Here is a 70,903-nt window from a genome sequence, read left to right on the forward strand (position 1 = left end):
TGAGAGAAGGTACCACTGTGCCGCTAGCCACCAGCCACCGAGGATCAAGGCGATCTACAGAGGATGAGGCGGTGTAGGGATTAGGGGGGTAACGAACGCGTTCTCGGAGCAATTAATTATGACCGCGCGTATCTACTCCAACAATTTAAGAGATGCGACGACTAATATAGCTGCCTTAAAGCAGCAACGCCGACCGTCCGATGCTGCTTATGTATGGCGGACGATGCGTCGATCCCTGCGGTGAACTCACTCCATCATGATTGATTAAGATGATTTAGTACACATAATTTTTACTAACTTGCAAATATAACTAATACGGCAACGCATTTAAATTAAGTGTAATCTGTTTGGAAATGTTAGGAATGCTCCGCCGTTGACCATAGACCACATCCAACGCCGAGATGGGTGAGCCTTGATTCATCACTAAAAATCAGGTACCGTGTTGGGTATCGAGAGATTGGTGCCAACACTGGAACCTTTGAAGGAGTGTGACTCACCCCATTTTGCACTTGAGGCTGGTATCAGTCTTGTGAGAGCGTCATCACCATCAGAAAATAAAGGCTGATTCAACCTTGCCATATGGCTTTTTAAAAATATATATATAGTGAGGCCACCACCTGCGAAAATTTTAAATCTATAGGACAAGATCGACCCACCAATCAACAATTTTTTTTATGGGTAAATGACAAATACAAAGTTCGAGCCTATGATCTTAAGATAGTATATCAAAATCTTTACCAATTAATCTAACCATTATCGTCAAAAATATATCAGAACCCTCAACCTTTGATAAATTAGTCTAGTATATCACTACCAAGCAAAAATTTAATATGTAAATCATTAGTAAACTGCTCATGATTATTTAGAAAACAGAAAGTAAGACGACTTCAGTCAACAGAAGATACAACCGAAGAAAAATGATTTATTTCTTTATCCCTCGTATATATATATATATATATATATATATATAATGACAATACTACTTGTGCCAAACTGCGTATCTGTTTCCACTAGCAGCAAGTGTCCATTCCCGACCACTCGGACACCAAGACCCATCTCCAATCTTCATGCAGACTTTGTCGTCAATTTTTGCAGCATAGAGATCGGAGCGAGCCTCTAAAATCTTGATATTGGAACGACTGTGGATATCTTGGTGGCAACGAATGTTCATCTGCATATTATTAAGATTTAAGAAAAATGGTCTAGAAAAATGATTCACCAAGAATAAGCAGGTGAGCATACCAATTTCATGATTTGATTGTGGTAAGAGTTACCCCAATCGTAAAAGTGATCGTAGAATACGGTTGGTATTCCTGGATGAGTGAGTATATAAACATATCCCTATAAAACAATTTTGGAATTAAAAATCTGTTGCAGTTCAAAAACATAGAAGACAAATAATGACGAAGCTTTCTGCCCCATAGTTACAGAAACATCTTTACTTAGAATGGCTTTAAGTACTGTTACAAACTTACCTCTATTTTTTTTATTCAAAATATTTTTTTTTTATAGAATCATTATCGACCATAATTTTTATGTATTCTACTATGCATATACAAAAAAACCTAAGATTCAAAGATTTCATCATAGCACAACAATGTTTAGAAGAGAGGAGTTAGTTTCCAAAAAAAAAATCGCTACTCTGCCATAAATGGGTATAGTGTCAAATCAAAGACATACCTCAATAACATGATCAGATGGGAAAGGCCAATGACCCTGAAAAATTATATCCCACCATTTAGTAGATACTTAAAATTGATAGATATAATAGAAGTGGCAGAGTCTTATAATTCAAGCATGCTTTAATCTGAAATAAATTTGATAGTACATTAAGAAGCAATTCATCCAACTGATGAAAATTGATATACCTGAGTTGAGCCAGTGTCATGGTTCTCAATAAATGTGACTGCTCGTGAAGGCCACCACCCAATCACACCAGGTGGCTTCCCTTGAGAATCACGCAATCGCCATAGTTGTCCCTTAACTGCTTCCTGTATTTAATCGAACAAATTTTAGCAGCTTTCATAATATTGCTGCCAAGCCAAAGGATAGATTTGTTATAACATGAGAAAAGAAAACTTTTTGCAGAAAGCACCTGTAGGATGCCCTTTGTCGTGAAATCAAATGCAGCAGAGACCTGTCCGGTTTTGTCAATCCAGTTAATAATCCTTTGTCTGTGACTGTCTGTACATTTAACAAGGTAAATGTATATGAAAATTGTATAATATTCTATAAGCATTAATGTTCTACAGAAAACAACCAGACTTTTTGGCACGCCTACCATCTAAATGGAGGTTGTACCTCTTCTGCAGATGTAAACATTAGTTTAAGTTACACATGGAAAAGGTTACTGTTAGTTTAAGTGATATGATAAATTAATAGTTTAACAAAGCTTATTCAGTTTCCGGAAGTTCCAGGGCGAGACATTATTTACAAAAATATTCATTTTTCATGTAGTGGCCATGGTGTTCATTCATATTGACAACTACTTTGAAGCACAACAGCGCCCAATAGTAACTATGTCATGCCAACCATAGGAGTCCAAGCTGAAGTTATTTTCCACATTAAGAGCAAGATATCAGAATTCTAGGTGTCTCAAAATACTGATTTCCCTAAACTAGCACTACAAGTTAGGCGCAATTAACAGAAGCTAAGTCCTAACTATTCTGAAAACAAACATAGAACAGACCACACAGCACAAGAACTACTTTTAGATTGTTTTCATATACATATTACCAAAAAAACCATAAAACATCAGATCACCATATAATTGAAGGAAGCACATTAACATATAAGGTAAGAATTTACTCATGTGACATTAAAATGAAATGTATTTTTGAAGGATAATACCTTGATTGTAGTCCAAGCGAGAATCAGGGGCAGAATAATTACAGCTATCCCAATATTCTCCCACAGAAAATACAGGTTTTGACTCTTCAACATATTCTTTTACAAATTTTGGGTCATATCTATGAAGTTCACAAGAGAATATTACTTTAGGAAACATGCAAAAGAGAAGTCTCAGCAGAGTTCACAATAACTTCAAAGAGGACACTCACCCTTTTGCAAAATCAAAACGAAAATCCTGGAAACCAATATCTTTGCGAAGCCACTTTAACCAACCAATTATGTCTTTTCGTACAAAAGCTTGGCTATGATCAATGTTGGGAACTCCATGAAAGTTTTCACCATAGCTTCGCGAACCCTAGAGGCAACACAGATAAAAGAAGAAGAAATTGGAAACGATGGTTTTAATATGACCCTTTTTGCATGCTACACAAGTTGATACATTCAAGTACTATCAGTAAGAAGATACATAGAAGAATATATTGTCATACTGGCAGTTCAAGTCCTTCACCACCAATAATAATAATTATGAGAAGAATTAAAAGCACCAAGCCATTGCTAACATATTTGTTGAATTAACATATTTGTTAAAACCACTGACTCCAGTTGAATTAACTTGGCTAACATATTTGAACTATTAATATACAAACTTCATATACTATCAAGATGTAACCTTACCAGGCCACCAGAGCATGATGTGATAGCACGTTCATCCCAGGACATGGGAATTCCATCATAGCGGTTGTATGCTCCCCCATGTCCACGAGCAGTTCCAACTCGATGGTTAATAACTATATCAGCCATTGCTCTGACTTTGTGTTGATGCATTTTTTTAAGTAAACTTATTAATCCATTGTGGGAACCATATGAAGAGTCAAGGCAATACAAGTTTTGTGGCAAATACCCTGTAAAAATGAGGGGGAGAAATTTCATAAGCATAAGCTGAAAATACAAATGAAGAAATATCCATTGATTTACTAACCTTCTTTAGATAATGAATTGGTTGCTGGAGGCAGCCAAGCTGATGTGAAACCAGATTTAGCAATATCACCAACTTTCCTCTCTAAATTATGCCACCAATCATGTTTGTGTGACTCCCAATTGAAAGCCTGCAAAAACAGATGTTTGTTAAGCATAAACATTAACAGTTCAGCATGAGTTTTAAAATAACAAGAACAATTGCAATGGCATGCATCTGCAAGAATGGTTAAATGCAGAATAGACCCTCAAATGACTTAAGCACTTTTGAGGAAAGAATAAAATTTGATAAAAGAGTTAACTAAGATACAATACAAAACAACATGTTATAAAGTTACAGTGACAAATGTGATGTGGTATAGCTTAACTACGAGTCACAATTATAAATTTTCCTTGGAAATGTATGTGATGATACATGTAAAGTGTATACAGTTATACCAGCAAACTCAATGTCTTGTAGTTGGAACTTTAGTTATTACTAAAAGTTTTGATATCCTCATTATGATTTAGTTTTTCCTATTGAGTTACTATTGAACTTGATCAACAAAGAGACAGGCAAACCTATCAATTCTCTTCCTATCGAGTTACTATTGAACTTTATCAGCAAGGAGACAGGCTAACCTATCAATTCTTGCACTATCTAATCACATGGTAGTTTTAGATGGATTAGGTGTCAGATTAGTGAAGATTGCTATAAGCAAAAATGAATAAAAGAAGTTTCATAGAGACAAATTTAAGATGCCAGATAAAGATTATCTGGTGAACAAGAGTCTAACCAAAGTGGTTAAAAAATTTTCTGAAACTGACCACCTGAGATTCATGAATGCTATTAATTGTTACTATTCAAGGATATCCAGGATGATCATCATGCTGTTTCCCTTCAACTCGAAGATCCGGGGTGGTACAATAAAAATATTCATTCTATCATTAGTTTTTTCCTCCATGCCCATCAAATAAAAGAAGTACCGCAGCTTGTGTCTTACCTAAATGTCCTTTAGAAGAATTGAAAATGAATTCTGTCAAAAAAGATTTATTTTTCATTTGTTGTGTTTTATTTGGTATTATATCAAGTAATTTAAATTAGTCATTCCAATTCCCCCATTCTTAAATGGGTGCATGAACAATTAACTAAAATTCTATACATAAATTTCCTTAGGGATTCTCACACTTCATGGTATTAATGTAGACATTATGGAAATGAAAAAAGAACAAAAAAATAAATCTATCACCTGAAGGAGGATCTCTCTTCCATTTTGTATTGCTCCACCTGAACAATAGAATATAAATTGGGAGGTACTGGATTTAGTAACAAACATAAACCGAAACAGTAGTCTATTGCTACATCATTTTGAGGCCATAATATATATATATATATATATATATATATATATATATGTGCAATCACTTATGCAATTTGTATGAAAATACATTAGAAATATGTCATTTCCAAGATATTGTAAATAACAACACATAACAGGAATATCTGAAGTACTTTTATTTAAGATGATTCATCATTTATTTCTTATGTCGTTAGTGTTACATTTACATTTATTCCAGAAAAGGTTACAATACAAGAGATAGACATATAAGCTTTTTTGGAGTATCATACAGTCTTTCAGAAAATGTCTAACTTTTAAATAACTTTAACAGATTTAACAATAAAAGATCCTTTATTATTTACCAAAATTGAAAGAGAATAATATAGCAGTCACAAAAGGTGATAGAATATTAGAAAGTTTCCTTACCGTTGGAACATTCTTTTCCCTGACGTGTGTCATCAACCGCCTGCAAATCCCACATAAGTCACAAATGCAAACGATAACGGAGCATGACCAGACGATTGATTGCAAAGGGACCACAAACTAAGAAAAGACTCAAAGGTAAGTGCAAAAAAGATGAAGGTCAGTGCATACCGTGCGAACGTAACCCATAACTGATAACTAGATGATTATCAGATAACTGTGACCTCTGATTCAGTTAAGCAGATGCAGAGAGGTTCTATCCCTGCAGTGACAGCCATTTATAAATGTAATGCATTGAGCTCAGAATAAAACTTCAACAGTGAAATGATTGGCAAAAGAAGAATAGTAATTAGAAGAACAATATCAAAAATTGCAACAAAAATCAACATATTCCTATAGCATTTAAGTTTTCCTAAAACATCTTCCAGAACTCTGCTTTACAACATTAAGTAATTTGCAATATGAAATAGCAAATATCGCAGCCAGATATTTCAAATAATAGGTATGACGATCCTAGCACGGCAAACCTTACTTTTACCACATACAATTATGGTTAGAATAAGCTCATTTAAACCTTGAAAAGCCCATGTAAACAATCCTCAAGTTTGAGGCACTCTTTCCAGTATTGTGGGCTAAAAGAGTGCATGTCGTTTCTCAATACCAAGCAAAGAGTCTCACGGGTTTTAGCTAAACGTTTCCAAGCAATCGCCTCCACGACCATATAATGCACTTACAGCTAACTAAAGATGCAAAAGATTTAGCCAACGAAAAGACAAAACAAGGAACTTCTTTTTGGTGCAACGACTCCATCATCATCTCAAAGACTGTTGAGGCGAAACAAACCTAAGAACAATTCAAGTCAAGGGCTCGCTGTGTGCCGTCTTTGTGATCTCTCCCTCGCCTAGTCTCGAGCGTTTTATAGGCGTCAAGGACGACGAATTCGAGCTCAGGAATCATTGTCCGTGACAGCAGAAAACGATTTTAATGCGTGAAATGGATCCGATTCCGGGATCTCTCTTTCTTTTTCCTCTCGCTCGGCTGTGAACCATCAAGAAAGAAGGGCCAATGAATTCGAATATGATGAAAAGAAAAAAAAAAAAGCGAGAGAGAGAGACGTGATGTCGAGGAGCGTCGTACGCGATCGTTTCTCCCCTTTCTATTTCCCTAAAACCATTACATAAACAAACCTCCCACGTCTCTTTCCGACTTCGTCCTTGGAGAACTTTATCGGGTTCCCTGTACGCCCGGTAGGCGTTTGTTCTTTGTGCGCCCCTCGCGCTCTGATCGTCTTTCCCTTCGCTTCTCGGCACCAACGGCTGGGAATCGACCAACGAGTGCGTCAGAATCTTGGCCCACGCGCGGGGTCGACAAAGTGAAGGCGGAAGAGTAAGAGGCGTGCACGCGCAGATGGCTGGCGACACGGTTCGTGTCGCCGTCTGCTTTGTGCCCCAACCTCTCTCCGGCCTTTTCTTCACAACGATAACATAAGAAATTGTCGACCCATCACCACTTCGAGGACCGGCCCAGACAGCATCCACTCTTCGCGAGCTCTTCTTTGGTCAGAAAAGCGGGATCCACATCGATGCAAACCGGATGTTACATATGGCCCCTAATCACCGCGTAGCTTTTGTGTCGTATGGTTCATAAACGGCTGCCGCATTTGAACAGCTCAATCTCGGCTACGCGTGATCAAATCATTCCCCCGCTGACAGCTTACATGCACCGTCGCGACGGCATCGATTCCATTGTACTCCTTTTCAAAGCACGTCGGCAATCCCGTCGGCAATTCCATTGGACTACTATTTATTATTATTATTATTATTATTATGCTATATAGTCAATTAAAGATTCATGTTGACATATGGTAAGGGAATATATTTTCATACGCGATGGATCCTTTAGATGACGTATATAATAAAGTTTAATCCAAGATAAGTCAAAGAATCTATCGCGTGAAGAACAAATCCACAATAAAGAAAAAGAATAATTAATAATTGATTTTAACTCGCGGAGGACACTTGTGCTTCTTTACCAACTTGGAAAGTAATTCTTGCCAAATGTCAACGGCAAATGTCAATGGCAGTAAAAGAATATGTGATCTCACAAACCTACCTACCTGAGCTGTAGATAGCACTTTAAAAGGTCAAAGAACACAAGTTTAATTAACCCATTGATAAAGCTATGCTGCACTAAAGGAAAAAATTAGTGAGTCTTTCCTTTCCTTGCATTAAACCTAAATTATTATTATAAACAAATATATTTTATGTTCTCTTAAGAACGGATATAAAATCATACATCGAGATTTCGATGGAGCATTATCCCGTCGATAGAAAATACATTATTGCTAATAGTTCATGTTGAAATCATCACTCTATCAATAAAAGTTTGTTTGCTTTGACAAGAAATCATATTTCCTTACATTATCATGTAGCACATTTTCATTCATTAACGTAAACATTGAAGAAGACATCAAATAGGTGTAGAAAATAATAAATCATGGTTTACATATATCTATAGATTCGATCTAGTGATTAACTCCGCACTATAATTATAGGGATACCAAACATCATGCTAATGTGGATCAAGTTAAATCTAACCCGAGTTGGATTTGACTTGTTATATCATGTTATTTATTAGAGTTAGGTTTGATCAAGGCTAGACTTGAATTGAGTGTGAGTTCAATCGGATTAGACTTTACCATTAATCTATTTTTTTCAAATAGTATAAATATAAAAATATTTAGATACGATTAGAACAATAATCAACAAAAATCACATGAAGGTATAATATCACTTAATAATATTTACAACTAAATGAAAACATCAATCCTAATTATTTGAAACTGAACCTTGAAATAGTAGCATCAAAGTACCCATTCATGGCAAGGAAAAATATTTTTAAAAAATATTTAAATAGAAAATACTAATACGCTACTATTTCAACTTCAAATAATTTTATATAATTACAAATAATTTTAGCATCAATTTTCAACATCAAATATGGTTTAAAAATTATCATGTCATAATATTAGATTACTTATTGATTATCATGTCATCGATATTCAATTCTAAGTTATTGAGAGGCATATATTATATATTTATCTAAAATCTAAAAATATAAAATTAATTACTACCTAACATCTTATAAACCATTAAACAACTTAAAAACCAAACAAACAAATTAAAAAAAAAAATCATGGACTTACCTAAATTCAAAGACAACCACCAATCGTTATCTATAATCGTTTATAAAAATGACGACAAGGGTTTCCAAAAAGGTAAGAAATCTTAATTTTATTTTTTATTTTGTATTTTTTAATTAAAAATAATTAATGCCTTACTTGGGGGTCTCTAAAGTAGGAATAATTATTGAATCAAATTTCTATAGAGGTAGGTGATTTAGGAAAAAAATTAATGTTTTTTTTGTTAAGGCATAAGTGGAACTTGAATTAAAAAAAATATTTATTTGAGGACATAGAATCGAGAAGAATATTTAGCCAATGAATTTGATGTTTCCTGTATAATTTAGTATTACATATACTCATCAGCAAAATGTAAAATAATGTAGAAGAACAAATAAATATGACTCTACTAGAAAGAATTAGAGCAATGCTAAAAAAATTATCAGCCTAGCCAAAAGTCATTTCAGAGGAAGTGTTCAAAATTATGTCATATAGTCTTCTTCAATTGTAATTGATCTAGAGACTCCAACTGGTTTGTGAACTAACAAACCAATTACCTATTATTCATTATATATTGATGTTCAGTATATCTAATGAACAAGTAATTATAAATAACTATGTTATTTATGTCGAATATGAGTAGTGGGGAGCTTAATATTTGCTATGATTTATATAAGACCTCATATCGCATAAGCATTTGATATGGTCGGATTCTTAATAAATCTTGTTAGACAATCCAAACTATATCAAATGGATTGTATATGCTGTAATAAGAGAAAATCTAGTATAAATTGTGTATTTATGTAAGCATAAAAATCATCCGCTTCTATTATGCAAAAAATCTTAATATAAAAATATGAAATCAAATAATAATATATTTAAATTTATGATGCATACCTTTTGATACTATTCATATAACTTTTATCTGATTGTTAGACGCGTCTTCGGATCCGAAAGTTATAACGATGTCAATCTGTAAGAAAAACTAGACTTGTCTTTTTTTTCTTCTTATCCTTCATATGACTGCTATAAACAATAAATTAGAGATAAAAATGAGATGCGAGAAGATCTATAATCTCTAATTGACTGATTCACAAGATTGGAAATGAGAGAAGATTTATAATCTCTCAATAATATCATGTATCCCCGTATTTATATTATGTGTTGGGTAATATGAGGTCTTATTTATTTATAGGCGAGAGTAGAAAATCTAGAATAAATAATTAGAATATTCCCTCCCATCAAGTCGGAATTATAACATAATTAGACTTCTTTTCTATTGATAGATAATCATAATCAAAATTTAATTATATCCATAATATATCTTACCTAATTGGATAGGGCTATTATAATCTAATATTCTTCCGCTTTACCTATTAATTGGTAAGATATAAAAGAAATTTAAAATCAAATTAAATAAAATAAATTTTTATTTAAAAATAATTTTATTTAATTAAATAATAAAATTTTGAAAAAAAATTACACATGCGTATGAATTTTATAAAATAAGATAATAAGTCCAATAAACATAATACAACATTAAATCTGACTACTAATACGAGTCATGACGATTATCCATCATTAATATTATACTTTCTTCTATATATTACAATATCATTAACCCTTCCTAATATAGTCTAAAATAATTCTTCTAATTTATCTTATCAAAAAAATCATGTTAACACATTCAACCATAATATATACGTACATAAATGTGAACAGGATAATACAAACAAATAATTTTAATTACATAAATAATAATATCAATTATAATATCCACTCAAGCATTCATCATCATATTTTTTATGACTTACTTATAAACTCAATCATAAAAATATGTTCTTTCAAATACTTTAAACCGTAAGTCTGAATAGATCAATAATTAATAGAATAGAACTTTTAAGTTTTTAATTAATATTAATTATTTCTAAATCTTTTTTCTCTAAATATCAAGTACTTTATATCATAATGTATAGAGCTACAATGGTACTTATTATTTTCAGAGAATAAAACTAATACGATATATCATAAAGTATCTTTAGTGATTTGATAATTGAGTCTGACTACAATAAGCCTTGAGATAAAATTTCACAATCATAAAGCATGGTTAGTGACCTCAAAGTATGTTACAAAATTAACTTTATTTTTAATAATATAATTTATTTTATATTATTTTTATAAATTATCATGTCATAAAATTAGATTATATATTGATTATCATATCATCAATATTCAACTCTAAGTTATTGGGGGGCATATACAATATATTTATCTAAAATCTAAAAAATATAAAATTACTTACCTAAATTCAAAGACAATCAATAATCGTTCTCTATAGTCGAATTTTTCATTAATCAATATGGATAAAAAGAAAAAAAAAAAGAGTTTCTCATTTATAAAGATGCCAACAGGGGTTTCTAAAAAAGATAAGAAATATTAGTTTTACTTTTATTTTTTAATTAAAAATAATTAATATCTTATATAAGGGTCTCCAAAGTAGAATTAATTGTTGAATCAAATTTCTAATAGAGGTAGGTGATATAGAAAACAAAAATTAATGATTTTTTTGTTAAGACATAAGTCAAACTTGAATTTAAAAAAAAGATTTATTTGAGGACATAGAATGGAGAAGAATATTTAGGATGAATTTGATGTTTTATGCATAATTTAGTATGACATATACTCATTAGCAAAATGCAAACTGGTGTAGAAGAACAAATGAATACGACTCCACTAGAAAGAATCAGAGCAATCCTAAGGAGACTCTAATGAGTTTGTGAACTAACAAACCAATTGGCTATTATTCATTACATATATTTGGATGTTCAGTATATCTAATGTATAAGTAATTATTAATAACTATGTTATCCACGTAGAAGATGAGTAGTGGGGAGCTTAATATTTGCTATGATTTATATACAACCTAATATCATACAACTACTTGGTAAGATCAGTTGATTCATGACAAATATTATTCGATAACATCGTAACGTATATCAAAAAGATTGTATAGTTGTGACAAGAGAAAATCGAGTACAAATTATGTGTTTACAATTATAAGAAGAGCTTTGTTATATAATTGAGGCATAATGCATGGTAACTACTAAAGTTTAGAAAGAAGCAATTTGAATTATAAGATTAATGGATGAACTTGGGCACAAGCAACGTAACATTACTTTATATTGTGGTAACCGAAGAGTCTTTGTACATTGCGAGAAATTCATTCGAAGAAATTGTTTTAAAATAAAGAGTTCAATATCATTTTTATTTGAGAAGTAGTGGAGAATGAAAGGTTGATTGTCTAAAAAATTTACACTTTTGATAATCTATTAGATGTGATGACTAAACCAATTAATACTGACAAGTTTATATGAAGTAGATTCTTTTGTGGCCCATGATAATATAATCATGGGTGATAAAATGCCAAAGTCTATGATATATGACAAGTGAGCTAAGTGGGAGAATGTGAGTTGTAAAACTCACTTTAAAAGAATTATAGAGCTATCTTTCCTTGTATCAAGAGAAAGATATGAGTTTTTTGTTTTTTTACCTACAAGAGAGTATTATTTATTTTCTTCTTTTGGAGAAAATAAATCCTTTTGGCATAGTGAAATCTTGCTTTAGTTGATATTTCCCTAATATTAATTGGGGTTTTATCATGTTAAAATCAATTTGTATTATTGTATTTTTATTTTTCTCGATTTTAGTTCTAGTTTCAATATATTGTTTATCTTGTTGATTTTAACTCTAGTTTTAAAGGAAGAAAATAATTGGTGAAGATTAAATCAATGTCCTTGTGATCGAACAAAAACGAGAATGATTCAAAAAATATATTTTTCTCCTTTTTATAAGATTATTCAATTCAGTTGAACTAAATGCTAAATATGGTTGTTAATTTATATAAAGATGTTATGAGAGTCAGAAATGTTGCTTGTCATGAAATTCATTTTCGTCATGGTTTCAATCACGCAAATGAATCCAATCAACATCTAATCTATGTTTACATGTGAAACCAAAATGGATCGTGCTTTGAGGAACCAACAAAGTAGTTTACTATTTGGAACAAAGCATCCATATAACTCTATTAACATAGATAATGTTTCAATCCACTCATAGTCGAGATGGGCGAGATATTAAAGTTTATCATGATAAAAATATTAAGGTTGGTTTTGCATTCCATCACCAGTCTAATGTGTAGAAGCTGATTTGAGATAATCCAATTCGATCTGACTTGAGTTGATCATAACTCAAGGATGAACATAATAGTCTAATCCATATCAGGAGTTTTGTTGGATTAAACCTAATCCATGTTCTTTAACAAATAAAGGGTGGGACTTTCAGAAATCAAAAAGCTCTAATACCAAAAATGTCTCGTGAAAAAATGATAGAGTTTAAGAAATTATAGAAGGATATCAAGGAGTAAAGAATCTTTAAAAATTAAAAAATTATTAAATAAAAAATTTACGATCTTTAAGCCTCTAGTCTTATTCATCTCCTCTCAATTGTTTATGGAGGGATAAACTAAAAATATCACATTAACTTATTTATCATGGGATAAACTCAAAATATTGATTCCTCAACTAAAATCCTATCAAATTATAAAATTGATTTATACTTCAACATCTTTCTATAAATTATATTATATAAGAAAAATATTATGGAAAGCCCGAAGCTTCCTACGTTATCTTTCGATGTTATAATTTCTGAAATATATGAATTTCGAGCCACACAATCTACGATAGCTGTGCTCCATGTGTCCTATATATCTTGATCAATTGTAAACACTCTGATATATTTGAAATCAATCTTATCAGATTTTTGGAATCAATCTCTAAATAGAAAATCAATGTCATCAACATAATCATCTACACATATATCTAACTTTATTTTTATAGAATATTTATTAATCTTTATATCTTTTAGACGACTAACTCTGTCAGTTTTAATAATATTTTTTTTTATATTTAATTACTAACTCTGTAAATTGCAATGTGAATCTTGCTTTTGTATGATCGTAGCATCTTTAATTTGAGAAATAATACTATTAGGGTAATCTGTGATGAGATCTCTCTTCTTCTTCTTTTATTGATATATTTTTATTTTCTTCTAGTTTTGTATCATGTCTTTTTTTATTTACTTTCAAATGATGTAGAATGATTATATATATAATTTTCATAAATATCTTGTAACATCAACTCGACTGCTTTTTAATCTTCTTCATTAAAAATCCACTCTTCTTTATGCTCTTTCCAGAGTAACTCAACATTTCTATGATGTATCACATCTTTAAAACTATCCAAAATAATTTCTTTGAAATCTTCTAATCCAAGATAAATTTGCTTCATGACTTTCCATCTCTAATAATATTTTCATCAAATCTAAGTAATAATGAAATTTAAAATAAATTATCAAAGTCATCATCCATACTTTCAATCTCCTTTTTTAGAGTTTCAAATTTTCAATCTATTGATCTTTCTCTATCTGTTAATCAGTATCGATCATCTTTCGGTTACTATAATTTAATCTATCGATTGCTTGATTTCTCTTGGTATCTTGTTTTATTTGATGATTTATCATGATCAAATTTACTCAATATTGATGTTACCAGTAATTCTTCTCTCTCTTTGGCTTTTCACTTGTATGATTTTTCTCTCTTTTTGAATCTTCTCTATTTATCTCTCTCTAAGAACAGGGTTTCTCTTTTTCAATAGTTTTATTTCTCTCTCTACAGTATCATTTCTCTCTCTAAACAGTCTATTTTTCTCTTAATATTATTTCTCTCTTTATATACTTATTTCTTTGATGTGTTTTCTCTCTCTAACAAGATCTAATCAAGGCTTTCAATTATATAAAATATGTACTTTTAGTATTTATCTCTTTCTTGACAACCTCTTAACTTTTACATGTCTTTGAGATATAGCATGTTGAAAATTAAAACTCTCATTCAATATCAGAAAATCTCTCATGGATATCAAGAAATTATGGAGAAGTATCCAGGAGTAAAGAATCTTCAAAAACTAAAACTCTTATTAAACCCAAAATTTATAATCTCTTTAACCTCAAATCTCTGAGCCAATGCTCTAATTCATTTCACTTCTTAATTATATACATAATGAACCTTTTATTTATAGAAGGATAAACTTAAAACTTTGATTTTACCTATGATGGAAACACTTATCTTCGTTCAGATTCCTAAACTAAAATCCTATAAAATCACAAATTTTGATTTATACTTAACATTGTTATTAGTTTATTACTATATCCCTCCCATTAACAATTATAGGTTTCAAATAATCTCAATTTTCTTTAATAATTTATAATCGATAACATGATTCTTATCTAATAATGTATCCATAACCATAATAAGAAGTTAACAGTCTTTTTCACACATCTAAGTAAGTGATATTTATATTTTTCTACATGCTGTTGCCATGTGGTTAGATTTTCACATTCTTCTTTTTTCTAGTGTTTTCTGATAGACAAATCAAAATATTTAAAAATAAACTTATTTTTTACGCAAAATAATGTTATCATTTTCAAAAAAAAATTGAAAAAATAAAAAAAAATTAAAGAATTGGTTTCTTAGATTCAAACGATTTAAAAAGGTCAAAAAAATTGATTTATGAGTTATCTTCAAAAAAAATCAACAACTCATCATTCAATTACCAAGTAATTTTAAACTAAATTTCAGAAAAATATTAGACAAAATGCTCAAAAGTAAGCAAAAAATATTGCATAAAAGACTCGCCCCACTCCCCTCCCCCACCCCCCCGATTTTTTTTCCAAAATATAAAATATTTTTAATACAAATGATTTTTCAGGTTGATTATTTTTCTCCAGTGTTTCTTGGCAAACAAATCAAAATATTTTAAAATATTTTTTATAAAATCGTTTTCAAATAATTTTTGAAAAAAAAAATCATCAGTTGATTATTAGACAACTGTTATGACCTAACTGTCCACAAACGCCATCGTCATCCCTATCCTAAATATCTCCAGCTGTTTAGGCAATTAATTCATCAGGGCTAATCGCAATATCATGTAACCTACCATAGCAGCGCTTAGAACTGGCATAGTTATTATCGTTTATATATTTATTATCTTATCCTGATATTTGTAATCAAAAGTCAACATCTCGATTGGGTATCATTATCGTCATGTACTATGTACATACGTATACAAGACAGAAACAAAAAGAACGGCCCATGATGGTCGAGAAAAGTCAACAGCTCGACTGGGTATCATTATCGTCATGTACTATGTACATACGTATACAAGACAGAAACAAAAAGAACGGCGCATGATGGTCCTCGATCATCATGCCATCACACAACGGCTAGGAGATGCACCGGTACGAGTACATGGAAGCGGTCGTGTCCATGGCGGGGTCGTCTAAGGCCCGGTGGTGGTGGTCGCTCTCCACCAGGCCGTAGTCCATGAGCGGGCGGTGCTCCAGCTCCTCGTCGTGGTCCTCCACGAACTCCGGCACCTCCACCTCGCCCCTCCTCATGTGCTCCCACAGGAACTCCAGCCGGCTCACGTATCGCAGCTTCCCGTATAACCTGTTCCACCCAGATCGGAAAAGCCCTTGGATTAGGATGCCATCAACTCGGATTAGAGTAGAAAAACACAACGAGACTTCGACTGGGCAAGCGAATCCCATCGGGAAATCGACTATTGGATTTGGTCAAGCCATCGAATTTTCCCAGGGATCGAATTAGGTTACCAAAACAGCAATGAATACGAGCCCTATTTTGACCAATTACGCCCTATAGTCAACTCCCTCGAGTTGGAAGCTAACAAGCGTTGTTTTCTGCTACTATGCGCCGAGGGCCAATCGGGGCAAAGGAAAGTCTACGGTTCACGATAGCAATTCTCAGTGGCCGAAACGTGCGCCGGGTGCAACGGGTCCGACTGGCACACGTTAACGGTACCCGATAACAGAGGACTAAAGTGCGCGTGACTCACCCGGCGCTGAAGAGGAAGCGGCCGAAGGTGGCGAAGAAGAGGCGGGCCTGCAGGCCCGGGTGCACGAAGTAAACGGCGCGGAGCCCGTCGCGGACGGCGGCGGGGAGCGCCTCGTAGACCGACCGCAGCGCCGTCACGCCGGGGAAGTTCTCGGACCTCTGAACGAGGGCATGCATGTACACCACCACGAACGGCGCCCCAGCGAGCTCCGGGAACACCCTCCTCTCCAAGAAACTCCGCAGTACCTCCTCGCCTCCACCCTGCGCTGCGCTCATCAATTCCCTCGCTGTCGCAGATTACTCCCAAATCAGAAACGGATCGGAGGAATCGCAAAACGAGCAAACAACAGATGTGGATTAGCCCTTCGTACCTGGGAAGAACTTGCCAACGATGCGGAGGATCTTGCGGCCCTTCTTGTCCCGGCCGCGGATCTTGAATGCCTCCTCCAGCATCCTCTCCGTGCGATCACTGCTCGTCATCTATTTGCTACAATGCGTAAAACGACGATGCAAGGAAGAAAGACGGTTTCTCTGGTCTGTTGCGAGGAAAGGGGGAGGCGGAGACCGGGGCGTTAACATAGCGGAGGGAAAGGAGATAAAGACGAGGGGATTAGGAAGGAGTTAATCTCGAAAACGAATATTCCAAGGGAATCTACTCTTTTGTAACGGAGCGAGGCGTTGGCATGGCGTGACACGAGCCGGGCCGTCACGTGGCGTTTGCTTCGCCCATTGGCTGGGCGGCGTACAGACGTTGTAGTTCGATCCGTTCACACGTCTGGCCCAGTCATAGGAAAATCAAAAAAAGGCTCTCCCACCCGTTTTCGATTACTCGATTTATCTACCTGTCTTCGTATTGGGCATTCTGGGTGGTTCATTCGGTGGGCCCCGTCACTCCTCGCGTCTTCGTAAGGACGGGTGGGCGGGAACCAAAAGCGGTTGCTTGCGATGTGTAACCTGCGAACGATGAACTCCCAAGAGGTGACGGTTGGAGGAGCCCTCGACGTCTTCACCGCCTCTCTCTCTCTCTCTCTCTCTCTCTACGCGGTGTCCACTGTCCCTTTTCGTTCGTCTTGCTTCGGTTGAAGTTATCCACTTCCGTCATTTACGCGCCTTTAATTGCAATTAAGTCTCTTTTATTGAATATTAATACGATGATGACGACTGGTATTTGCAATGAAGCATACCCAATAATCACGACAGCTATATTCTTAAAATAATTCCCTTTTTTTCAATTATATATAACATCATATTTTAATTTGGGCCATTCAAAATTTTGAAGAGCGGCTCAATGATTCCTCAGTCAAAGGTGTAGCTGGATAGGGATCATTATTCAAATTTTCTATTTTTTTAATGATATTTCTTATATTACTTTCTTTTGCTATAGATATATTGGATTCTGATTTTTCTTTACGAGACAAGATTTTAGTTGCACGCTATTTTTCCGTTTCTTGGACGGTAAAGTGCCATTCGTCATCTCAATGGGTCAAAGACAGGTTAGCTGGTCAATGAATAGAATGTGAAGGAAGGGTGGTGGTTTCGGCAGGTGGTGGTATTTGGAAACCCAGAGGAGGCTTAGTAGTTAAAGAAACGTCCACCCACTGTCCGCAAGGCATGTGTTAGTACGATTCCAATAAAGATGCACTGTAGTACTTAGCGTAGCGTAGAATTCGTAGTCCACGGTCCACGTTCAACGGAGCAATTGGTTCAACAAATGGAGGAGAAAGAGACGGATAAAGAAAGAAATCTGATGGGATTCTGGGCAACTTCGTTGTTTTGTTTTGCAGCACGGTAGGAGTCTTAAATGATGCATGCCTCAGTACACCAGAGTGGCTTTGCAGTGTATCAAACTAGAGAACAGGTCTAGAATATTAGGATCCGGATATACTGTTAAGGTCACATAAGTGACGCTTAATCCTTATTCGTACTTGGCAGCACATACTCCAACGGGGAGCACTGAGCAAAGACGGTAAATAAAGAGCAGCTGGGAAAGCAAACGACACACAGAAAACGAGCAATCCACCCCTCCCTGAAGAAGAGCTATCACACTTGGGACAAAACCGATGCTTATTAGACGATGTGTGGCGGCTCCTTCTGCATCTCCACCACCCTCTTCCACGAGGCCCGGCCCAAAATCGCTTTGCACCACTTGAACACGTTCTTCCTGGCCTCGAAGAGCGAACGGCACTCTTTGTTCGACACCAGGCGCTCGGTGTTGGGAAGGTGCGAGAGGTCGGCGAGCGTGAACTTGTCTCCGGCCAGGTACTTGGTCTCGTCCAGCCGCTGCTCGTAGATGTCGAGCACCTGGGCCAGCCTCTTCTTGCTTCTCTCGATCACCTCCTCGTCCGGCACCAGGCCCGGGAGCGGCGGAAACGCCAGGTTGAAGACGAGCGCGGAGCTGGGCTGGTCGAAGTTCTGAGCCTCCGTCTGCAGCCATTGCTCGATCGATGCCCTCTCGAGCGTCCCGGAGCCGAGAAGGTCTTTGTTACCTTGTTCCACATACTTCTCCGCCAAGTGTCGGCATATGGCTCTGGAATCTGCATTCATAACCACATATAACATTCGGCATACGGAACGAACTTGTGGGGCAACCGCACGGAGTTTGTTGTCTTCTCTTACCGACGAGGGTCGTCTTTCCATCTTCAAAAGTTAGAGCTTGTCCAAAGGGCTGCGACGAGGAATGGTGCATGCGTTAATAAGACTTGGGTAGCTTAGCCATCGGTATAGATTCTTGAGCTCTCATATATACCTGTAGCTTGAGGTACTCGGGGAGCCTCTTCTGGCCCTTGTAGGTGTCGACGCGAATGAGCTGGAACTCGATCTCCTTCTCGAAGAGGCAGGTGAGCACCCTCGCCACCTCTGCCGACGTCGGGGAGCCGAAAACCTTCACGCTAGCCATGGTAAGTGCGCAAGGATGCTCCTGCACTCTGGTTCTCGGTGCATGGAGGGGGAGACTGCGAGGGGAGATATAAATACTAACAGGGCTGGTGGGGAAATTCCTTGCTTCACAAGAGGAGAATTAAAAGTAAAAGAAAAAGATATAAAGGAAAAGAGAAAAAGGAAAAGAGAGAAAGTTTAGCGTATAGGGAATGTTTCAGGGAGCGCATATCGTGCCCATTGGATGGGGATCAGATGGCCAACTGATGTTTGCTTTTATTGCTCTGGTTTGAGCTTCACCATGAAGGCAGTGCTTCCAGTGATTTTTGTTCTGACACCAAGAAATGGTGCTTGGTTGAAGACAGAGAAAGAAACCCAAAGGAACAACCTAAACCCATCAAGGCAATGCTTCTTGTTCCAATTAGAACAAGCGTCTCCACACGTACGCGTGCACACGAGCACACGTATATATTGTGGTGTGAATGTTATATATTTTGTTGAATTCTGTCACATATCACAAACTTATTCTCTTAGATGCGCATAGAATGCTGCCACCACATATTTGTATAGGCAAAGATTCTACATGGTTAAAATCTCAAATCAGACCGGGACCCTCGCTCTGCATCTCGACGACTTGCTTCCACGACGACCGTGCTGAGATTGCAGTGCACCATCTCGCCACGTTCCCCCTGGTCTCGAAAAGCTTGCGTCCCCTCTCGGACATGGTGAGGTAGTGCGAGTTGGGAAGGTGAGAGAGATCAGCGAGCGTGAACGTGTCACCAGTTAAGTACTCGCTTTCTCCGAGCCTGGAGTTATAGATGTCGAGCACCTTGGACAGTTTCTCCTCGTTTTGCTGGATAAGTTCCTCGTCGGGTGGCATGTGAAGTGCTGGTGCAAAGGTCAATTGGAAGACCAAAGCAGAGCTAGGAGGCTCGAAGCTCACAGCTTCTGCTTGCAGCCACTGCTCGATCGATGCCCTCTGGAGGAAGCCAGTACCAGAAAGAGCCTTGTTTCCCTTGTCTTCGTACTTCTTGGAGATGTGTCGACAAATATCTCTTGAATCTGGCAGAAGAAGAAGAGGATCACGTTATCTCTAGAATGTAATCCATGCATGTTGCTGTAGGTAAACATCGAGCGGTGATCCAACACATACCAACAAGAGTTACATCTCCATCTTTGAAGGCTACTTGACCACATGGATTCTGCAAGGCCGAATGGAGGAGCAAGCAGACAACCCTTGTTGAATCGTAATATTCAAATGCAAGTGAAAGAAGAAGCAGCAGTTTGATGACTTGCCTGTAACCTGAGGAACTCCGGCACCTTGTGCTCCCCCTTGAACGAATCGATACGAACGATTTGGAACTGCAGATCCTTCTCAAAGAGGCAAGTTAGCACCCTGGCCACGTCTGTGGCGGCCGGCTGTCCAAATACCTTCAACATTGTCATCCTCTCTCTCGCAGGTGACAACTTAATCTCGACGAGGGCTTTAAGTAGTCACAACATGAGGAATCGAATGCTTTCGTCGTGGGCAAGGATAAAAGGAATAGGAAAAGAAAGATACCAAAAGGAAAGAAAAAGGTTCAAGCAAATAACAGTATGGAGAAGTACAACTAGTGAATGAACATAAAGGAGATTAAGTCCTTTCCCAGTGCAGCAAGGAAGTGCAAAGTATGATACTCCGTATCTTGTGAGCACTGATTGTTACCTCCTGGATCAACTAAGGAACCACATAAGTGAGACAGAAGACTGGAATGAAGTGTCTAGCGGTCTGGCTAGGAAGATCTCGAAGACTTTTGTCGGAAGACAACATCTAAACATTTGGTAGAAATCTGATGATTGTAGCTTGCCGTGGAGATGTAGGTAGCTGAAATCATTCGACTGGTCTAAAGAGGAAAGCAAATGACATATTAACAACAAAGTGTTGCGAGACATGATTTGCGGTGTGTTATGTTACTTTAGAGCTTATAACCTAACCCTTTGTATACGTATTAGTTGAACAAGAACAAATATCGTTTCTCTTGATCCATGACACACTCACTTTGTGCTATAGATTCCAACCCAAGCATGCATAATGTTTCGACAGAAACAAATACGTGATGAGATATAGTCGCTGGATGCATGAACATGAACTTTTCTCAATCATAATATTATTCCTTTGCTGTCAGGACCATGTAGAGCATAGGTGCATTAAATGCTAGCTAAAACAAAATAATCAAGGAGTAAATGAACGAATGAAAGAGATATCTATGCACATAAAGATGCTATCTCCATCTTTCAGATTTGCTTTTACATTCACCATCCATCATTTATGTTCCATTAATCCTGTTCAACAACTTTTTCCAGTCTCAGCATTAACTACACCAGAGAAGGATCTTGTAAAAGATCATGAAAAGTAGGCAGCCTCATCAGAGGCTGGTCCATGCTACACTTTAAAACTTATAATCCACTGTGATATAAAGAAAGTCTCGGAAACATAAAAAAGGCAAAAGATACATGCTTGACACGTATAATCAAAATCTTATTTTTCCTGTGGCTGCATGTATGAGGCTTGTTTTGATTTGCCTTACTATGTACGTATGCTGTCCCATATGCCTTTAGGAAGATAAAACCTTCTTATACGTAAACATAATAAGAATCTTACATGTGCATTCTAACAGTTAAGAAGCTTGTATACAAGTACCTATATGGCAGTGCAATTGGGAAACGAAAGAGGTATTGGAATGAAAAAGATACTAAGATATTGGCGCGGCTCAATCAGAACAGAGTACGTAAAGCCCTCTTCTTTGGCTTGCTGGTGAATTCTGAGTGAACCGGGCCAACATCATAGCAACTATTTCATGGCGTGTTCTTCTCCTCCTTCCAAACCATTGTGTTAGATCGAAGAGGAACAAGAGTTTATGGACGTAAAGCAGCTTCTCCCATCTCAACTACGAGGGAAAAAGAATGGAACTGTTTGGAGAAGATGGAGGGGGGGGTGGGGGGGAGGGAGAGGGGATAGAGAGATGGGTCTCAGGGGGAAGGGAACGACTTGGAATTTAAGGAGGTGGGTGTGTGGCGAAGCATTAAAAGCCCCGACTACCAAAGGAGAGAGACAGGCTGCCACATTAATAGTTAACCACCTCCAACCTCACAGTATTCTTTCCATCCCTCTTTCTCTCACACGGCTATATGATCACTACTTCATCACATTTGCTTGCGTCGAAGACCATCAAATTCCTATTCCATTCATATACAAGCGTCCAAGTGGTATAGTAAATCCCACTGCACCAACAACTTTGGAGGTTTTGCTCCTTCAGCCATTACTGCGAGCTCTGAGCATTAGCATGTGAGAGAGAGAGAGAGGAAGCGGGATTAATTGCTACCTCTTGGCTGGCACAAGAAGACGTAAATCTAATGTGTTGCCATAAAACGCTAGGAGAAGGGCTAGAAGATTGAGTGTGGAAAGTTTTGCCTTGTGAATTGATGTGTTGTATAGCACTCGAGAGCCTTTCAATTACAGGAGTCCACTACTGAAAGGCACTTCAAAACATTTCAGCAAAGAAGTCCTCCAGAAGTTGTTCCCACTGCATGGCACAGACAATGGGATGGAGGTCCATAAGCAGGACCATCACTAGTTGTCACTTGTGCCATTACTGCATGAATTGCAATAAATAAAAATTTGAAGCTTTGTACCACCTTGCTGTGCATTCTTGTTGTGTCTACAGGTGCTGCTAGACTGGACTGGCCACTTCCAGGAAATGTGGGTACAGATTGGAAGGTTTTTATCATCGCATATGGCACAAAAATTAATCAAGACAGACGTGAAATATGATGTTCCTTATGGTCATATTATCGTTTGGATTCCATCGACCTCATCTGCTTACATATAAGAGAGGGATTTCCACCCTGGTTGCTCCCTGCAGGAACTGTATAACCTGGTAATGCTTCAGGAGGCGTGCAGTCTTTTCTGTGCACTCTGCAACAACGTGACATTGATACGAGAGACGGATCATCCAAATGGTTGGATACGCAATGAAGTGGACTATGTTATTTGTAGTCACAGATGCCGATGATGTGAAACCCACAAGATTAAGTGTTGTGTTGGGGTGTGGAGTCAATGAGGGCAGTAAATGAAGGAATCTTTGTCTGAACAACGACGATATAATGGCAGGCATCTACGTACATAAATGCGCTGCCATCTCATGGCACTACGTTCCATTTCAGTCCTCTCTCTCTCTCTCTCTCTCTCTCTCTCTCTCTCTCATATCCATCACGCAACACTTACTCTTCTCCAGCTACCTCTTCTGCTGTATTTAGTTCTTCTACCTAATCCCTAGAGCTACATGTGGTTTGAGTGAAAGAGCGAATACAACCCGTGCTGAACGCATCAGCACTCAAAAAACCGGTCTCTCCACCAAAGAGAGTTTTTAGTTGATCGTGCCCAGCCGACCAACCAATCAACACATCTATTTTCTTCCCTGTACACATGAGAGATATCTTTAGCTCTAAACTATTTAAGCAATGACGATGAGTTGAAGCGATCTAATATTCCAAGAGTTACATTTGCAAGAGCATATTGCTAAAACAATTACTTTCACAGGGTTAATGTTTGGTTTTCACTGTATGACGAACCTCAAATTCCATGACCTAAACTTGAGCATCAATTTTTGTCACAAGTCTCCTGGTCTTGTTTCCTTTCCACCAGGCTTGACTTCATGAGGCATCTCTGTTTCCATCCATTTAGTCCAACTGCAGAATGCACATCAAGATGAAACAAGGCATCACAAAGGAGGTATGGATGGATCACTCTGTGTGCAGCTTGCACTTGTTGGTGTTGATGGAATCATTGATAATTTATTTCACAGTACTCTGATGAAACAAAACACTTGTCCAATTGGAACACAATTGTTCAAAGAAGCTTGCAGCAAAAGACATCTGCTCAATAGGAACCCAATAGTTGAAAGAATGTTGCAACAAAAGATTTCACCACTTCTCTGCTTGATTATATATAATAAGCCTGTTTTTCTTGGGAAAAAAATTTAAAAGATATTAGAAAATCAACTCTTATCTATATCCAAGAAGAAAATCAAATTTTTTAATCACAAGACCCATAATGAGATTAATGACAACCCTTATATAGTACGCTACAACTCCTCTTGTATACTCTCTCGTATGAACCTGAAGAATTTATATCTTTCTTTATCCTCCTCTCTAGAAAACTTAAATAGCATCTTCTCTACCAAAAACATTCAAAGTATTCCTTAAATCTTGTTCTATGTTTCTCTCTCTCTCTCTATCAAAATCTAAAGATACATAAGATATTTATAACAAAAATAAATCTAAATTTTTAGAAAATTTTTATTTCACAAGGACTCTTTCTTTCTCCCACTAGGATTTTTTATTCTCACTGGCTCCAGAAATCTTAAAATACTTATCAGTTTCAATAATTTTATTGTTCTCAATCTGGCTAAAAGCTGATGCACATTTGGACACAAAAGAGAAATATTAGAACTGCACAGAGTTGACTTTCAACTCAATACTAAATTGACTATAACTTGTAATATAAACCTACACATTTTATATAGGAAAAGAATGCTTGTATCGATTTTTTTCATGATTAACTACTTAATGACATATCCATGCTTATATAGGAAAGCTAAACTTTATGAACTTCACCTTCCAGGAATGTTATTTGGTTTTTAGTTATGGTTATATACGGAGCTAATCAAGTCAGGAAACAGAATCTGAAAGATAAAGGTGCCATGAAAGCGCTAATTACTTCAGTTTGTTTTGGACAACAGTAAATTACGAACTAAAACAAAAGCATTACCAAAAGATTCTTCGAGCTCAAGACAAGATGGTGCAAAGATGGAGCACTCAAGATGTCTTTCCTGCATACCTCTACCTCAACAGATACAATAGAAATCTAAAGAACTACCAAATTGTAATTTGTAAGGATTTCTCTTTAGACTTACATTGCTTGTCCTCCAAATAATTTGAACTTTATTAGGACTCAACTCTAATACGTATTATAAACATAAAAGGAAAACACTACCAAGGTATTCTTCAAGGTTAAGGCAAGATGCTAAGACGATGACCTTTTCGTTCCTCCTTGCCATCGTTGCAATACTGCTACTAAGAACAGGAAGAAAGCCTGAACATAGAATTAGGTTTCAATCTCCGTAAGGGTAACATGATAAACATGTGAATTTAGACTTGGATCCTTCGACACAAGTTTCATGGTGTACTCTAAAGTTCAATCGAGGGAACAATTGTACGTATTGGAAATAACGTAAAAACTCAAACAGGCTGCGTTGCCTGCAGTAATGCCTAATCAGACAACAACAATATGTTAAATAATATGTGCAGTAAAGCCAATCTTTACCACGAAGAACAAAGAAGTTGAACATCTTCTGCATAATAAATTCTTTACATGGCGTACGGTTTTGACTATTAATCTTTCTTCTCGTACAATTAATTGATGATAATTGGAGCAGCAATTTACCCACCTTTAATCTATGAAAATTGTGTCATATTTCTTCTGAAAAAGAAAAATTATTATAAAAACAATTAACAAAAGAGAGAAAAAGCAGCACCCAAACAGATTCAGAGCATCCATGCAACATGAGACATGAATTGGAGTCAAGAAACACCTTCGTTGCTTCTCTTCGGACTCAAGAAGGCCACCTGCAGATGAGGGAAGCGTGAAGAAACGAGGGAACATGGCGCCGTCAGGATGGGGTTCAGCACTTGCCGTACTTGTGCCAGCAGAGAAGCATCACCACGCACCGCCGCAGGATGTAGAACCTGGACCGCTTCTCCTTCGCCACCGCGAGGCAACCGACCTTGTCCGACGCCGCGTCCTCATCTTCTCGCCACCGTCTGCCGCGTGCCCGCCTCGCCCTCCTCGATGCGCACTGGCCCATACGACGACGACAGAGCGAGCGCACGCAGGAGGGAAGCGCTCGTCTCGCCTCTGTTCCCCTGGCTTTTCGCCTTGGGGGAGAAGTCGTCTTCTCGTTATTACTGATAGGCTCCCGTACAATGGACGGTCCTGATCGTCTCTACGAAGCCGTAGGCCTCACGATTTTGACACGTTTATGGTCGTGTCGGTGGGGATGACCACCACAATAATACTTTCTTTTACTTTTAACTCTCCCCGTCCAATTACGTGCTTCGTGATTGGATGCATTTGTGCCCCGTCATGCTCTAAAGTCAAATCATATTTCATATTTCATATTTCTTTGTGAATATCCAACAAGAATTAATTAATAAAAATAATATATGTTTAAGTAATATTTTCTAATATACTAAAGCAATTATCATCTTTAACTAGAACAAATTTTCCCAATCAAAGGACAAAAATATAAATTTTTTCCTTTACTATATCAAAAATAATAATTACATCATGAAATTAGTTTTTTATTTTTATAAAAAAATAAAAATTATGTAGGTTGATTCTCCTAAAAAATAAAAAGAAAACCTAATATCCTAAAACGAGCATTTGTTTTTATTTTGATTGAAAATTTGAGAAGTGGAGTTAGCACTCGCTAAAGATAATAATATTATCTTGCACTTTTATCGTATCCCCTTTCACTTGATCTTACCTAAGAGCTTCTGTATAGAGATCTAATGCCTCTGCCATTCAATCGAAATAGAATATTATTATTATTTTTTTACTTGTTTCTTACCTTACGATCGAATTGTATTGATTTGCTCTAATTGGATTACAGTCTCGAACATATTATAGAATTGTGATGAAGGTTGAAATTCCAAATTTAATAGTTGTATTATATTTGTTACAAAAAACAAATGATACTTTTTTATATTTTTCACTTAAATTTTACGATAATTATTATATTTATTAAAAATATTTATATGTGTGAGATGAAAAGAGATATCTTGAATACATATTCATATATGGTTGATGATTGAATAAGTCATATTATATATATTAGGTTTGAGTCATAACCTAAGAGCTTAGGTTTTTGGGATGAATTGGTATCTAACTTAATATATATTCATTATAATTAGAATGATTTGGATTAATCGTTATAAAATTTTGGTATAAAAACAAGATGAATAAAATTTTGATTTGAATGAGTCAAAATTAAAAAACTATTAAATCATTCGATTTAATTGAATAAAGATGAATAAATCACTCCATAACATCAAAAAGATACGAGATCAAAGCTTAAGCTAAGGAAAAGATTCTAAACCCACAGTTGAATTAAAAAAAAAAATATTTAAAATATTCATACGTAGCAGATTAAAAAAATATATCATTAGAGGATAGTCCTATATGATTATATATTTTTATTTATTATATATCTGGGCCATATAATTTTTTCTATAAGATTACATATATTCATTTATTTTATTTATTTATTAATTTAAATAAAAAATATGTATTCACTCTTGAATAAGTATCAAAAATATTAAAGGAGTAAATTTATCACATAATATTCGATGGATTTTTGAAATATAAATTTACTAAATAATATTTATGATAATATATATTTAAAATATTATTTTTATCTATTATTTATCAAACATTCATAATATTTTATAATTATATATTCACTCAAATTTTTTTTAGTATATACTAAAAATACAGTTTTACCCTCCAAAGCAACCTTCTACTTCTTGTGGGATAACGTGCCCCTACTTAAGTCGCGGCGCTTCGGATCGTGTGAGATTCGTTTCTTCAGTCGCGGTAAAGTCCGCGTCACATTCCTGATCGGAAACGGGTTTTCTGGTTCCTTCTCCCTCTGATCGACCATTAACCTCAATAGCAGACGAAGAAAGCCATGCGCATAATGGAGGCACAAAAGGGACGCAGTAGATATGAGAATCAAAGTCAGGAGGACTACATCACCAACTTGTGCAAATCCAAACATTTCCATGGAGGACTACATCAGACCAATCTTTCTACATACAGATCATAAAGTTAGACCTCTCCGAACCTTCCAAAAGATCGGTACTCTATACAAATTAATGTATACATAGCCCACCAAAAAAAGCACGAACTTCAATTCTCCTCCGGTATGCTTTGGAGTGCAGGCATCCACCCGCCGTTCCGACGCTTCCCGCTCTCTGCTCTCTTCATGTGCCGCCTGCGCAGCGCATGCAGCAACTGCTCCAGGCTCGGCGGCGGCGGCAGCAACGTTCGACCGCGACCGCCACCTGCATCGCTGCGCTCCCCGCTCAGCGACGCTACCATTACCTTCAGCTCTTGCTTGCTCATCACAATCTTCAACCGCACTACTCCGTCGCCTTCCTCCGTGGAGATGACCATTCCACGGGTAAGCTCCTCGACGGCCTCCTCTGCCGTGACCCTCGGGCTCCCGAGGCAGAAGCACTTCCGGAGACCATGGCCACGTCTGCTCTCTCTCATATTGGGCTCCATTTCCATCAGTCTCCGGTAGAAGGCACTTGGGTTTATATAGAGGGTGGCGTAAGGCTAATTTGTGAGAAACGAATCTCAAATAAAAGAGTGAGAAGGTGCATGCAATTATTAGGCATCCAAAATGGTCTCACCTCACATGGTCTTCATGCGTTGAATACTACGAGTCTAACATGTGGTAGACCCAAATGGGTGAAGCATTAAACGTTACCAGGAATCAGGTAGCATAACATGGGAGGTTGTGACTACTTGACTTCATGTAGGGCCAAACATAATTCAATGCTGGATTCTACCGACTCCACATGCGCTACGCGACGCTTGCGGAGACCGCCAACCCAAGTTATGAGCGAGCCTCACGCCATGTCTTCCTGTTCATGCATCTAACCATCGTACATTGCACAAGGTTAGGCCCGCCCTAAGATTACAAGTATCTCACCACATGACGCTGCAGTAGTATATATGAAGCAACCATCGAAGTGTCTGAGTTCATTGACATTTGTCTTGTATGATGCGTTATCATCGCTGTAGATGATTGCGTCTTCCAACATGCTATTGTTCTACAAGGAAAACTCTTCGTCCTTGTTATTTTGATTCTCCAAATGGGGTATGGATACGTTACCTACCAATGTTGGAAGTTGGAACATCTACGTTTATGGATGTTGGTTGCCCAATGATGAGATTGGCAATGGGTCGGTCATATGCCACCAAACCGAGTATTTATTAGTATACATGCATCTAATCATGGCTTGATTGGGTGCAATGAGTACTCATTGGTCTTCTCATGATTGACTTACATAGTGTATGTATAGCATGGGAATGAATTATGAATTATCTTTTAACCATCTACAAATCTCATTTCTCCTTTACGATGAAAATTCCCAACTAGAATGTTTAGAGATGGTGATTATTCGTATTTGTGAAGTCTGCCATAATATTTTGTTTTGTTTCATTTTCTGTGTAGCAGAGCTGAATACACTTCATCTTATGAACCAATGGATTTCAAATCAGAAAGCAATCATCTGGTACAACAGGCCAAGGGGACATGAAAGAAACATGTTTAAAGTTATGCAGAATTCCCATCCATTTAGAGATAAGCTGTCACTGCCTACTTCATTTCCTTACATGCTTAGCAGCTGATTAGAAATAGTCACATTATATTCTCATGAACTCATCATATCCTGTTAGAATAGGAATCTAATGTTCTCTACAAATGGAAGAAAAAGGATGAGTCATCACAAAGGAAAAGATATCAAAACGAGATTGCTTTTGTTGTGTTGATCTTGATCTGATCCCCAACTTTAAAGAATCTCCTGACGCCAACCATTCCTTTAGGGAGCTGTCTTCCCCTGGATTCTAAAGTTCAGCCACATTTTCCATGCCACCGGCCGATAGATGATTCTTTCTTGAAAGCGATACTTTCAAACGATTATTTTTTAATCTAAGGTAATCCGAATGAAAATTTGATCTTTTTAATACACTTGGATTCACTTTAAAATGTAAGCCTAATCCGATTAGCACGCAAGGGTTAATATAAGGTGAATTCTTGATAGTTGGAATCGTTTTGGTTAGAACCACTCTACCCCAAGTTTGTAGGATTTATGGTAGTCTTACGTCGATGGAGGCATGTTTGTACTGATCTTTATTTTTGGATGTGGCGGCAACAATGACAGTTCGTTCTCGGCAGCTGACAATTAAGAAGCAACGTGTTCCCGAGCTCACTTATGGGTAACTCCCTCTTCCTCGAAGCCTTCAGAATATCTATTTATTGGATCTTCTTTCTCGTGTCGAGATCGATGTGATGGGATATAAAGTGAAATAAATTTTTATATATGAATAAATATTAACAAGCTATAACACACAACAGAATTAAATAGAATCAAATATAACACTAAGATATATGTGAAAAATCCCTCCAATATAAAGGATAAAAATCATTGGACAAACTAGAGATAATCCACTATAAGAATAATGAATATACAAATCTCAATCTTTTGCCCAAAACCCTAACAACAATCATAAGAGAATAACTGGGATACAAAGATCGTGTCACTATAAACAAAATTTTAAATTCTCCCTAATTCTTTCCAAGTAATCACAGTAAGAATTTACTATAGATTTAATCTAACCTGAGATGAAAACATTGCTAGATGATTGAGAACAGTCTCTCTGCGTTGTCCTTGTTTTCTTCTCTTTCTTTCTCTTTGGATTTCTATCTTTTTCTCCTCCTTTTTGTTGTTGCCAAGATGTGCCCTACTGCCCTCGTTGGTGCCCTTTTATGATTATTTTCGTAGCCACCACACCCCCCCTTAATATGAATTAGGGTTATGTTAAGTGGGGGTGAGCTATGGGCTGATAAAGCCCACCTTGGGTTGAATGTGGGCTGTCAGCCCAACAACCTCCCCCTTCAGCCCATAAGGGAAGCTGTCCCAAGACTCCTCAATGTGAAGCCATGCCGACCAACTGTCGGCATATCTCCTATCTTTCTTTTGGTAAGGTCTTTGTCAACATGTCTGCTCTGTTGTCATCTTTGTGAATTTTCTGAAGCTGCAACTACTTATCTTCACATACATTTCGAATCCAGCGGTATCTGACATCTATATACTTTGACTTGGAATGAAACATTGGGTTCTTACATAAATGGATAGCACTTTGGTTGTCACAATGCACCACATAATTTTTCTATTTTAGCCCCAACTCTTGTAAGAATTCTTTCATTGATAATATTTCTTTGCATACCTCTGTAGCAGCAATATATTCTGCTTCTGTGGTAGAGAGAGTAATACACCTTTGCAACCTAGATTGTCATGACATAACTCCACCTGCAAAAGTAAGTAACCTGAAGTGGACTTTCTCGTATCTATATCTCTTGTCATATCTGCATTTGTGTAATCTGTCAACACAAGTGATCCACCTCTAAAGCTTAAACAAATCTTTAAAGCTCCCTCTGAGATACCTCAAAATCCACTTCACTACTGCCCAGTGTTTTTTGCTTGGATTTGCAAGAAATCTGCTAGTAACACTAACTGCATATGTGATATCTAGCCTCGTACATACTATTACATACATTAAATTTTCAACTGCTAAAGCACAAGGAACCTTTTGCATTTTCTCCTTCTCCTTATCACTTGATGGACTCTGTTCTGAACACAACTTAAAGTGATCTGCAATAGGAGAACCAACTGGTTTTGCATTGCTCATACTGAACCTTTCCAATACCTTCTCGATATATTTCTCTTGTGACAACCAAATCATCTTAGTTTTTCTGTCACAGGAAATCTGCATGCATAGTATTTATTTTACTGGCCCCATGTTCTTCATTGTAAAAGACTCACTTAATTCCTTCTTCAACCTATCAATTTTAGACATATCTTTCTCAAGAATAACCATGTCATCAACATAAAGTAAGAGAATAATAAAATTCTCATCAAATCATTTGATGTACACTGATCTGAAGTCGTTCTTTTGTATCCATTTTCTATTATAAATGAATTAAACTTTTTTTACTGAAGCTTGCTTTAGCCTATACAAGCTCTTCTTTAATTTGCAGATAAAGTTTGCTTTACCTTTGACTTTGAAGCCTTCATGTTGCTCCATATAAATTTTCTCCTCCAAATCACCATGAAGGAAAGCTATCTTTATATCTAACTACTCAACCTCAAAGTCCTGACTAACAGCAATACTAATAGCAACACGAATAGAAGATATTTTAACAATAGGAGAAAATATATCTTCAAAGTAAATACCTTTCTTTTGATCAAAGTCTTTCGCAACCAATCTAGCTTTGTACTTTGATTGAGAATAATATTCTTAAATCTTCAACATAAAATATGGTGGATTTGTACAACTGAACTTAAGCATGAGAATGAATTATGAATTACTTTTTAACCATATACAATTATCATTTCTCGACGGAAATTCCCAACTAGAATGTTTAGAGATGATGATTATCTGCCTAGCAGAGCTAAATACACTTTATCTTATGAACCATGGATTTCAAATCAAATGGCAATTTGGTACAATAGGCGAAGGGGACATGAAAGAAACTGGTTTTGAGTTGTGCAGGATTCCCATCCATTTAGAGGTAAGCTATCACTCTCTACTTCATTTCCTTGCATGCTTACCAGCTGATCATGACCTCATATCCTGTCAGAAGAGAAATATAATGTTCTTTCCGAATGATAAATAAGGGATGAGTTACGCTTGTCACCACAATTGCACAAAGGAAAAGATATCAAAATGAGATTGCTTTTGCTGTGTTGATCTTGATCTGATCCACAACTTTAAAGAATCTCCTGACGTCAATCATTCCTTGAGGTCTTGTCCACCGGCCAATAGATGATTCTTTCTGAGAGCGATATTTTCTAACGATTATTGTATTTTTTTATTTTTTTAATACACTTGGATTTAGTTTATTAATTCGATTGACATGCGAAGGTGCCTCAGAGTTTATTATATATTAGACTCTTTAAGCTATTAAGATTTATGATAATATTTTAACATAAAAAAATAAAAAAATATTATCTTTTATAATTAATTATTTTTAGTATTTCGATTCTATGTTTTCAAAAGTAATATCGAAATCTTGAATTTATGAAAGTGAAACATTAAGATGCCAGTTAAAAATTTTAAAAGAAAAAAATTTATTAGAACAATAGATTTAAATATCTCAGATCTCAGTATAATAAAAGTATAATTATAGAATGTAATATAGAGCTTATTTAGGGTGCGGCGGGAACAATGTCACATCCTTCACGCCAAATGACAATTAAGAAGCAACGTCTTGCCAAGCTCACTGATCTATATCTCCCTCTTCCTCGAAGTCTCCTGAGAATATCCATTCCTTTGCGTTATCCGGCAGCAAACTTTGAATCTTCTTTCCCGCGTCGAGATCGACAGACAGCTCAAGGAGCATCGAGAAAAGAAGGGGGAAAAGGAAAGTAGAACCAGAGGTGGAGGAAGAAGAAAGGTAGCAGAACCGACCTCCTCCTCCTCCTCCTCGTAAAGTCTATTTAAAACCCATTAGAAATCACCCAGCAGCCGAAACAAGAAGACGAGAGTCGCAGAGGAAGACGAATCCCGAGCGCCAATGGGGAATCGCAGAGGAAGACGAATCCCTGTCAAGCCTCGACCTCCGCCTCCACCCGCTGCCTCCCTTCCAAAGAGTGATCCTTCGAAGCCCAAACAAGCACTATCCTCCGTCGGCAGAGCACCTTCCTCAGCCAAGATCGGACCGGTTCTGGGGAATCCCATGGTCGACGTGAGATCCCTTTATGCGCTCGACAAGGAGCTTGGCCGCGGCCAATTCGGGGTCACCTACCTGTGCATGGAAAAGTCGACAGGCCGGAAGTACGCTTGCAAGTCGGTGTCGAAACGCAAGCTTGTGACCAAGCGTGACATGGAGGGCATGCGCAGGGAGGTGCTGATCCTGCAACACCTCACCGGCCAGCCCAACATCGTGGAGTTCAAGGGCGCATACGAGGACAAGTACAGCGTGCACCTCGTGATGGAGCTGTGCTCCGGCGGGGAGCTCTTCGATCGGATGACCGCCAAGGGAAGCTACTCGGAGAAGCAGGCGGCCGCTGTGTGCAGGGACATCGTCAACGTGGTGAATGTGTGCCACTTCATGGGCGTGATGCACCGGGATTTGAAGCCGGATAACTTCTTGCTGGTGAGCAAGGACGAAAATGCTGAGCTAAAGGCTACAGACTTCGGACTCTCCGTCTTCATCGAAGAAGGTCTGCTCTATCTATACCATAAAAAGAAAAAAATGCTACTGAGCGATGACGATTGCTGGGCATCAACTTGCTTGCTTACTTCTCCATAATCTAGCACGAACTCAATCTATTCCCTGTGCTACTGATTTCCACAAAGATGATCCTTATATCAACTACTACGTCATAAATTTTCACAAACTAAAAGATCTATTTAGCCAACATCCTTGAGATTGAAGTCCGCTTTACCTCTCCTTAGGTTCTGGTTCACCCTATGTTTTCCTGAGATACAACTGTGGCAAGCAATAGGACAACACCCCTTACATGAGCTCCACTTAAATCAAAGATATGTTAGAGAAAGCACATCACACATAATGCAGCTGCAACATTCTGCTAAATTCTAAGCCATTTAAAATGTGTGTCCAGGTAAAGTCTACAAAGATGTGGTAGGAAGTGCATATTATATTGCTCCAGAGGTGTTACTGAAAAACTATGGAAAGGAGATTGATGTATGGAGTGCTGGGGTCATACTGTATATTCTCCTCAGTGGTGTGCCACCGTTCTGGGCAGGTATCTACCACAGTTACTTCTGATGTGATCCACTTAACCATTATTTGCTTTTGACAATTGTTACTGATGAATCTAAGCGGGAAAAATCCATGCAGAAACGGAGAAAGGTATATTTGATGCAATATTACAAGGGTACATTGATTTCGAAAGTCAACCATGGCCAAAAATATCCCGTGGTGCAAAGAACCTCATCAGAAAGATGTTGACAAAAGACCCCAAGCGGAGAATTACTGCTGCTCAGGCCCTTGGTTAGAATCTCATATCATTGCATTGACAATACAAAGATGAAGCTTAATTTCTTCTGTTTGTAATCTGTTTGGATAAAGCAGAGGACCCATGGCTGAGAGAAGGTGGTGAAGCATCAGATAAGCCTATTGGCAGTGCAGTTCTTACCAGAATGAAGCAATTCAGGGCTATGAACAAGCTAAAGAAACTTGCGCTGAAGGTAGTACTTTTGGAATATTTATACAGGTTTTTCTCTATATTAACTGCTGTAGTTTTGACCTAAGATGCCTTCTTGAGTGATCAAGATAATCGCAAAGAATCTTTCAGAAGAGGATTTAAAGGGATTACAACATACGTTTAATAACATAGACACCGATCAGAGTGGCACGATTACACTTGAAGAATTGAAGACTGGATTGAGAAGGCTGGGATCGAAGCTGACCGAAGATGAGATCAAGCAACTCATGGACGCAGTAAGACTGCAATGCAATCTCCTTTTCCTATCACCTGCACCAAAGAACAGTCTGAAACGCTCGTTTTCTGTCACAGGTAGATGTAGACAAGAATGGGACTATAGACTACATTGAATTCATCACTGCAACGATGCATCGCCATAAACTAGAGAAAGAAGAGCATTTGTTGAAGGCCTTCGAATACTTTGACAAGGATCATAGCGGGTAAGAACTCAGTTCCTGACTGCAGCACAATCACCAAACATTTTTTCTTTGAAAAATGGCACCCAACAAAACAGACGTTCATCAATCGAGGTTGTAACAATGGATCTAATTGTTTGATATCTGCTTTCTTGAATTCTTCACCAGGTATATTACAAGAGACGAACTGAAACATGCCATGTCACAATATGGAATGGGTGATGAAGCAACCATCAATGAAGTACTTGATGATGTTGATACTGATAAAGTAAGTGATTGTCTCCCTCTTGTGCATTACTACCTACCTGAATGTATACCTGAGCCCTTACAAGAGCAAAAATATATGTTACTTCTTCACAGGATGGTAGAATCAATTATGAAGAATTTGTAGCAATGATGAGAAAAGGCCACACATAATTCTGGAGAAAGCAGGAGACAAGCAACTTGTTTTCCTTCGAAAATACAAATAAAATCCATCCCAAAATAAAGTGAGAGGCTCTGAATGATCAATAAAGCATTGTGTATGTATCCGCTAAGCAAATACTGATGTTTCAGATATGTGTAAATTTCAGAAATGAATCCAGGATGCTGATTTCTTGTGTAAGACCAATTATGATTGGAAGAATTATAGCGTATCAATTGTAGTGCTGTCTTCCATTGAAATTAGAGCTTCTAAATCATGAATTATGTCTTACCTTCTTTTACTTCCATCCCTTTCCTCTTTCAATGCTACCAACCACATTCCTTCACCCATTTCTTTTCCTAACAGTTGCATATCATGTCAACGCTTGATGCAATGTATCTAATCTGTGTTCACTAAGATGATCCTTCAAGGTTTGGTAGAAGATTCATGTCACCACCTTCCTGTTTAAGATCCATGCCCTTGTTATATTTCCTCATATTAGAGTTACTGAAGATGGTTTTCTTTCAAGCCTTCAGTAAGCTTGGTAGCAGTCATACCCCTGGCAAAGCTTGCTACACGTTACCCCATCACTGAAGTTGATGAATACTCCTGTTTTTGTCATCTCTACTCTGTTGTAGACCAAATGCTAGAGTCGTTCCACACGTTTGAGTCAACTACTGATGGTTTCCTTTCAAGCTTTACATTAACTTGGCAACATCAATATTTATGCCAGACCAAGCTTCTCTATGTGACTAATCTCCAAGTTGGTGAATGACGACAAAGTTCTCTAACCTAATCAACAAAGTTCAAAGGTTTCTTTTCTTCTTTTTCTTTGCCTTGGAGTTGATGATGATGATGTATGTCATATGGTCTAACCAAGGTTGGCCCAGCTCTGCAGAGTGTTAAGAGTCAGGTATCTCTTTCACAGAGGAAAGCAGCTCAACATGCACTATGGCTTTATAAGATAAATATACCCCAAGTGCAGATGAGTGCTCTTAGATTGCCCTCCATGGAGAGTCATGATCTCTTTGAGACCGGAGGCAACAGAGGATTGCCTATAGATGCAATTGGGACATTTCAAAGGTCGAGATTGCTCCTCAAGACAATGTGGATGCAACAGGTGACAAGGGTATAGGAACTATCTCCGTAACATTATTATTTGACAACATATTCTAATAGTGTAATTATTATTTACTTCTTTAAACTCTAAGATATAGCTTTTGATCCAAGATGAAAAATGTTGCTGAGGTACTATTTCTATTGTCTAAAGTTTCTTGTTGCTATGAATATCCTTTTGTTATAAGTCGAGCCGTGCTTTTAATACTTCCATTTATATTATAATTTATTTTGAACATTCATTTCAATCCAATAATTTGTTTTTCTTTCGGCAAGTCAATTAACTTATAGGTTTCATTCCTCTTAATTGACTTGATTTTTTTTTTATTTATTATCATTCATCTTTTTCAATTGCTTATGTAAAACTTGTAAAACTTCTTGAAGGGGTTTGATCCAAGAAATCATCTAATAAATTTGAACCGTTATTTATTATTATTTTCTTTCGGCAAGTCAATTAACTTGTAGAACTTTTTAGAATAAGATATATTATTTGATTATGTGAAGTGTCTAGTTTTATTACAATATGAATTTATTTTTCACATTTATTGTTCTCCAAATTTTAACTTACTATTTCATCAAACATAATATTTCTATTAATAATAATTTTACCACTAATAGGATTATATAATTGATATACTTTGAATTATAAGTAATAACTAATTAAGATGTATTTTTTAGATTTTTTATCAAGTTTATGATAGTTTTATGAATTTACCAAAACATCAACAATACAACTAAATATTCTTAAATAACTTATACTTGGCTTTATACCATATCTAGCTTCAAAAAGAGTTTGATTTATAATAGTTCTTGTTGATGAAATATTCAATAAATAAACTATTTGCATATGTTTCTACCAAAAACTAATTTGGAAGATGTTTTCTCTTAAATAAACTTCTTGATATTTGAATGACACTCCGATTCTTACGTTCAACTATACTATTTTGTTATTAATTCTCTATAAGTATAATTTTTTTCATAAAAATAATTAAACTTATTAAATATAAATTCATCACTTTTTTCTATTTAAATTGTCATTATGCATTTACCATTTTGCCTTTCCATAAGTGTTTTGATTTTTTTAAATTATTAAATATTTCAAGTATCAGTTCTAAAAAAAAACCCAACTCATGCGGCTATAATCATTAATAAATAATAAATAATATTGAATTCTACCAAGTGATTTTATATTCATTGATCCTTATAAATCAACATGAATTAATTCAAAGGAACTAGATACTCTTTTTGCTTTTTCAATGGGAAATGATTTCTTACTTTGTTTGTTATAAATACATCCATATCTTAAAATCATTTATTTTTTGACGTAAAACCTTAAATCTTTAATGCTAATATATTCATATCTTAAATATCATAAATTAGACTCATTTCTTTGAGTTGTAATAAGAGTATGCTTTTCAAAACATTAAATGCAAACATTTTATTTTGAGTCATGCAAATATTTAATGTAATCAAACTAGATTTTTTTATCTTTAATAGTATATGAATCATCGTCAAATATGATTAAATATCTATCGTTTATTAATTATCCAATAGCCAACAAGTTATATGATAAACTAGAAATAGAAAAAAAAAATTATCAAGGTATTTTACACTTATCTTCACTTCAATTATTTGTTTCCCTTCCAATTAGATTTATTTGTCTATCTCTAAATCTAACTTAAAGATATCTAATCTTATGTTTGATATATAATTGGAACATCTGCTATTAACAATATACTACTTTCTTTATTTTACTTTTCTCTTTTCTAACTAGCTATCCTGACGTGGCCAAACTTTTTACAATGGCATTGAATACTACTCTTTAATTTTTTTATTATAATTTAATTATTTTTGTTCATCATGCCTCACAAAATATCCTCTTCCTCTTCCATTTTTTCTATCAAATCCTCTTATGTCACATTTTGTTTCTATTGATTTTTTTATTTTTTTTTTCTTTTGAAATAAAAGACTCTTCCTTAATCAAAAATATTTTTTTTTCTACTTTTCTAAAGTGATCTTTTGAATCTTGCTCGATAAGCTTATAAGGAATCCATTAATTCATCAAATAAGAAAAGTAGATAATTAACTAAACCCAATACATATGGTTGAATGGACCCAAGGTGCATTCGTACAACGTGCATAGCTAAAGTTAAAGTGTATTTGGACGAATCAATCCAAATTGCATTCTAATAATATGCACAACTAAATTAACCCACAATGCATTTTAACATTGGACATAGCCAAATTGACTCGGAGCGTAATTGATGATAAGCTTTGATGCCAGTCGTAAGTGTATTCTAATACTTCATTGCTATATGAACGATATCTCAACATTACATGACCAGCACTTTAACATCTCATGGCACACCTCAATATCACATGACCAACACATTGATAACATGTGATCAAAACCTCAATGTTGTGATCGACACATGACCAGCACTTTAACATCTCATGGCACACCTCAATATCACATGACCAACACATTGATAACATGTGATCAAAACCTCAATGTTGTGATCGACACGACGACCATATTTAAGTCCAAAAGAAACATACTACCTTCTTTATAATCAACACCTACTGCAAATGTGAATCTTTTTCTCTCTAAAACTTAAGTTGAATCTTTCAAACCCCTTTTTTAACTTAAGCATAAAAAATGATCTTATCAAAAATACCCTGAATATAATTTTATATATTTCGATATAGTTAGAGACAAATATGAATGGTGTGGACTGGAATCACCTTAGGACAAGAGCCGAAGGTTCCTGATTGATTCTCAGTAAGCATCCGACTCAAACAACATAAAACTGATTTAAGAGTTGTTTTCTCATGCATGTGTTCAACCATGTTAATTTTAAATGTCTATTGCTAGATGTCATCTTAATTTTGGAAAATTCATCTTCTTTACTCGTCTCATGTCAGCACACCAGGTGTTTGTTGATTTGCCGTAGATGTGCTTGCTCCAGTAGATGAGGCCTCTAGCTGCGCAATTGCAGAAACAACACACGGGCAATGATCGTTGCTTGCGAAGGTTAGTTTTCTAGTAGTGATGTCTGTAGTAAAGTTCGACACTATAATTTACTACCGAGTAGTGGGCACTTTGCTAGCAAAATGTGGTGGACTCTGTAGAGCAGGACAATGAAGAAGGCTATGTTGTAGATTTTTCACTGTAAGTTAAGCATGAGAAATGAATTATGAATTACTTTTTAACCATATACAATTATCGTTTTCTCCTTTATCTTATGAACCATGGATTTCAAATCAAAAGGCAATTTGGTACAATAGGCGAAGGGGACATGAAAGAAACTTGTTTTGAGTTGTGCAGGATTCCCATCCATTTAGAGGTAAGCTATCACTATCTACTTCGTTTTCTTGCACGCTTACCAGCTGATCATGAACTCATATCCTGTCAGAAGAGAAATATAATGTTCTTTCCGAATGATAAATAAGGGATGAGTTACGCTTGTCACCAAAATCGCACAAAGAAAAAGATATCAAAATGAGATTGCTTTCGTTGTGTTGATCTTGATCTGATCCAACAACTTTAAAGAATCTCCTGACGTCAATCATTCCTTGAGGTCTTGTCCACCGGCCAATAGATGATTCTTTCTGAGAGCGATATTTTCTAACGATTATTGTAATTTTTATTTTTTTTAATACACTTGGATTTAGTTTATTAATTCGATTGACAAGCGAAGGTGCCTCAGAGTTTATTATATATTAGACTCTTTAAGCTATTAAGATTTATGATAATATTTTAACATAAAAAATAAAGAAAATATTATCTTTTATAATTAATTATTTTTAGTATTTCGATTGTATGTCTTCAAAAGTTATATCGAAATCCTAAACATCAGAATTAAAAATTTAAAAAAGAAAAAAATTTATTAGAACAATAGATTTAAATATCTCACTTAAAGATCTCAATATAACAAAAGTATAATTATAGAATGTAACATAGAGCTTATTTAGGGTGTGGCGGGAACAATGTCACATCCTTCACGCCAAATGACAATTAAGAAGCAACGTCTTGCCAAGCTCACTGATCTATATCTCCCTCTTCCTCGAAGTCTCCTGAGAATATCGATTCCTTTGCGTTATCCGGCAGCATACTTTGAATCTTCTTTCCCGCGTCGAGATCGACAGACAGCTCAAGGAGCATAAAGAAAAGAAGGGGGAAAAGGAAAGTAGAACCAGAGGTGGAGGAAGAAGAAAGGTAGCAGAACCGACCTCCTCCTCCTCCTCCTCGTAAAGTCTATTTAAAACCCGTTAGAAATCACCAAGCAGCCGAAACAAGAAGACGAGAGTCGCAGAGGAAGACGAATCCCGAGCGCCAATGGGGAATTGCTTCAACAGAACCTACGAAATTCCCATCACCTCCGGCCCTGTCAAGCCTCGACCTCCGCCTCCGCCTCCGCCTCCACCCGCTGCCTCCCTTCCCAAGAGTGATCCTTCGAAGCCCAAACAAGCACTATCCTCCGTCGGCAGAGCACCTTCCTCAGCCAAGATCGGACCGGTTCTGGGGAATCCCATGGTCGACGTGACATCCCTTTATGCGCTCGACAAGGAGCTTGGCCGCGGCCAATTCGGGGTCACCTACCTGTGCACGGAAAAGTCGACAGGCCGGAAGTACGCTTGCAAGTCGGTGTCGAAACGCAAGCTTGTGACCAAGCGTGACATGGAGGACATGCGCAGGGAGGTGCTGATCCTGCAGCACCTCACCGGCCAGCCCAACATCGTGGAGTTCAAGGGCGCATACGAGGACAAGGACAGCGTGCACCTCGTGATGGAGCTGTGCTCCGGCGGGGAGCTCTTCGATCGGATCACCGCCAAGGGAAGCTACTCGGAGAAGCAGGCGGCCGCTGTGTGCAGGGACATCGTCAACGTGGTGAATGTGTGCCACTTCATGGGCGTGATGCACCGGGACTTGAAGCCGGAGAACTTCTTGCTGGTGAGCAAGGACGAAAATGCTGAGCTCAAGGCTACAGACTTCGGACTCTCCGTCTTCATCGAAGAAGGTCCGCTCTATCTTTACCATAAAAAGAAAAAAAAATGCCACTGAGCGATGACGATTGCTGGGCATCAACTTGCTTGCTTACTTCTCCATAATCTAGCACGAACTCAATCTATTCCCTGTGCTACTGATTTCCACAAAGATGATCCTTATATCAACTACTATGTCATAAATTTTCACAAACTAAAAGATCTATTTAGCCAACATCCTTGAGATTGAAGTCCGCTTTACCTCTCCTTCGGTTCTGGTTCACCCTATGTTTTCCTGAGATACAACTGTGGCAAGCAATAGGACAATACCCCTTACATGAGCTCCACTTAAATCAAAGATATGTTAGAGAAAGCACATCACACATAATGCAGCTGCAACATTCTGCTAAATTCTAAGCCATTTAAAATGTGTGTCCAGGTAAAGTCTACAAAGATGTGGTAGGAAGTGCATATTATATTGCTCCAGAGGTGTTACTGAAAAACTATGGGAAGGAGATTGATGTATGGAGTGCTGGGGTCATACTGTATATTCTCCTCAGTGGTGTGCCACCGTTCTGGGCAGGTATCTACCACAATTACTTCTGATGTGATCCACTTAACCATTATTTGCTTTTAACAATTGTTACTGATGAATCTAAGCGGGAAAAATCCATGCAGAAACGGAGAAAGGTATATTTGATGCAATATCACAAGGGTACATTGATTTCGAAAGTCAACCATGGCCAACAATATCCCGTGGTGCAAAGGACCTCATCAGAAAGATGTTGACAAAAGACCCCAAGCAGAGAATTACTGCTGCTCAGGCCCTTGGTTAGAATCTCATATCATTACATTGACAATACAAAGATGAAGCTTAATTTCTTCTGTTTGTAATCTGTTGGCTTGACTGGTTCATTATACTGATTACATTCATCGTAACTTGGATTTGTTTGGATAAAGCAGAGGACCCATGGTTGAGAGAAGGTGGTGAAGCATCAGATAAGCCTATTGACAGTGCAGTTCTTACCAGAATGAAGCAATTCAGGGCTATGAACAAGCTAAAGAAACTTGCGCTGAAGGTAGTGCTTTTGGAAAATTTATACAGGTTTTTCTCTATATTAACTGCTGTAGTTTTGACCTAAGATGCCTTCTTGAGTGATCAAGGTAATCGCAGAGACTCTTTCAGAAGAGGATTTAAAGGGATTACAACATACGTTTAATAACATAGACACCGATCGGAGTGGCACAATTACACTTGAAGAATTGAAGACTGGATTGAGAAGGCTGGGATCGAAGCTGACCGAAGATGAGATCAAGCAACTCATGGACGCAGTAAGACTGCAATGCAATCTCCTTTTCCTATCACCTGCACCAAAGAACAGTCTGAAACGCTCGTTTTCTGTCACAGGCAGATGTAGACAAGAATGGGACTATAGACTACATTGAATTCATGGCTGCTACGATGCATCGCCATAAACTAGAGAAAGAAGAGCATTTGTTGAAGGCCTTCGAACACTTTGACAAGGATCATAGCGGGTAAGAACTCAGTTCCTGACTGCAGCACAATCACCAAACATTTATTCTTTGCAAAATAGCACCAAACAAAACAGATGTTTATCAATCGAGGTTGTAACAATGGATCTAATTGTTTGATATCTGCTTTCTTGAATTCTTCACCAGGTATATTACAAGAGACGAACTGAAACATGCCATGTCACAATATGGAATGGGTGATGAAGCAACCATCAATGAAGTACTTGATGATGTTGATACTGATAAAGTAAGTGATTGTCTCCCTCTTGTGCATTACTACCTACCTGCATGTATACCTGAGCCCTTACAAGAGCAAAAATATATGTTACTTCTTCACAGGATGGTAGAATCAATTATGAAGAATTTGTAGCAATGATGAGAAAAGGCCACACATAATTCTGGAGAAAGCAGGAGACAAGCAACTTGTTTTCCTTCGAAAATACAAATAAAATCCATCCCAAAATAAAGTGAGAGGCTCTGAATGATCAATAAAGCATTGTGTATGTATCCGCTAAGCAAATACTGATGTTTCAGATATGTGTAAATTTCAGAAATGAATCCAGGATGTTGATTTCTTGTGTAAGACCAATTATGATTGGAAGAATTATAGCGTATCAATTGTAGTGCTGTCTTCCATTGAAATTAGAGCTTCTAAATCATGAATTATGTCTTACCTTCTTTTACTTCCATCCCTTTCCTCTTTCAATGCTACCAACCACTTTCCTGCACCCATTTCTTTTCCTAACAGTTGCATATCATGTCAACGCTTGATGCAATGTATCTAATCTGTGTTCACTAAGATGATCCTTCAAGGTTTGGTAGAAGATTCATGTCACCACCTTCCTGTTTAAGATCCATGCCCTTGTTATATTTCCTCATATTAGAGTTACTAAAGATGGTTTTCTTTCAAGCCTTCAGTAAGCTTGGTAGCAGTCATACCCCTGACAAAGCTTGCTATACGTTACCCCATCACTGAAGTTGATGAATACTCCTGTTTTTGTCATCTCTACTCTGTTGCAGACCAAATGCTAGAGTCGTTCCACACGTTTGAGTCAACTACTGATGGTTTCCTTCCAAGCTTTACATTAACTTGGCAACATCAATATTTATGCCAGACCAAGCTTCTCTATGTGACTAATCTCCAAGTTGGTGCTTCTCGATGTGTAGCACAACAAAGAAAAAGAAAAACTGTGAATGACGACAGACTACCTTCTCTAACCTAATCAACAAAGTTCAAAGGTTTCTTTTCTTCTTTTTCTTTGCCGTGGAGTTGATGATGATGTATGTCATATGGTCTAACCAAGGTTGGCCCAGCTCTGCAGAGTGTTAAGAGTCAGGTATCTCTTTCACAGAGGAAAGCAGCTCCACATGCACTATGGCTTTATAAGATAAATATACCCCAAGTGCAGATGAGTGCTCTTAGCTTGCCCTCCATGGAGAGTCATGATCTCTTTGAGACCGGAGGCAACAGAGGATTGCCTATAGATGCAATTGGGACTTTCCAAAGGTCGAGATTGCTACTCAAGACAATGTGGATGCAACTGGTGAGAAGGGTTTCTTCTGTTGATAACCTTAGCATGCACTGCAATTAGTCCGAGAGAGATTGGTTTGGCCAGTGACAATGGACTCACCTTCATTTCAGAAGTTACAGATTGGAGAAATGGTGAGGAAGTTACCCCCATTTGACTTGCATTCATAGTTACCCCCTCATCTGGCTCTCGTGCACTATGTAGAGGGGATGTTTTGTTGAAATGGACAAGCTTTCGTCTTTCTTCGAGTATGATGACCTAATTTTTCTGTATACCCTCTTCTTAAGTTTGCCTTAGAAAAAAGGGCTTCAGTAAGTGGTAGTGAGATATTGCCTATCCTCCGAGGCTGTGCAACCGTAAGCTAAATAATATCTCCTTTCTTTATCGATGTGTCTGTTATTGATCGGGCCCTAACCTTCTCACGCTGACTTGGCTAGCACAGGATAAACATTTCTCTAACCAATTGTTTACGATGGATGGGTTGGCTCCACAGAGTGGCTTTACAACCGAAGAGGTTTATCTTATCGATAAGGTCATGAAGTTTCATGAAAAGGGCAACACCACCATGAAGTTTCATGAAGAGGGCAACACCACAAGGCATTATTCTTGGACAAATGGGAGCATGCAAGCAGACGGATCCTTTGGAGCCCAATTTTTTTCCCTTTTTGTTTTCTGCATTTGTTGGTTTTTCTTTTCCGCATTAAAACAAATACATTACGACCGCCTCGAGTGGCCTCGCCGTGGCCGCTAATCTTCTTCTCCCTCCCATAATAATTTGTATCCTTAAGATTTAATGAAACTTGGGATTTCATGAGCGTTTTATATTAGATTGACATATCATCCGATATTTGTGGAGGATATCGGACGGTGGAGTTTAGTTTAGAGGCTGACGCTATAATTTTCTGGTTATTCTAAAATAAGCCCAACGGAGACGATTCATAGTCGGGTCTCTCTCGATCAGGGTTGGGGTTTCTCTCATCCCCCTATGAGGGAGAAAGACCCATGAGCGCGCTCTCGATCGCTCCGTCCATGGCCGGCGCGGCCGCGCCTTCTGCGGACCCTGACTACCCCGCCGCCGCGTGGTACGGCAACATCCAGTACCTCCTCAACATCTCCGCCGCCGGCGCCGCCTCCTGCCTCCTCCTTTTCATCCTCGTCAAGCTCCAGTCCGACCACCACCGCTTCCCCGGCCCATCCGCCCTTGCCGCTAAGCTCCTCGCCGTCTACCACGCCACCCCCGCCCAGATCGCCCTACGCTGCGGCGCTGACGCCGCCCAGTTCCTCCTCATCGAGCGCGCTAGCTTCTTCGTCCTCCTCGCCCTCGTCGCTGCCCTGCCCCTCAATCTCTACGCCGGCTCCGTCCTCCTTGCGGACCCCTTCGCCCGCACCACCATCTCCCACCTCCGCCCTGGCTCCCCACTCATCTGGCTCCACCTCCTCCTCGTTGTCCTTGTCGTCGCCGTCGCCCATCTCGGCATAACTCGGATGGTAGACGACCTCCGGATAACCCGATTCCGCGACGGCAACGGCAATCCCAGTGACCCCAATTCGAGCTCCATCTCCATCTTCACCATCATGGTGCAGGGCATCCCCAAAGCCCTAACCGCCGCCAAGGCCCCGCTCGAGGAGTACCTTCAGCATCGATATCCTGAAAAGGTCTACCGCGTTGTCATGCCCTTTGATATATGCACCCTGGAGTACCTCGTCTCGAAGTGCACTGGTAAAAATTCTGTCGGATAAAAATTATTTTCGATGAAAAATCGATTTTAAAAACTTGAAAGCGTACGAAATGAATTAATAGCAATAAATACTTAATGAGGTTTGCAGTAAGGAAATAGCAAGAATAAAATATAAACTAGAGAATATAACAATTTATAGTGGTTCAGTCATCGTGATATATATTTATTCATTCGATTTCTCTTCCATCGAGGTCGCATCCCCTAACGGTCTTCCTTCAATAGACGAAGATCAACCATCGTTTTATATCCCTCTTGTTCTTTTACCGGATTTAGGAGATAACAATTACAAGCATTCACTTTCTCTCTAAATAGAATTCTAATACTTAGATTTGGAAGAGGGAATTTTTAAAGAGATTGTAGTAGCGTTTTTTTGCTTTTAGACTCTCTGTGTTTCTATTCTTTAACCAGGGATGAGAGAGGTATTTATAGGCTTCAAATTAATTTAAACTTGGAGCCTAAAACTTTCTCATCCCGAGTTTCTCGGGCATGGGCAGTACCACTGCCTGCGTTGGGCGGTACCACCACACAGTGTCAGTCTGATACTAACACTGTCCTGGGCGGTACCACTACTCAGTTTGGCAGTACCACCGGGTGGTACCATCGCTTGGCACCCTGCTAGGAGCGGTACAATTGCCCAAACTAGCGGTACCATCGCTTGACACAGTCTCGAAGATTGTGTCACGACGATGAGACTTCTTAGGGCATTGTTTGGGCCTCTTATTGGGCCCAACACAATTCTTACATGGGCCTAGTTGGCCCCTAATTGGGTTGGTCCAAATCTAAGCCTAATTACATGCTAACTATGAAATCCTAAGATATTTGCTAAGCTAAACAAGTCCCTATGTCTATTCTTTCGGCAAGCTTCCGACGAACTTCCGACGATCTCTCGGTACTGTTCCAGTGGACTCCCGACAAGCTTCTGGACTTCACGACGATCTTCTTGGTGAGTTTCGACGAGCTTCTCTAGTAAGCTCCGAGACTTCTCGACTGGTTCCATTAGAACTTCCGACGAATGTCCGGACTTTCAATGAACTCTCGAACTCCTAACGAAATCGCGTCCTTGACTCCGGGACTTCATTTTGCTTCATGCCTTGCTATCATAGTTAATCCTGTGTTGGGAAAATCTTTGGGGGCGACATCACATGCGCAACGGAAGAATAAGAAAACAAAATCCTCGATTCCCAAAGAGATGTTCGTCGGCGTGCGAAGATTGGTGCGCAAAATCCGCGAAATTGAAAAACTGTGTATAGAATAGATTGTGTTACCTAGGGAGATCGTATATCCCTGTTTCCTTGCAGATCCTTATGAGAGGGTGAAGGAGGTCAAGCGTTCTCCTCTCTAGCAGTGATCTACATAGCAGGGCTGCGACGACGCTCCTCAAAACTCCAAGCCTGCTCTGAGGTGCAGAGGGGAAGGAGAATAGGAGAGGCAAGCAAAGGCTCTAGCCGATGAAGCTCTGAATCCCTCCTATTTATTGAGGTCCCCTATCAAACCCTAATGGATCCTCGCCTAGTGGGTATTGGATCTGCATCCAATAACCCAAGCATTTTAGATTGGTGGATCTTTATCCAATAATCTCTCATGGGCTCTTATTGGATCTCGTCCATGGGATCCAATAATTCACGGGCTTATTGGATATCCAATAAGACAAGGGCTCCGTCGGATATCTCATATCCGAACCTCTACTCATCGCAATGCCTACCATATGTGTGTGACCCTCTAGGCCCAATATCGAACTGGCCGTGAGTCATACCTATCAGAAGTCCTTTTAACTCAGTGAATTATTATCTTTGTAATAATTCACTTGACTCATCGACTATGGACGTACTAGGCCATTACGCCGTAGTCCCCAAACGATACAGGGGAATCCAATCCATTGGATCTGTCTGTCCTTAGTTACCATGTACCTATAGTCCCTCATCCATCTAATATCCCAGAGACCGTATATCGAGTATGGTGTTGTCAGACCCATACGGTTTCTACTCGAGTCTCGCTCTAATCGGATTCTCTCAGAGAAATCTTTCTCTCTCAACCCGAATGACCTTGGCTAGGGGTTTGTTTGAGCAAGAACACATAAGATATTCCTCTCATGACGCCGAGAGTGGATGATCCTCTATTGACACTCAATAGCCCTCGTAAGGTCGACTACCACTCACAATGACCAGCTGTACTAGATCTGGGACAACCAAACCTATAAGTCTGGTATCAAAGAGTGGAGCACTTATATAGGACATCATTGGTGTCTCAAGTCTAAGGACCAGATATACCACTAGGACTACGGAATCGTTGTCTGACAATAAGGCATCATCAACCATCCAGCATTCTGTAAGCGGATCAATCAATGAACTCATTCTCCAATGAGCACCTGTATTGTATCCCTAATGTCCCTACACGAGCAGTTATGAGACCCGTTGCATCCATCATATGGACGGGTATACAGTACACCAGTCTGTTCGGTTATTACGATATCTCTCTCGAGTAACCTATGCCCGGGATTATTTAGGATATGTGTTTAAAGGTGAATCGATCTCATTTTCGTGATCTCATCACGATCCGATTCTCATTGCACAAATCCAAAGACATCACTATATATATATATATATATATATATATATATATATATATATATATATATATATATATATATATATATATATATATATATATATATATATATATATATATATATATGCAATAGTTATAAAGTGATATATGTCAAAATATAACAAGCAAAAAGATTCTGTATCAAATCACACGTGTCATTACTCACGTGATTGGCTTGCTCGGCACCTATGACTAGCATCCTGCACATGTAAAACGGGTGTACATGTCTTCAATAGTCTCTCTTAGTTCCATACAAAACAACTCAAAATCATATATTAAAAAAATAATCTTCAAATTTTTTACTCTATTAGTGTCTTCGTGTGTGATTTCGAGAGTGCGCCAAATATCGAAAACCATTTTGCAAGTAGAAACCCGATTAAACTCAGTTTTGTCTAAAGCGCAAAATAGAGCATTCATAGCTCTAGCATTTAAAGAAAACATCTTCTTCTCCAAATCATTCCAATAGTTCATTGAATGAGAAGACCTTTTAAAACTGGATTTGATAATCTTCCATAAGTTCAAATCCAAATAAAGCAAGAAAACTCTCATTCGAGTTTTCCAATAAGTATAGTCCGTCCCATTAAAAAAGAGAGGACGAATAAGAGAGTGACCCTCTTAAAAGCCAAAAAGAGTAATTTCTATTTAGGTGTTAAACCAAATTAGAAAACAAGGCTCTGATACCAATTGTTAGGATCAAGGTCGACACTAAGAGGGGGGGTGAATTAGTGCATCAGTAAAAACTACGTCGGTTTGAAAAACCTTCATACGATAAAAATCGTTTCTGACGAAAAATCGATTTTGGAAACTTAACTTGAAAGCGTACGTAATGAATTGAAGGCAATAAGCACTTAAGGAGATTCGCAATAAGGTAATAGCAAGAATAAAATGCAAACTAGAGAACACGATAGTTTATAATGGTTCGGTCATCGTGACATACATCCACTCCTCTGATTCCTCTTATGTCGAAGCCATCGGCATTCACTAACGGTCTTCCTTCAATAGGCGAAGACCAATCACCTTTTTACACCCCTCTTCTCCTTTTACCGGGTTTAGGAGATAAAACTTACAAACACTCACTCTACTCTCTAAACAGAATTCTAATACTTAGACTTGGAGGAAGGAATTTCTAAAGAGATTGCAGCAATGTTTCTTTGCTTTTAGACTCTGTGCTTGTGTTCTTTAACCAAGGATGAGAGGGGTCTTTATAGGCTTCAAGTTGATTTAAACTTGGAGCCTAAAACTTTCCCATCCTGAGTTTTCCGAGCACGGGCGGTACCACCGCCCAATGTCAGTTTGACACTGATACTGTCCTGGGTAGTACTATCACCCAATCTGGTGGTACTATCGCCTGGGGGGCAGTGCTGGGCAGTACCACTACTTGGCACCTCGCTAGGGGCGGTATAATCGCCCAGACTGGCAGTACCACTGCCTGACATAGTCTCGAAGACTATGCCACGATTGTAAGACTTCTTGAGACACTGTTTGGGCCTCTTATTTGGCCCACCACAATCCTTACATGGGCTTAGCTGGCCCTTAATTGGGTTGGCTCAAATCCAAGCCCAATTATGTGCTAACTACGAAATCCTAAGATATTTGCTAAGCTAAACAAGTCCCTATGTCTATTCTTCCGGCGAGCTTCCGGCGATCTTCTGACGATCTCTCGGCAAGCTTCTGGACTTCACGATGATCTTCTTGGCGAGTTTCGATGAGCTTCTCTAGCAAGCTCCGAGACTTCTCGGTTGGTTCCGTCAGAACTTCCGACGAACTCTCGAACTCCCAACGAAATTGTGTCCTTGACTCAGGGACTTCATTTTGCTTCATGCCTTACTATCGTAATTAATCCTGCACATGTAAAACATACTTCGATCTAAACAATTAATACTAAGCATTAATTAAGTTGTTCGGAATTTCATTGGTCCCTCAACGCTTCGTCCGATTTTTTAGCGCATCGTCCTCTCTTGCGGCCTATTGTCCAATCGGCTAGTTGACACTGTATTAATATCCGCTCTTCTTGGCCCAATGCCCGAATCCATGGCCCGAAGCCTTCTATCGATACGTCGACCGTTTTTCCGGTCCGACGTCTAATATTCTGACATGTTATCCTCCAGCATAACATGATTTTTCCTGCTTTAATTGTCTTATCATGATCGAAGCATCCTGTATCACTCAAAACACAGATTAAAATATAAACATAATTATCAATTAGTTTCATCATCAAAATATGAGATTCAATATACCAATGTCCAGAACGACATCTCTTGGCTCGAAGCTCGTCGGACGCCCGATCCCTATCGAACGATGGTGACGAAGGCATCTAGATTGATGAGCATCTGTGGATGAGGAAGGCTGCAGAATTTGAGAAAGGCTGAGAAAGCTGCAGAATTTGAGGTTGGTACTGCAAAGGAAACTTTTGGACTACCAGGATGGACGGGCGCCTGGCGCCGGAATTGCATTCGTGGTCTTTAAAGACGTTTACACTGCCAACAAGGCTTTGAGGGATTTCAGGTCGGAGAGGAAGAAGAGGCCCATCGGGCAGTTCTTCCCCCTGATGGAGCTCCAGCTCGAGCGGAGCCGGTGGAGGGTTGAGAGGGCCCCGCCGGCAGAAGACATCTACTGGAACCACTTGGGCTTGAGCAAGCTTTCATTGAGATTGCGGAAGAACGCTGTGAACACTTGCCTCCTCCTGATGCTTCTGTTTTGCAGTTCACCTCTTGCAATCATCAGCGCAATGAAGAGTGCTGCAAGGATAATTAATGCAGAGGCCGTTGATCATGCTCAGTCATGGTTAACTTGGCTTGAGGGCTCGAGCTGGTTTGGGGCTCTCGTTCTCCAGTTCTTGCCTAATGTCCTCATATTCGTGAGCATGTACATAATCATCCCGTGTGCACTGTCCTATCTTTCCAAGTTCGAGTGCCATCTCACTGTTTCTGGGGAGCAGAGAGCTGCATTGCTAAAGATGGTTTGCTTCTTCTTGGTGAATCTCAATCTCTTGCGTGCAATGGTGGAGTCATCACTTGATAGTGCGATACTTCGAATGGGGAGGTGTTACATGGATGGGGAAGATTGCAAACAAATCGAGCAGTATATGAGTGCTTCATTCCTGTCAAGGTCCTGTCTCTCCACCCTTGCGTTTCTCATCACGAGCACCTTTCTTGGGATATCCTTTGATTTGTTGGCTCCAATGCCTTGGATAAAGAACATTCTGAAGAAATTCCGGAAGAATGACATGCTTCAACTAGTTCCGGAACAAAATGTGGACTACTCAGTAGAGCAAATCAATGAAGAAAGCAATTTGCGGATGCCTCTCGTTTCTGATAGAGTTGATAGTTTGGATTTGAATGGTGCCGAAGTACAAGATCTTTCAGTGTATCCTATAGACAGGAGCTTCCACACCCCAAAGCAGACATTTGACTTTGCACGGTACTATGCTTTTAATCTCACAATTTTTGCGCTCACCATGATCTATTCCTTGTTTGCTCAGCTCGTGGTTCCTGTAGGTGCCATCTACTTTGGCTACCGATACGTAGCGGACAAGTATAACTTCTTGTTTGTGTACAGAGTTCAGGGATTCCCAGCTATAACTTCTTGTTTGTGTACAGAGTTGAGGGATTCCCAGCTGGTAACGACGGGAAACTGATGGACAGGGTCTTATGCATTATGCATTTTTGTGTAGTCTTGTTTCATCTGTCCATGTTGTTTTTCTTCTCAATCCGTGGTGACTCCACAAAGCTGCAGGCCATCTTTACTCTAGGATTGGTGTTGTTCTACAAAATGCTCCCCTCGAGAACCAATAGTTTTCAGCCTGTCTTTGTTGGAAGGCATTCAGGCCGCCTGTAGCTTTGTGGATGGACCAACTGACTATGAGGTTTTCTCCAACATTGACATCGATTGGGATATCTAACAATCATGATCATAAGTTTGAGTTCCATACTACTTTGTGCTGTCAATGCTGCTTTGCAACAGGCCTTGGATAATGTATAGATGCTTGTGTTGTGTGGCTCATCCTAATATCCTTGCGTGTGTCATGAGCTTCCTTTTATTTATTTGTCTTATAGAATCCATGTGTATTTTTTGTTGTTGGCTCGGCCTGTGATAGGGTAAAGTTCGAAATTTGATGCCTTTTCAACCTAACTCTAATGGTCGTGAGGAGGAGTTGTATGACAAGTTCAAAATCTGTGGTGGAACGGTGATTGCATTTATGGATTCATGTGGCTACTTCTTGTCTGAGAACAGTGAGACCACTACATTCAGCCAACGACAAGTTTCTCTGCTGTGGTCCAAAGTATGTGGTACCATGTTAGAATGAAAGAGAAGAAATAGAAATTTTATTTTATTGATTGTATAACCTTGTTTATAAGGTAAAAATAATAATTAAATTAATTTTATAAATTGATGACGATATTGTAGGAATCAAGAAAAAATACAAGGAATGTCAAAGAAAAAAACAATCTACTATAGAGCTTGTGATAATTATAACCAATTAACAATGAAAAATGAATAGAATCTAATGGATAATTGATCATGATTTATCCATAAGATATGGCATCACGATAGACGCAATTCTTATTTGTATACAAAAATATTTAATGAAAGTTACATAATTACAATTGTGTTATATGCTCAAGAAGATAGCAGTCTTAAAAAGAACGAATGTTTTGACATTATAGCCTGAAGGCGTATATAAAGATTAGAGCATTGTGAAATTAAAAGTTTTTACTATTAGATTAAAGATATGAATAATGAGAGAAATTTATCTCAATTGAATTCTCTGTCATAACTATTTTTGTTCAACAAGCTCTTGCAATGTTTCTACAGTTTCATATATCTTTTCATGTTAAAATTATGCATCTGAAATAGTTTTGTCTCTATAAAAAGAGTCTCATCTTGGTACGTTGAAATCTTTTAATTTGATCCATATACTTATAAAAAGAATATTGTAAGTATGACACTGCCTCATATTATTTGTCTTACTTTATTTCTCTATAAGTATCCTCCAGCCGTCGATCCATCTAATCAAGATAGTCTCAAACTTTAGTCAGGAGGTCGATCGATTGGGTGATCAACTCGTTCAAGAATTCTGAGTTTGTTGGATGGTTTTGAGCCAAGGATGGCGAAGGTAATGCTTGAGCTTGAGATGCACAAGTTTCATCTACCTGACGAGGTATAACTACTAGTGGTAGAGTGGGGGCTGGGATTGACAGGATGAATGATCTCTTTATTCCTTAGTTTAGTTTACAAGATTCATTTGATTATCTTTCACACTATAAATAGGATTATGATATACATAAAATATATAATCAATAAAATAAAAAAAATTCTTCTCCTTTCATTCTAACATGGTATCAAGCCAGTCCTTCACCAATATCTTCTCCCTCCCTTCGTGAATGAAGACGACGGTAGGTGACTTTCCTCCATTATGTACAGAGGTTTTGTTTTGATGCACTCATTTATGGCAAGCTGTTCTGCGATCTATGTTTCGATCAACAATGACTTGTCACGATACATTAAGTTTGTTATACGAAGTGAAACTTTCTCTCGATACTCAGTGTTGATGAACTGATATACCGTGATTGATAAGTCAGTACGGTTTGGTCCACGGGTCGATGTCGGGAGTTTCGATCGGTAGGGGGAGGCGTCGGGATTGAGCATGTCTGTAGGTTGGGGTGTTGACTGTTGGAAAATCTTGGGGGCGACATCACATGCACAGCGGAAGAACAAGAAAATAAAATCTCCGATTCCCAAAGAGATGTTCGTCGTCGTGCGAAGATTGATGCGCAAAATCCGTAAAACTTAAAACTGCGTATAGACCTAGGGAGATCGTATATCCATGTTTCTTTACAGATCTTTAGGAGAGGGTGAAGGAGGTCAAGCGTCCTCCTCTCTAGCGATGATCCACACAGCAGGGCTGCGACGACGTTCCTCAAAACTCCAAGCCTGCTCTGAGGTGAAGAGGGGAGGAGAATAGGAGAGGCAAGCAAAGGCTCTAGCTTATGAGGCTCTGAATTCCTCTTATTTATAGAGGTCCCCTGTCAAACCCTAATAGATCCTCGCCTAGTGGGTATTGGATCTGCATCCAATAACCCAAGCCTTTTATATTAGTGGATCTCTATCCAATAATCTCTCATGGGCTCTTATTGGATCTCGTCCATGGGATCCAATAATTCAGGGACTTTTTGGATATCCAATAAGACAAGGGCTCCGTCGGATATCTCATATCCGAACATCTACTCATCGCAATGCCTGTCATATGTGTATGATCCTCTCGGCCCAATATCGAGCTGGCCGTGAGTCATACGTGTCAGAACTCCTTCTAACTTAGTAAATTATTATCTCTGTAATAATTCACTTGACTCATCGACTACGGACGTACTAGGCCACTACGTCGTAGTCCCCAAACGATATAGGGGAATCCAATCCATTGGACCTGTCTGTCCTCAGTTATCATGTACCTATAGTCCCTCATCCATCTAATATCCCATAGACCGTATATCGAGTATGGTACTGTCAGACCCAAACTGTTTCTACTCGAGTCTCGCTCTAATCAGATTCTTCCGGAGAACTCTTTCTCTCTCAACCCGAATGACTATGGCCAAGGATTTGTCTGAGCAAGAACACATGTGATATTCCTCTCATGACGCCAAGAGTGGATGATCATCTATCGACACTCAATAGCCCTCGTAAGGTCGACTACCACTCCCAATGACCAGTTGTACTAGATCTGAGATAGCCAAACATATAAGTCTGGTATCAAAGAGTAAAGCACTCATACAGGACATCCTTGGTGTCTCAAGTCTAAGGACCAGATACACCACTAGGACTACGAAATCGCTATCTAACAATAAGGCATCATCAACCATCCAACATTCCGTAAGCAGATCAATCAGTGAACTTATTCTCCAATGAGCACATGTACTGTATCCCTAGTGTCCCTACACGAGCAGCTATGAGACCAGCTGCATCCATCATATGGACGGGTATACAGCACACCAGTCTGTCCGGTTATCACGATGTCCCTCTCGAGAAACCTATGACTGGGATTATTTAGGATTTGTGTTTAAAGATGAATCGATCTTATTACCGTGATCTCATCACGATTCGATTCCCATTGCACAAATCTAAGGACATCACAATATATATATGCATATATGCAATAGTTATAAAGTGATATATGCCAAAATATAATAAGCAAAAAGATTCTGTATCAAGTCACACGTGCCATCACTCACGTGATTGGCTTGTTGGGCACCTATGATTAGCACTGAAGTCGTTTGAGGGGGGAAGCGCCTCTCGGTCGGGACACTAACACCATCTTCAAGGAGGGCATCTCGGATTAAGCAGCTCAGTCACTCTTCCAGGGGTGATCGCACTCCTACACAGAAGGCCCTCATCAGGTGGTTCCCGACTTTGGCCCCTCGAAGATTAAGTTAGTGATTGGTTCTCCTTTTTTCTTCTCCTCTTGGCCAGATGCCAATCAGGGGCTTTTATACTACTGCGCGAGGATCGATCGTACGCGGGTTTGGTGCAACAACCGATCCCTAAGGGGCGAGGTGGTACCTTGTGCAACCGTTGTCCCGGAATGCACAGAATGGCACCATACGACGTCGTCCCGAGCTTTCTGGAATAGGATCTACCGAGGGGTGCCTTGGTACGGATCCCGACTTGGCACACGGAAGTGCTCCTTGTGCTGACTTGGCAGGGTCGTGCTACAGCATCGGTTGTGACGTGGCTGGGGCCCAAAATATGTTTTATCACTTCTCCCCCCAATTGAGGCATGCCACGGGTCTTTGCAAGAGGGCGAGGGGCGCGCCTGGCTTGTAGGAGTGTCGCATGTGGACTGATTGCTCGTGAGGGGTAGTCGGGCTAGTCTATCGTGGGGTCGCTCGGCGAGTCGTGTTTCATGCTTCGGGGAGGGTTGAAACTATTGGCCGAGCGGCTAAGCTCGAGCGGGGTTGGACCTGTCGAGTCATTAGTCGGGAAACCGAGCTACGCAACCTAGGCAGAGACAACCCGTTGGCCGAGCAACTAAACTCAGGCTCAGGTTTGGATTAACGAGCCATTGGTTGGGGGACCAAGCTACGCGACTCGGGCAAAGACTGAACCTGTTGGCTGAGCAACTGAACTCGGGCTCAGGCTTGGACTGATGAGTCGCTAGTCAGGGGATTGAGCTACGCGACTCGGGCAAAGACTAAACCTATTGGCCGAGCAACTGAACTCGAGCTCAGATTTGGACTAACAAGTCGCTGGTCGGGGGACCAAGCTATGCGACTCGGGCAAAGATTGAACCCGTTGGCCAAGCAACTGAACTCGAGCTCAGGCTTGGACTGACGAGTCGTTGGTCGAGGGACCGAGCTGCACGACTCGGGCAAAGACTAAACTTGTTAGCCGAGCAACTGAATTCGGGCTCAGATTTAGACTAACGAGTCACCAGTCGAGGGACCGAGCTGCGCGACTTAGGTAAAGACTGAACCTGGTGGTCAAGCGACTGAACTCGGGCTTAGATTTGGACTGACAAGTCATTGGTCGGGGGACCGAGCTGCGCAACTCGAGCAAAGACTGAACCTGTTGGCCGAGCAACTGAACTCGGGCTCAAATTTGGACTGACGAGTCGTTGGTCGGGGAACCAAGCTGCGCGACTCGGGCAAAGACTAAACCTGTTGGTCGAGCTACTAAACTCGGGCTCAAGTTTGGCATGATGAGCCATTGGTCGTGGGACCGAGCTGTGCGACTCGGGTAAAGATTGGACCTGTTGGTTGAGCAACTAAACTCGGGCTCAGATTTGGACTGACGAGTCGCTTGGTCAGGAGACTGAGCTGCGTGACCCGGGCAAAGACTAAACTTGTTGGCTGAGCAACTGAACTCGAGCTCAGGCTTACACTAATGAGTCGCTAGTCGGGGGACCAAGCTATGTGACTCAGGTAAAGACTGAACCTGTTGGCCGAGCAACTAAACTCGGGCTCAGATTTGGACTGATGGGTCGCTAGTCAAGGGACCGAGCTGCACAACTCGGGCAAAGACTGAACCTATTGGCCGAGCAACTAAACTCGGGCTCAGGCTTGGACTGACGAGTCGCTAGTCGGGGGACCGAGCTATGCGACTTGGGCAAAGACTGAACCTGTTGGCTAAGCAACTAAACTCGGGCTCAGATTTGGACTGACGGGTCGCTCACTTCAGTATGTCGAAGGACGAGGTCTCTGATCTTGATCGATTTTGGGCGGACCCTACGATTGTAAATTCAGGCTGTGGCCTTCTTGTAGGCCGGGGTATATAAGTGCACCTCGGTCCTTTTCTCTTTGAGGAGGTTCAGGTTAGCCCTGAGGCCCTCCTCGGAGTTGTCTTGCTCGAAGGTGATGATGCGTAAGGTCAAGAATACCATCTCGGGCAGAAGGACCGCCTCGATTCTGAATGCCAAGTTGAACGGGGATTCCATCGAGGCGGACTTGGGGGTCATTCACAACGCCCACAAGGTGCTAGGGAGCTCGTCCACCTAGGCCCCGAGCACGCCCGAGACCCTCTTCTTGAGGCCTTCTAGGATCGCCTGATTCATCACTTCGGCTTGGTCGTTGGTTTGGGGGTGTGCGACCGAGCTGAACTTCAGTTGTATTCTGTACGACTAGCAGTAAGCCTTGAACTTAGCATTGTTGAACTAAGTTCCGTTATCAATGATGATGACCTTCGGGATCCCGAACTGGGTTATAATGTTCCTCCATGTGAAGCCTTGAACTTGTTTTTTCATGATGAATGCCAGGGGTTCAGCTTCGACCCACTTGGTAAAGTAATTAACGCCGACTATAAGGAAGCGTCACTGTCCCGAAGCTGGAGGAAAGGGCCTGAGGAGGTCAATGCCCCATTAGGTGAAGGGCCACGCTGCATCTATCGAGGTGAGAGGGATTGCAGGCTGGTGTTGTAATTGAGCGTGCCTTTGGCATTGTTGGCACTGCTGCACGTATGATTGGGCATCTCGGCACATGGTCGGCCAGTAGTATCCCTGTCTGAGGATCTTGAAGGCCAACGTCTGGTCACCGATGTGCTCCCCATATATTCCCTCATGGAGCTTGGTGAGAACCATCTTGGCCTCAGGTGGCGAGAGGCAGCATAGGAGGGGTTGCGAGAAGGCTCTTCGGTACAACTTCCCGCCAATCTTGCAATACCAAGCCTGGGTTCGTCTTAATCGCTGCGTGACCATCGGGTTATCGGGTTATGTTCCATCCCTCTTGAAATGGAGAATTTCCTCCATCCAGTTCGGCGAGACCTCGGTCCTGGCGACGTCGCGAGTTGGCACTGTCGGGGCCATGAGGGATTCTGTTGCTGGGGCTCCTCCTAGGCCGCGAGCGGAGGCTAGCCTAGCCAAGGCATTAGCTTGCATGTTTCGTGCATGGGGTACCCTCATAATCGAGAGGCGGTCGAAGCAACGGGCGAGCCGTCTTACTTCTGCCAGGTACAGCGGGCATGGTTGGATCTCGGGCTTCGTAGCTCCCATTGACATGTCCCACCACCAGCTGAGAGTCCCTGAAGGCCTCAAGGTTGCCCACATGCATTTCCAGGGCGAGGCGCAGTCCGTGGAGTAATGCCTCGTACTCGACTTCGTAATTGGTGGCCTTGAACTGTAACCGGAGCAACCGTTCATAGGTTTCTCTGATCGAACTTCTGAGGATGAGTCCAACCCTTGCTCCTTCAGCGGTCGTCGAGCCATCCACATACAAGGTCCATGCGCACTTGCTATGTTCCTGTCCAACAACATGGTCTTCGAGGGTTAGTTTGGAGATGAAGTCGGCCAATACCTGGGCTTTAATGGCCATTTTAGGGGCGTATTGGATGTCGAATTCGCCGAGCTCGACTGACCATTGCAGCATCTGATGCAATGCATCAAACTTGGAGAGGATTTGCCACAAGGGTTGGTTGGTTATCACCTTGATTGTGTGAGCTAGGAAGTACGGTCGCAGCTTTCGGGCCGTCTTCATCAGTGCAAGGATCAGCTTCTCGATCGGGGAATGCCATACCTCGGGTCCGATAAGAACGTGACTGACGTAATAGATGGGTTGCTGTGCTGATGGTGCCTCTCGGATTAGCACCAAGCTGACTGTTTATGCCGAGGCCATGAGGTAAAAATCGAGGACCTCGCCTGGCTCGGGTGAGGCGAGCCGAGGTAATTGAGCGAGATACGCCTTCAACTTTTCAAAGGCTTCCTCGTATTCCGAGGTCCACGTGAAGCTATCAGCCTATTGAAGAGCTCGGAAGAAGGGGAGGCACTTGTTGCCTGAACGCGACATGAACCTACTGAGTGCTACCAGTTTTCCAACGAGGCGTTGCACTTCCTTGATCGAGCGGGGAGGCTGCATCTCTGTTGCTTGAACTTTTTTCGAGTTGGTATCTATTCCTCTCTAGTGGATGACAAACTTGAGGAACTTCCCCGAACTGACCCCGAAGGCACACTTCGAGGGATTCAAGCGCATGTTGAACCGCTTGAGGGTCCGAAATGTCTCGGCCAGGTCGGCTAGATGTGTGCCTGCCGACTTGCTTTTTATGATCATGTCGTCTACGTACACCTCCATGTTCCTCCCAAGCTATTGCTTGAACAGCTCATCGACCATTCTTTGGTAAGTTGCCTCGACATTTTTCAGGCCGAAGGGCATCACTTTGAAAGGCAGTGTTCTCTTGGTCTTGTGGTGCCATCCAGATCTGGTTATAGCCCGAGAACACGTCCATGAACGTAAGGAGATCGTAGCCTGCGGTGGCATCAACCAGCTGATCTATCCTCGGGAGTGGGTAGCAATCTTTGGGGCATGCTCGATTGAGATCGATGTAGTCAACACACATCCTCCGGCTTCCATTGTGTTTCTTAACGAGGACTACATTCGACAACCACCAAGGATATTTCACCTCGGTTACGAATCCGGCCTCTCTAAGACGGTCGACCTCGTCGATGATTGCCTTTTGCCGGTCGGAGGCGAACCTACTCAGCTTTTGTTTTACTGGTCGAGCCTCGAGGTGGATGTTGAGATGGTGCTGGGTCACCCCTGAGTCGATTCTGTGTATGTCTTTTGAGGACCATGCAAACACATCAACATTTCTCTTTAGGAAATCGATGAGCTGGAGCTGGTTTGCTTCAGGGAGTGTTGTCCCGACTTTCATGGCCATGTCGGCTCGGTCCCTTTTTAGGGGCACCTCGGCAAGTTGTTTAGGCGGCTCCAGATGTGTCGATGTCTTGGCTTCCTCACGGGGGTCCGGGGCCTATTGGGGCCGCAACTTCTTTGGTAGAGTGATCGCTATAAGGTAGCACCACCTGGATTCTCTAAGATCGCATAATATTTGTATTTGTGAAGTCCGGCATAATATTTGTTTTTCATTTTCTGTCCAGCAGAGCTGAATACACTTCATCTTATGAACCAATGGATTTCAAATCAGAAAGCAATCATCTGGTACAACAGGCCAAGGGGACATGAAAGAAACATGTTTAAAGTTATGCAGAATTCCCAATCCATTTAGAGATAAGCTGTCACTGCCTACTTCATTTCCTTACATGCTTAGCAGCTGATTAGAAATAGTCACATTATATTCTCATGAACTCATCATATCCTGTTAGAATAGGAATCTAATGTTCTCTACAAATGGAAGAAAAAGGATGAGTCATCACAAAGGAAAAGATATCAAAATGAGATTGCTTTTGTTGTGTTGATCTTGATCTGATCCCCAACTTTAAAGAATCTCCTGACGCCAACCATTCCTTTAGGGAGCTGTCTTCCCCTGGATTCTAAAGTTCAGCCACATTTTCCATGCCACCGGCCGACAGATGATTCTTTCTTGAAAGCGATACTTTCAAACGATTATTTTTTAATCTAAGGTAATCCGATTGAAAATTTGATCTTTTTAATACACTTGGATTCACTTTGAAATGTAAGCCTAATCCGATTAGCACGCAAGGGTTAATATAAGGTGAATTCTTGATAGTTGGAATCGTTTTGGTTACAAGTGTGAACCACTCTACCCCAAGTTTGTAGGATTTATGGTAGTCTTACGTCGATGGAGGCATGTTTGTACTGATCTTTATTTTTGGATGTGGCGGCAACAATGTCAGTTCGTTCTCGGCAGCTGACAATTAAGAAGCAACGTGTTCCCGAGCTCACTTATGGGTAACTCCCTCTTCCTCGAAGCCTTCCAGAGAATATCTATTCCATAGTTTGGATCTTCTTTCCCACGTCGAGATCGACGGGCAGCACAAGGAAAATTAAGAAAAAGAGGAAAGAAGGAAAAGGAAAGTAGAAGCAGGAAGAAGAAATGGTCGCAGAACCAACCTCCTCCTCCTCCTCCTCGCAAATCTACTTAAAACCCATTAGAAATCCACCGAGCAACCAAAACAAGGAACCGAGAGTCACAGAGGAACACGAAGCCCGAGCGCCAATGGGGAATTGCTTCAGCAGAACTTACGAAATTTCCATCGCTTCTCAACCTGTAAAGCCTCCACCTGTGTCTCCACCCGCTGCCTCTCCCCCAAGCAGTGATCGTTCGAATCCCAAAGCAGCACTTTTCTACGTCAACAAAGCACCTTCTTTTGGAGACGTACGAGTAAGAAACGATAAAAATATAATACTATTATACTATTGAAAAAATAATTTTAACAAAAAATTGAAATAGTTATAAACAAGAACACTACTAAACTATTTTCAAGAATATATTTTTATTTTGATGAACTTTGATATTATTTTTTAAAAACTAATAACTTTATTATTATTTAGGTATAGGAACTATCTCCGTAACATTATTATTTGACAACATATTCTAATAGTGTAATTATTATTTACTTCTTTAAACTCTCTAAGATATAGCTTTTGATCCATGAAAAATGTTGCTAAGGTACTATTTCTATTATCTAAAGTTTCTAGTTGCTATGAATATCCTTTTGTTATAAGCCAAACCTTGTGCTTTTAATACTTCCATTTATATTATAATTTATTTTGAACATTCATTTCAATCCAATAATTTTTTTTTCTTTCGGCAAGTCAATTAACTTATAGGTTTCATTCCTCTTAATTGGCTTGATTTTTTTTTTTTATTATTATCATTCATCTTTTTCAATTGCTTATGTAAAACTTGTAAAACTTCTTGAAGGGGTTTGATCCAAGAAATCATCTAATAAATTTGAACCGTTACTTAGATGAAGCTGACGATGAACTTTTTAGAATAAGATATATTATTTGATTATGTGAAGTGTGTAGTTTTATTACAATATGAATTTATTTTTCACATTTATTGTTCTCCAAATTTTAACTTACTATTTCATCAAACATAATATTTCTATTAATAATAATTTTACCACTAATAGGATTATATAATTGATATACTTTGAATTATAAGTAATAACTAATTAAGATGTATTTTTTAGATTTTTTATCAAGTTTATGATAGTTTTATGAATTTACCAAAACATCAACAATACAACTAAATATTCTTAAATGACTTATACTTGGCTTTATACCATATCTAGCTTCAAAAAGAGTTTGATTTATAATAGTTCTTGTTGATGAAATATTCAATAAATAAACTATTTACATATATTTCTATCGAAAACTAATTTGGAAGATATTTTCCCTTAAGTAAACTTCTTGATATTTCAACGACACTCTGATTCTTACGTTCAACTATACCATTTTGTTATTAATTCCTTACGAGTATAATTTTTTTATAAAAAAATAAATTTATTAAATATAAATTCATCACTTTTTTCTATTCAAATTGTCATTATGCATTTACCATTTTGCCTTTCCATAAGTGTTTTGATTTTTTTTAATTATTAAATATTTCAAGTATCAGTTCTAAAAAATATATCCAACTCATACAGCTATAATCATCAATAAATAAGAGAAAATATTGACTTCTATCAAGTGATTTTATATTCATTGGTCCCCATAAATCAACATGAATTAATTTAAAGGAACTATATACTCTTCGTACTTTTTTAGTAGGAAATGATTTCTTACTTTGTTTGTCATAAATGCATCCATATCTTAAAATCATTTCTTTTTTAACGTAAAACCTTAAATCTTTAATACTGATGTATTTATATCTTAAATACCATAAATTAGACTCATTCCTTTGAGTTGTAATAAGAGTATATTTTTCAAAACATCAAATGCAAACATTTTATTTTGAGTCATGCAAATATTTAGTATAATCAAACTAGATTTTTTATTTTTAATAGTATATGAATCATCATCAAATATAATTAAATATCTATTATTTATTAATTGTCCAATAGTCAATAAGTTATATGATAAATTAGAAATAGAAAAAAAATATTATCAAGGTATTTTACCTTTCATGACTAATCTTCACTTTAATTATTTGTTTCCCTTCCGAATAGATTTATTTGTGTATCTCTAAATCTACCTTTAGATATCTAATCTTATGTTTGATATATAATTGGAACAACTGCTATTAAAAAGCTAAATATCATTTAAGAAATTATTAACTTACGAAGGAGTTATTAACAATATACTACTTTCTTTATTTTCTGTATATAGCTTGCTTTCTGTTTGCTTTTCTAACAAGCTGTCTTACATGATCAAACTTTTTATAATAATGATATTGAATACTACTCTTTAAATTTTATTATAATTTAATTATTTTTATTCATCATGCCTAATAAAATATCTTCTTCTTCTTCCATTTGTTTCTATCATGAAATCCTCTTATGTCACATTCTGTTTCTATTGATTTTTTTATTTTAATCTTTTAAAATAAAAGATTCTCCCTTAACCAAAATATTTTTTTTTTACTTTTCTCAAGTGATCTTTTCAATCTTAGTAGATGAGTTTATAAGGAATCCATTAATTCATCAAATAAAAAAAAAGTAGACAATTAACTAAACCCAATAGATATGATTGAATCAACCTAAGGTCCATTCCTACGACTTGCATAGCTAAAGTGTATTTGCACTCAGTTGAATCAAATCAAATTACATTCTAATAATATGCACAACTAAATTAACCCACAATGCATTTCAACATTAGACATAGCCAAATTAACCTGGAGCATAATTCATGATAAGTTTCGATGCCAATCGGCTTATGTGGCCCATTTCATGACTTAACCTGGAGTGGGAGAGATGCAGTAATATATACATGATTGATACTTCATTGTCATATGAACGACATCTCAATATCGCATGATCAGCATTTTAACATCTTACTGACACCTCAATATCATATGACCGACACCTTGATGACATGTGACCAATACCTCAATGTTATGTAACTATCACCTTAACATAAGATTGAGGAAGCCAAATGTTATCACATCCCTGATTCTATGCATCACGACCATATTTAAGTCCAAAAAAAACATACTACCTACTTTATAATCAACACCTACTGCAAAAGTAATAGTATTCAGATGTGAACCTCACGTGCATTCACACAAATGTGAATATTTTTCTCTCCAAAACTAAAGCTGAATCTTTCAAACCCCTTTTTAACTTAAGCATCAAAAATGATCTCATCAAAAATGCCCTCAATATAATTTTATATATTTCGACATAGTTAGAGACAAATATGAATGGTGTGGACTAGAATCACCTTAGGACAAGAGACGAAGGTTCCTGATTGATTCTCATTAAGCATCCGACTCAAACAACATAAAACTGATTTAAGAGTTGTTGCACTTGTCACCACAATTGCACAAAGGAAAAGATATCAAAATGAGATTGCTTTTGTTGTGTTGATCTTGATCTGATCCACAACTTTAAAGAATCTCCTGACGTCAATCATTCCTTGAGGTCTTGTCCACCGGCCAATAGATGATTCTTTCTGAGAGCGATATTTTCTAACGATTATTGTAATTTTTTATTTTTTTAATACATTTGGATTTAGTTTATTAATTCGATTGACATGCGAAGGTGCCTCAGAGTTTGTTATATATTAGACTCTTTAAGCTATTAAGATTTATGATAATATTTTAACATAAAAAAATAAAAAGTATTATCTTTTATAATTAATTAATTTTAGTATTTCGATTTTATGTTTTAAAAAAATAATATCGAAATCCTTGTATTTATGAAAGTGAAACATTAAGATGCCAGTTAAAAATTTTAAAAGAAAAAAATTTATTAGAACAATAGATTTAAATATCTCAGATCTCAGTATAATAAAAGTATAATTATAGAATGTAATATAGAGCTTATTTAGGGTGCGGCGGGAACAATGTCACATCCTTCACGCCAAATGACAATTAAGAAGCAACGTCTTGCCAAGCTCACTGATCTATATCTCCCCCTTCGTCGAAGTCTCCTGAGAATATCCATTCCTTTGCGTTATCCGGCAGCAAACTTTGAATCTTCTTTCCCGCGTCGAGATCGACAGACAGCTCAAGGAGCATCGAGAAAAGAAGGGGGAAAAGGAAAGTAGAACCAGAGGTGGAGGAAGAAGAAAGGTAGCAGAACCGACCTCCTCCTCCTCCTCCTCGTAAAGTCTATTTAAAACCCATTAGAAATCACCAAGCAGCCGAAACAAGAAGACGAGAGTCGCAGAGGAAGACGAATCCCGAGCGCCAATGGGGATTTGCTTCAACAGAACCTACGAAATTCCCATCACCTCCGGCCCTGTCAAGCCTCGACCTCCGCCTCCACCCGCTGCCTCCCTTCCCAAGAGTGATCCTTCGAAGCCCAAACAAGCACTATCCTCCGTCGGCAGAGCACCTTCCTCAGCCAAGATCGGACCGGTTCTGGGGAATCCCATGGTTGACGTGACATCCCTTTATACGCTCGACAAGGAGCTTGGCCGCGGCCAATTCGGGGTCACCTACCTGTGCATGGAAAAGTCGACAGGCCGGAAGTACACTTGCAAGTCGGTGTCGAAACGCAAGCTTGTGACCAAGCGTGACATGGAGGACATGCGCAGGGAGGTGATGATCCTGCAGCACCTCACCGGCCAGCCCAACATCGTGGAGTTCAAGGGCGCATACGAGGACAAGTACAGCGTGCACCTCGTATTGGAGCTGTGCTCCGGCGGGGAGCTCTTCGATCGGATCACCGCCAAGGGAAGCTACTCGGAGAAGCAGGCGGCCGCTGTGTGCAGGGACATCGTCAACGTGGTGAATGTGTGCCACTTCATGGGCGTGATGCACCGGGACTTGAAGCCGGAGAACTTCTTGCTGGTGAGCAAGGACGAAAATGCTGAGCTCAAGGCTACAGACTTCGGACTCTCCGTCTTCATCGAAGAAGGTCTTCTCTATCTTTACCATAAAAAGAAAAAAATATGCTACTGAGCGATGACGATTGCTGGGCATCAACTTGCTTGCTTACTTCTCCATAATCTAGCACGAACTCAATCTATTCCCTGTGCTACTGATTTCCACAAAGATGATCCTTATATCAACTACTATGTCATAAATTTTCACAAACTAAAAGATCTATTTAGCCAACATCCTTGAGATTGAAGTCCGCTTTACCTCTCCTTAGGTTCTGGTTCACCCTATGTTTTCCTGAGATACAACTGTGGCAAGCAATAGGACAACACCCCTTACATGAGCTCCACTTAAATCAAAGATATGTTAGAGAAAGCACATCACACATAATGCAGCTGCAACATTCTGCTAAATTCTAAGCCATTTAAAATGTGTGTCCAGGTAAAGTCTACAAAGATGTGGTAGGAAGTGCATATTATATTGCTCCAGAGGTGTTACTGAAAAACTATGGGAAGGAGATTGATGTATGGAGTGCTGGGGTCATACTGTATATTCTCCTCAGTGGTGTGCCACCGTTCTGGGCAGGTATCTACCACAATTACTTCTGATGTGATCCACTTTACCATTATTTGCTTTTGACAATTGTTACTGATGAATCTAAGCGGGAAAAATCCATGCAGAAACGGAGAAAGGTATATTTGATGCAATATTACAAGGGTACATTGATTTCGAAAGTCAACCATGGCCAAAAATATCCCGTGGTGCAAAGAACCTCATCAGAAAGATGTTGACAAAAGACCCCAAGCGGAGAATTACTGCTGCTCAGGCCCTTGGTTAGAATCTCATATCATTGCATTGACAATACAAAGATGAAGCTTAACTTCTTCCGTTTGTAATCTGTTGGCTTGACTGGTTCATTATACTGATTACATTCATCGTAATTTGGATTTGTTTGGATAAAGCAGAGGACCCATGGCTGAAAGAAGCTGGTGAAGCATCAGATAAGCCTATTGACAGTGCAGTTCTTACCAGAATGAAGCAATTCAGAGCGATGAACAAGCTGAAGAAACTTGCGCTGAAGGTAGTACTTTTGGAATATTTATACAGGTTTTTCTCTATATTAACTGCTGTAGTTTTGACCTAAGATGCCTTCTTGAGTGATCAAGGTAATCGCAACGAATCTTTCAGAAGAGGATTTAAAGGGATTACAACATACGTTTAATAACATAGACACCGATAAGAGTGGCACGATTACACTTGAAGAATTGAAGACTGGACTGAGAAGGCTGGGATCGAAGCTGACCGAAGATGAGATCAAGCAACTCATGGACGCAGTAAAACAGCAATGCAATCTCCTTTTCCTATCACCTGCACCAAAGAACAGTCTGAAACGCTCGTTTTCTGTCACAGGCAGATGTAGACAAGAATGGGACTATAGACTACCTTGAATTCATCACTGCAACGATGCATCGCCATAAACTAGAGAAAGAAGAGCATTTGTTGAAGGCTTTCGAATACTTTGACAAGGATCATAGCGGGTAAGAACTCGGTTCCTGACTGCAGCACAATCACCAAACATTTATTCTTTGCAAAATAGCACCAAACAAAACAGATGTTCATCAATCGAGGTTGTAACAATGGATCTAATTGTTTGATATCTACTTTCTTGAATTCTTCACCAGGTATATTACAAGAGACGAACTGAAACATGCCATGTCACAATATGGAATGGGTGATGAAGCAACCATCAATGAAGTACTTGATGATGTTGATACTGATAAAGTAAGTGATTGTCTCCCTCTTGTGCATTACAACCTACCTGCATGTATACCTGAGCCCTTACAAGAGCAAAAATATATGTTAATTCTTCACAGGATGGTAGAATCAGTTATGAAGAATTTGTAGCAATGATGAGAAAAGGCCACACATAATTCTGGAGAAAGCAGGAGACAAGCAACTTGTTTTCCTTTGAAAATATAAATAAAATCCATCCCAAAATAAAGTGAGAGGCTCTGAATGATCAATAAAGCATTGTGTATGTATCCACTGATGTTTCAGATATGTGTAAATTTCAGAAATGAATCCAGGATGCTGATTTCTTGTGTAAGACCAATTATGATTGGAAGAATTATAGCGTATCAATTTTAGTGCTGTCTTCCATTGAAATTAGAGCTTCTAAATCATGAATTATGTCTTAAGCCTTCGCTTTGCGAATACTGAGTCAACAACTCGTACCTTCTTTTACTTCCTTCCCTTTCCTCTTTCAATGCTACCAACCACTTTGCTTCACCCATTTCTTTTCCTAACAGTTGCATATCATGTCAACTCTTGATGCAATGTATCTAATCTGTATTTACTAAGATGATCCTTCAAGGTTTGGTAGAAGATTCATGTCACCACCTTCCTGTTTAAGATCCATGCCCTTGTTATATTTCCTCATATTAGAGTTACTGAAGATGGTTTTCTTTCAAGCCTTCAGTAAGCTTGGTAGCCTTATTATTCTTGCAGTCATACCCCTGACAAAGCTCGCTATATGTTACCCCATCACTGAAGTTGATGAATACTCCTCTTTTTGTCATTTCTACTATGTTGCAACCAAATGCTACAGTCGTTCCACACGTGTGAGTCAACTGTTAGTTTGGCAAGTACGTATAATCTCACATCTAGCGAGTCCCATATAATCTCAC

The 70,903-nt window shown here is 38.8% G+C and overlaps 6 protein-coding genes, 1 long non-coding RNA gene and 2 pseudogenes across 10 annotated transcripts in view; 3 read left to right on the forward strand and 6 right to left on the reverse strand.

The window, feature by feature from the left end:
- The window catches only part of LOC135653422 (uncharacterized), a 2,963-nt gene extending 2,956 nt beyond the window's left edge, over positions 1-7 (reverse strand). The window contains exon 1 of the long non-coding RNA XR_010502413.1: positions 1-7. This exon is cut by the window's left edge and continues 420 nt beyond it. This is a non-coding gene — a long non-coding RNA (uncharacterized LOC135653422).
- An 808-nt stretch (positions 8-815) lies between these two features.
- On the reverse strand, positions 816-6,819 carry LOC135653410 (probable alpha-amylase 2). Of its 4 annotated transcripts, none has more exons than XM_065175362.1 (14): positions 6,683-6,819; positions 6,411-6,605; positions 5,739-5,829; positions 5,571-5,610; positions 5,055-5,092; positions 3,830-3,956; positions 3,526-3,752; positions 3,060-3,205; positions 2,851-2,969; positions 2,096-2,184; positions 1,869-1,991; positions 1,681-1,716; positions 1,243-1,341; positions 816-1,171 (listed from the first exon to the last, which is right to left on the reverse strand). In XM_065175362.1, the coding sequence occupies exons 3-14, from the start codon at positions 5,754-5,756 to the stop codon at positions 980-982; spliced, it is 1,254 nt and encodes a 417-aa protein (XP_065031434.1). In that variant the 5' UTR covers positions 5,757-5,829; positions 6,411-6,605; positions 6,683-6,819; the 3' UTR covers positions 816-979. The 4 variants fall into 4 exon arrangements, with proteins under 4 accessions (XP_065031434.1, XP_065031451.1, XP_065031445.1 ...); XM_065175379.1 differs by having other exon boundaries at positions 6,755-6,771; XM_065175373.1 differs by having other exon boundaries at positions 6,705-6,722.
- Positions 6,820-15,956: 9,137 nt separating this feature from the next.
- Positions 15,957-17,305, reverse strand: LOC135584919 (uncharacterized). The gene is made up of 3 exons (XM_065175392.1): positions 17,086-17,305; positions 16,716-17,001; positions 15,957-16,309 (listed from the first exon to the last, which is right to left on the reverse strand). The coding sequence occupies exons 1-3, from the start codon at positions 17,192-17,194 to the stop codon at positions 16,084-16,086; spliced, it is 621 nt and encodes a 206-aa protein (XP_065031464.1). The 5' UTR covers positions 17,195-17,305; the 3' UTR covers positions 15,957-16,083.
- A 1,291-nt stretch (positions 17,306-18,596) lies between these two features.
- Positions 18,597-19,666, reverse strand: LOC103993924 (glutathione S-transferase F10). Its single transcript, XM_009414204.3, has 3 exons — positions 19,461-19,666; positions 19,331-19,379; positions 18,597-19,248 (listed from the first exon to the last, which is right to left on the reverse strand). Exons 1-3 carry the CDS (start codon positions 19,608-19,610, stop codon positions 18,782-18,784), a joined length of 666 nt encoding a protein of 221 aa, XP_009412479.1. The 5' UTR covers positions 19,611-19,666; the 3' UTR covers positions 18,597-18,781.
- A 434-nt stretch (positions 19,667-20,100) lies between these two features.
- Positions 20,101-21,100, reverse strand: LOC135672525 (glutathione S-transferase-like). Its single transcript, XM_065181013.1, has 3 exons — positions 20,885-21,100; positions 20,742-20,790; positions 20,101-20,650 (listed from the first exon to the last, which is right to left on the reverse strand). Exons 1-3 carry the CDS (start codon positions 21,032-21,034, stop codon positions 20,184-20,186), a joined length of 666 nt encoding a protein of 221 aa, XP_065037085.1. The 5' UTR covers positions 21,035-21,100; the 3' UTR covers positions 20,101-20,183.
- Positions 21,101-24,143: 3,043 nt separating this feature from the next.
- Positions 24,144-26,599, reverse strand: LOC108952952 (small polypeptide DEVIL 17-like). Its single transcript, XM_065181014.1, has 2 exons — positions 26,221-26,599; positions 24,144-24,316 (listed from the first exon to the last, which is right to left on the reverse strand). Exon 1 carries the CDS (start codon positions 26,491-26,493, stop codon positions 26,311-26,313), a length of 183 nt encoding a protein of 60 aa, XP_065037086.1. The 5' UTR covers positions 26,494-26,599; the 3' UTR covers positions 24,144-24,316; positions 26,221-26,310.
- A 7,240-nt stretch (positions 26,600-33,839) lies between these two features.
- Positions 33,840-44,788, forward strand: LOC135653434 (calcium-dependent protein kinase 29-like; annotated as a pseudogene).
- Positions 44,789-46,672: 1,884 nt separating this feature from the next.
- Positions 46,673-53,952, forward strand: LOC135653431 (CSC1-like protein At4g35870; annotated as a pseudogene).
- A 13,384-nt stretch (positions 53,953-67,336) lies between these two features.
- LOC103995457 (calcium-dependent protein kinase 29) lies at positions 67,337-70,363 on the forward strand. Its single transcript, XM_065175411.1, has 8 exons — positions 67,337-68,253; positions 68,658-68,801; positions 68,897-69,049; positions 69,182-69,297; positions 69,383-69,550; positions 69,627-69,754; positions 69,899-69,998; positions 70,091-70,363. Exons 1-8 carry the CDS (start codon positions 67,584-67,586, stop codon positions 70,145-70,147), a joined length of 1,536 nt encoding a protein of 511 aa, XP_065031483.1. The 5' UTR covers positions 67,337-67,583; the 3' UTR covers positions 70,148-70,363.
- The last annotated feature ends 540 nt before the right edge of the window (positions 70,364-70,903 follow it).

The sequence above is a fragment of the Musa acuminata genome, chromosome BXJ1-4 (genome assembly GCF_036884655.1).
Source record: "Musa acuminata AAA Group cultivar baxijiao chromosome BXJ1-4, Cavendish_Baxijiao_AAA, whole genome shotgun sequence".
In the NCBI taxonomy this organism is placed as follows: domain Eukaryota; kingdom Viridiplantae; phylum Streptophyta; class Magnoliopsida; order Zingiberales; family Musaceae; genus Musa; species Musa acuminata.

What these genes read in the sequence shown, in the direction of transcription:
- LOC135653410 (XM_065175362.1), bottom strand. An exon ending in CAATTCATTATCTAAAGAAG is followed by an intron (nt 3,753 to 3,829) that starts GTTAGTAAATCA and finishes TCATTTTTACAG; the next exon opens with GGTATTTGCCACAAAACTTG. An exon ending in ATGACACTGGCTCAACTCAG is followed by an intron (nt 1,717 to 1,868) that starts GTATATCAATTT and finishes ATAATTTTTCAG; the next exon opens with GGTCATTGGCCTTTCCCATC.
- LOC108952952 (XM_065181014.1), bottom strand. Translation starts at nt 26,493, where the DNA reads ATGGGCCAGTGCGCATCGAGGAGGGCGAGGCGGGCACGCGGCAGACGG.
- LOC135584919 (XM_065175392.1), bottom strand. Translation starts at nt 17,194, where the DNA reads ATGACGAGCAGTGATCGCACGGAGAGGATGCTGGAGGAGGCATTCAAG. An exon ending in CGTTGGCAAGTTCTTCCCAG is followed by an intron (nt 17,002 to 17,085) that starts GTACGAAGGGCT and finishes AATCTGCGACAG; the next exon opens with CGAGGGAATTGATGAGCGCA. An exon ending in CGCTTCCTCTTCAGCGCCGG is followed by an intron (nt 16,310 to 16,715) that starts GTGAGTCACGCG and finishes TGGGTGGAACAG; the next exon opens with GTTATACGGGAAGCTGCGAT.
- LOC103995457 (XM_065175411.1), top strand. Translation starts at nt 67,584, where the DNA reads ATGGGGATTTGCTTCAACAGAACCTACGAAATTCCCATCACCTCCGGC. An exon ending in CTCCGTCTTCATCGAAGAAG is followed by an intron (nt 68,254 to 68,657) that starts GTCTTCTCTATC and finishes ATGTGTGTCCAG; the next exon opens with GTAAAGTCTACAAAGATGTG. An exon ending in TACTGCTGCTCAGGCCCTTG is followed by an intron (nt 69,050 to 69,181) that starts GTTAGAATCTCA and finishes TGGATAAAGCAG; the next exon opens with AGGACCCATGGCTGAAAGAA.
- LOC103993924 (XM_009414204.3), bottom strand. Translation starts at nt 19,610, where the DNA reads ATGGCTAGCGTGAAGGTTTTCGGCTCCCCGACGTCGGCAGAGGTGGCG. An exon ending in CCGAGTACCTCAAGCTACAG is followed by an intron (nt 19,380 to 19,460) that starts GTATATATGAGA and finishes TCCTCGTCGCAG; the next exon opens with CCCTTTGGACAAGCTCTAAC. An exon ending in TGGAAAGACGACCCTCGTCG is followed by an intron (nt 19,249 to 19,330) that starts GTAAGAGAAGAC and finishes TTATGAATGCAG; the next exon opens with ATTCCAGAGCCATATGCCGA.
- LOC135672525 (XM_065181013.1), bottom strand. Translation starts at nt 21,034, where the DNA reads ATGACAATGTTGAAGGTATTTGGACAGCCGGCCGCCACAGACGTGGCC. An exon ending in CGGAGTTCCTCAGGTTACAG is followed by an intron (nt 20,791 to 20,884) that starts GCAAGTCATCAA and finishes TCGGCCTTGCAG; the next exon opens with AATCCATGTGGTCAAGTAGC. An exon ending in TGGAGATGTAACTCTTGTTG is followed by an intron (nt 20,651 to 20,741) that starts GTATGTGTTGGA and finishes TTCTTCTGCCAG; the next exon opens with ATTCAAGAGATATTTGTCGA.